Source organism: Rutidosis leptorrhynchoides, chromosome 2 (assembly GCF_046630445.1).
Source record: "Rutidosis leptorrhynchoides isolate AG116_Rl617_1_P2 chromosome 2, CSIRO_AGI_Rlap_v1, whole genome shotgun sequence".
Classification (NCBI taxonomy): Eukaryota; Viridiplantae; Streptophyta; class Magnoliopsida; order Asterales; family Asteraceae; genus Rutidosis; species Rutidosis leptorrhynchoides.
In genome coordinates, this window is record NC_092334.1 from 603295392 (window position 1) to 603367480 (window position 72089).

At 32.5% G+C, this 72089-nt stretch overlaps 3 protein-coding genes and 2 long non-coding RNA genes across 5 annotated transcripts; 3 read left to right on the top strand and 2 right to left on the bottom strand.

Annotated features, from left to right (window-relative positions):
- Positions 1-13069: 13069 nt before the first annotated feature.
- On the top strand, positions 13070-19948 carry LOC139893415 (K(+) efflux antiporter 5). Its single transcript, XM_071876580.1, has 19 exons — positions 13070-13486; positions 13971-14014; positions 14255-14322; positions 14526-14562; positions 14672-14733; positions 14875-14950; positions 15316-15462; positions 15560-15643; positions 15773-15841; positions 15926-16003; positions 16134-16222; positions 16684-16780; positions 16975-17028; positions 17278-17373; positions 17821-18009; positions 18130-18207; positions 18612-18656; positions 18735-18830; positions 19464-19948. The coding sequence occupies exons 1-19, from the start codon at positions 13249-13251 to the stop codon at positions 19524-19526; spliced, it is 1710 nt and encodes a 569-aa protein (XP_071732681.1). The 5' UTR covers positions 13070-13248; the 3' UTR covers positions 19527-19948.
- A 1953-nt stretch (positions 19949-21901) lies between these two features.
- On the bottom strand, positions 21902-25082 carry LOC139889956 (uncharacterized). The gene is made up of 9 exons (XM_071872864.1): positions 24902-25082; positions 23803-23955; positions 23164-23362; positions 22958-23039; positions 22553-22603; positions 22380-22447; positions 22213-22279; positions 22054-22116; positions 21902-21928 (listed from the first exon to the last, which is right to left on the bottom strand). The coding sequence occupies exons 1-9, from the start codon at positions 25080-25082 to the stop codon at positions 21902-21904; spliced, it is 891 nt and encodes a 296-aa protein (XP_071728965.1).
- Positions 25083-32627: 7545 nt separating this feature from the next.
- LOC139893416 (uncharacterized) lies at positions 32628-34530 on the top strand. Its single transcript, XR_011774525.1, has 3 exons — positions 32628-32787; positions 33696-33750; positions 34142-34530. It is a non-coding gene; the product is annotated as an uncharacterized lncRNA (long non-coding RNA).
- Positions 34531-41957: 7427 nt separating this feature from the next.
- Positions 41958-42951, bottom strand: LOC139889957 (uncharacterized). Its single transcript, XM_071872865.1, has 2 exons — positions 42283-42951; positions 41958-41966 (listed from the first exon to the last, which is right to left on the bottom strand). Exons 1-2 carry the CDS (start codon positions 42949-42951, stop codon positions 41958-41960), a joined length of 678 nt encoding a protein of 225 aa, XP_071728966.1.
- Positions 42952-53837: 10886 nt separating this feature from the next.
- Positions 53838-54693, top strand: LOC139893417 (uncharacterized). Its single transcript, XR_011774526.1, has 3 exons — positions 53838-53910; positions 54022-54133; positions 54397-54693. It is a non-coding gene; the product is annotated as an uncharacterized lncRNA (long non-coding RNA).
- The last annotated feature ends 17396 nt before the right edge of the window (positions 54694-72089 follow it).

Consider the following 72089-nt stretch of genomic DNA (forward strand, 5'->3'; position numbering starts at 1 on the left):
AATGCGAATTGCCTTCTTGGCACACACAACTTCAGCTCCTATTTTGGACATCCAGTCCATGCCGATTATTACATCAAAACTTCCTAATTCTACGGGTATCAAATCAATTTTAAACGTTTCTCCGGCTAAATTTATTTTACAATCACGGCAAATTTTATCGGCTTTAATTAGTTTACCATTAGCTAACTCAATCATGTACTTAGCATCTAGAGGTAATGATGAACAATTTAATTTAGCGTAAAAGTCTCTACACATGTAACTTCTATCAGCACCAGTATCAAATATAATAGATGCAGATAAGTCATTAATGGTAAACGTACCCGTAACAAGCTCCGGGTCTTCACACGCCTCTCTAGCATTAATAACAAATGCTCTTCCCCGTGCAGGTTCATTATTCTTCTCTGGATTCGGGCACTGGCTCTTAATATGATCCTGTTTCCCACACCTGTAACAAGTAACAGTAGCCAAGGCAGTTCTATTTGCATTGGTGGCAGGAGTCTTGGTGCCATTTGTATTTGTAACGGGAACCCAACAATCTTCAGCAAGATGACCCCTTCGATTACATTTGTTGCACACCACATTACAAAAACCAGTGTGATGTTTGTGGCATCTGTTACATAAGGGATTTCGTCCTTTGTAACCTGAACTTGAACCACTACCCGTACCTTGCATGGTTTCCTGTTTCTTGAGAGATTGTTGTTGGTGACCTCGATCACGGTTTCCATCCCACTTTCTTTTGTTATCCGATACCTTGGCATCGGTATTTGATGCGTTCTTATCCAGGATGATCTGATCCATTAGCTCGTTTTCCATGGTTATAGCTTCATGAATTGTCTTGGGTTTGGATGCTGTAACATTGGCCTTGATGTTCTTTGGCAGACCATCTTTGTACAATTCAATCTTTCGCTCTTCCGTTGGTACCAATTCAGGACATAACAAGTCTAATTCCATGAATTTCCTGTTATAGTTGGTAAGTTCGGTTCCGAAAACTTTCAGATTTCGTAACTCGGCTTCCATTTTTCTAACCTCGTTCCTTGGGCAGTATTCATTGATTAGCATATTTTTCAACTCCTCCCAAGGAGTATCATATGCTTCATCGCCCCCTACAGCTTTTACATAGTTTTTCCACCATGTAAGTGCACCATCCTGTAATGTGCATGAAGCATACTTTGTCCTATACCCTTCCGCACAACCACTGATTTTAAATATGGACTCGAGCTTTTCGAACCATCGGGTTAAACCGACTGGTCCTTCTGTTCCGCTGAATGATGAAGGTTTGCAACCTTGAAATGCTTTATATGTGCATCCAACACGAGGGTTGGTGTTATTTGCTGATGCTCTTGCCGCTTCGACCCAAAGCATACGGTCGTTTACGCGTTGATTGATAAGCTCCTCAATTTCTTATTCCGTCATTCGGTTTAATCGAGCCATGTTTCTTCAATAAACATATAAGATAATTAATCACATAGAATATTATAGATGTAGTGAGTAATTAATGGTACATCATGGCATATTAATAATATGAACCAATTATTATAAAAGCATTTTCTTCTTATTAGCATTTTATAATTATTTATAGGGTATTACCTACCCGTTAAAGTTCATACTTAATAGTTTAGTACAAAAATTAACTACTACAATCTAGATAATATTCTATTATGAAAAATTTAAAGTAAAATCACATAATTATTTCACGCCTATTCATGATATAGCAATACAATACCAGTATTTCACATAGGTATATTTTACATAATACATATGTAGGATAAAATAAAGCACACTACATAATATTATACATGGCGTGAAATGTTATCATAGCGGGAGGTGATTTAAAAATGACGGGGCCTTTTAGTTGTTGGTGAATCAATTTGTTTAGGTGGAATGAGGGATAGACGCACAGTGTATTTTGTTGTTGGTCGTGGGTTGGAGGTACTTGGTATCTTGGTGGGATTATCAGGGAGATTTATATGGTAAGGGTGGTTTGGTGGTAAAAGGTGTCGGTTCTCAAGCCCTACTACAATAGGAAGTTTAACATCCCTTGTTGCGTTATTCCAATCTTGTTTAGAAATTTCTTTGACTTCCTCCTCCGCCTCCGGATCGTTTTCAGGTTCTTTCACTTCTGGTTCTTCTGGAATTTGTGAATCTTCCAAAAATGCATCCCACTTTAGGTCATCATCGTCATCAGTTATATAGATGATTAATACATCTTTCTTCGAGTCATCGTGGTTATCAGATAAGTCAATGATTGGTACTTTTGCTGGAGATTCCTCTTCGGAGTCGCTAAATGTGATAATGAGATTGGTGCTAGAAGTAGACATCTATCACACATTAACTACCACATTAGAAATATATCACATAATATTTATATGTTATAATATTCAATTTTTGACCAAAAATGATAAGCGATGGTTTTCAAAAACAAGTTTGGTCAAAGTCAAGACTCACTAATGCATCCTAACAAATACCGGTCAGACACACTAATGCAATTTCTGGTTCGCTAAGACCTCTGCTCTGATACAAACTGAAACAACCCGCCATATTACTATAAACGTAGTACGTTATTCATTGGTCCCATAGTGAGGTATTTGACCTCTATATGATACGTTTTAGAAAATATTGCATTCGTTTCATAAAAAGCACACCATTATTATACATAATACGAGTTTCAAACATATGAGCGATTATTTACAAAATAATCCCCATGATACATCGATTTTCAAATATTACAAAGGTGACATAACAGTCGAATATAATACATGACCAAGGTTTTATTGAATGCAACCCTCTTTTAAACAAAAGCATGAGACTCCATGCAAAGCTTGCTCAGATAATGCGACAGCGGAAGACTTTCTTAAGGACCTGAGAATAAACATGCTTAAACATTCAACACAAAGGTTAGTGAAAAATATAGGTTTAAAGCTAGCATCGATATAAATATAGACCACAAGATTTCATAGTTACAAATATTTCAATAAAGATATTCTATAAGTTGTTGAGCGCTTCGGTAACCATACTTAACCATTAATGTGGCATATTCCCTTTATTATGAAATCTCCCTACACCGTACCAAGTGTAGTAAAAACGAAGTACTATGCAACCGTTTACGATACTAGAGCGACTAGCCTGGTTGATCTATCAATAGGATTCACGTTTACATGTTCTTACAACATGTAAATATTAGTTACCAAGCTATTAGGGAAGATATGCAAGGTGGTACAACTCAACGTAGAATATATTTTAAGTACTTGTGTCCATAGCGTAAAACATAAAATGCATGTATTCTCATCCCAAAATATTGTAGAGTTTAAAAATGGGACTATATACTCATGGTAGTAAAAGTATATTAATAATAAGTTTTCAACTTATTAAAAATATGGCCATCGTCCTTGGATTTACGAACCTATAATAATAATAATGATTCAGATAATAATACGACATATGAAAAAAAAACAAGTTCATAGAATACTTATAGAATAATTTTTAACATTTTATGTTGGTAGTCCAAAATAGTTCGAAAAGTCCATTAATCGGTATATATATATAATCTTAGAATTACCCCACGGCGTATTGTGTACGTATTGTCTTGCATTAATACAGAGACGTATTGTATGCTTATTGTCTTAGAATTAACTAAGACGTATTGTGTACGTATTGTCTTAGGATTTATCAAAACGTATTGTGCACGTATTGTCATGGAACGTACCAAGATTATTATATATATACAATCTCGGAATTAACCAAGATTATAATATTTTGTTATACTAATGATAAAATGTACAAATATATATAGGATATAGGAAAAGTTAACAAGGATATGGTTAATATAGTTTTTATAATATAAATTTCGTCCATACAACGTTAATTTTAGCAGATTTTGTTTTGCTCGTCAAATATTCATTACAACTCCTTTAAAGTGAATCAAATTGCTATGGATTCCTTAAGAAGTAAATTTTACAAAACAAATTTGAAAAGTTCATCCCAAGTAGTAATTTTTAGAGCTTTACACTCTTTTTGTGTTGGTGGACAGATTTGGAAAAAATCCCGGCATCCACCCAATATATGATTTTTGATAAAATACTTCCACTTTGTCTAAAATCATGAAAAAAATACTGGAAGTCTTATTTACATATATTAACATATTTCCATAGTCTTAGCCTCGAACTCAAAGTTTAAGATAGGTTTTTAATTCCCAACCCAAAACAGCCCGCTTTTTACCGAATGGAGATTAAAGGATATATGTTAAGTTTCAAGGTGTTCTTCATATGTACAAGTTATAAGTTCTTATATTAACTTAATATAACATCATAATACATATAAATAAGTGTTATTAGAGTTAATTTAGAAAGATTAAATTAGTTTTTCAAACAAGTTTAGAATCAACTAAACTATGTTCTAGTTTATAAACTCTTATATAGATAGCTATAAACATATGAATTGAACAAGAGTTGAAGTAGAGTTTTTACCTCAAGTTTAGAATGTAAAGTTGCTGGAAAGAAGTAGTAGAACAAAACTTGAGAGAGTTCTTGCAAGTGTGTGTAAAAATGAGTTAGAAATGGTGCTTATTTATAGGCTTGAAAATTTGGTTTTTAGTGAAAATATCTAAGATAAGTTAAAATGTATTAAGTCATGGATGACATATTAAATTGATTAGGTCATGGATGACATATTACACAAATAATTTCAGATTTCTATTGGTATATACCAATAGTAAATACTTCTAGAAGCTGTGTATAATACGGGTAAAAATACCGTAAGAATGCGAGTAGAATTCTTGAGGAAATTGAACGGAAATACAAGTATAGCTATCCTTTATATGTATTGGTATATTATAAAGTGTATTCAATACTTATAAGGATGTATTTACACTCGTAGTACATTGTATGTAAATACATTTTAATTTAAGTTAATTACGTCGTTTAAATAGTAACATATATATTGTTCAAAAACTCTTTGAATTAGTAGTATGAAAATATATATATAATACTTTGTTAATATACTTAATGAGATATTTAATTATCATATTTTCAAGTTAAATATATGTATATATACACATATATCTAATTAATACAAGTTATGACGTTCGTGAATCGTAGGAATGAAAGGATGGTCAACTGCTTATATAAAATTCTTTCCGGAGGTTCAAGACTTATTAAAATTCATCGCTTATCATGTCGAAATTAGTAAATCATATAAATAGTATAATCAAGTAGTCGGAAAAATTCGGGTCATCACATATATATATATATATGTGTATATATATATATATGTATATATATACATATATATACATATGTACATACACATATATATATATATATACATATATACATATATATACATATATATGTATATATACATATATATACCTATATATATATATATACACACACACACACACACACACACACACATATATATATATATATATATATATATATATATATATATATATATATAATGGTCAATATCTGTCTAACAATTAAGGTCGAGTCATAGTGTACTTTAACGACCCGTCCTAATCCATCTGGATGAATACATTACATTTGGTTACATCGCGAGGTACTTGACCTCTATATGATACATTTTACAAATATTGCATTCGTTTTTAAAAGACAAACTTTCATTTCATCGAAAGTTGACGGCATGCATACCATTTCATAATATATCCAACTATAATTGACTTAATAATAATCTTGATGAACTATACGACTCGAATGCAACGTCTTTTGAAATATGTCATGAATGACTTCAAGTAATATCTCTAATATGAGCAGATGCACAGCGGAAGGTTTCTTTCATACCTGAGAATAAACATGCTTTAAAGTGTCAACCAAAAGGTTGGTGAGTTCATTAGTTTATCATAAACAATCTTTTCCATCATTTTAATAGACCACAAGATTTCATTCAATAATCATACACTCGCAAGTGTTTAAAATTCATTCATATGGATTGAACACCTGGTAACCGACATTAACAAAATGCATCTAGAATATCCCCATATATAAATATCGAAGTACTAAAGCAGTTCAAATTCTCTTACTGGGGCGTGTCAAAGCCCATAGATCTATCTTTAGGATTCGCGTCAATTGGTGGCAATTATAATAAACACCAATTCTTAGGCTACCAAGTTCAACAAGGGCGATATCCGGTATAACAATTCAACCATAGAATGTAGTTTCGATTACTTGTGTCTATTTCATAAAATAGTTATAAAAGCAGCGCATGTATTCTCAGTCCCAAAAATATACATATTGCAAAAGCATTTAAAAAGGGAGAAAATGAAACTCACCTAATGTATTTTGTAGTAAAAATACATATGACTATATTGAATAATTCAGGGTTGGCCTTGGATTCACTAACCTATAACATTAGTATATATATTAACACATGTAATTGTAATCGAACAAAGTTGTATATATATTTATTATAATATATTATTAAATTGTAACTTATTGTTATGTATATATAATGTTTTAAAATTAATATTTATATATTTATATGTGTTTATATTATTATTTATAATATCTTAAAATATTTCATATATTATATGTAATCTAGTTGGTATTATAATTAATAATATTTCATATAAAAATATAGTATGTAATACACTTATATATATATAAATCTCTTTTGTTTAAAAAATTAACAATGATAATACTGTTAAAGTAAAGATAATAATACTAATACTTAGACATAAAAACGAAACATAATAGTTTTACTAATAGTGCTTCTTTAAATAATAATATAGTTGTAAAAATAATAGTTTTTAATAATAACAATATTAATAATGGTAATTATGTTAATAATAATAATAATGATAACATTAATAATATTACTTATGATAATAATAATGGTAACAATGATAATAATAGTTACAAATATGTTGATCATACTAATATTAACAATAATAATAATAGATTGTATTATCCCCATAGTAATGATAATAATACTCATAATCATAATACTAATAATAATACTTATTGATAATACTTATTAATAACAAAAATGATAATAATATTAATTATACTACTAATCTTATTACTAATATTGATAGTAATATTAATTACTTAATAACAGCAAAAATAAATAAATAATAATAATAACAATAATAATAATAATGAAATAATAATAATAAAATTATACCTCACAAAGATAGGCCTAAAAAATATAGTGCCCTTGCCAAGGCTCGAACCCGAGACCTCTCGCTTAACCCAAAACATTCCTAACCATCGACCCATAAGCCTTTTTATGTTTTAATACCCAAATTATATATATATAACTCGTATAAAATTTGTTCCCCTTTTTCTTCTTCTTTCTTAAATCCAACAGTCGACCAGTGCCAATAACCATTTATGCAACAATTAATTTAGGCTTATAAATATTATTTATAAACGTTCTGTGTTATATGAATTTGATTAACAAAACAGAAAATAAATAAAAAATTTGCAATAGCAGATACTGAATAAAAAAACGTGATGAACACAAACATCAATTTCAATTTTTAGGATGTTTTAGATCACTATACCTGAATGAAATAAGTTCCAAATCATTATTGGAAACTTTCTGCATCATTAATTTAACTTAAAACATTAACATGAATTTGAATTTCGCCAAAAATCAACTCGTTTGACTTTTTTGTAATAAGAGTTTGACTCTAAAATTAAAACTCGATACGAAGAGATTGATGTTTGAATCTTTGGAAATAGTTTTGATGAATTAATTCTAACAACTCTGCATTAGCACAATTTGAAAAATGTTACAAAATCAAGCTTTTGATGTTCTTGGTCAAAACAGAGGTGAATGTGCAGTTTAAATAAATTTCTGTTTAACTCAATTACAAGCAGCGATTTATAATCGATAAATGATGTTTGAAGAGTGAATCAGTTACCTATCAACAAGGATAGATTAATTTATGGAATGAATTGAGTGTCGACGTGTATCCTTTAATCAGTCAATAACAGAAAACAAAAATAGTATGCAGTTGGATTGTGAAGGCTAACAGATTTGGTTCTTTATGAAATAGATTGGTACGATTTAGCAATCACAACATATGGAAAACGACTTGAATGCAATTCTGATTTACCAAATCTATTGTTTTATAATTTATATAATTAATTCTTAATAAGTAATAAATATATATATATACTGATAATGATAAGTTACGTAATGAATTATATCAGATTATATATTTATAGTTAAATCTGTATTATCCTATTTTATATAACAGTATTTATTTATATAGATATATATTGGTATTTATAATATCTTCCTATTTTTGTATTTATATCATAATTAATCTTATAGTAATAATAATAATAATAAAAAATTATAATCATTTATTGGTAATGATAATAATTATGATAATGGTAATAATAATAATAATAATCATATAACTGATAATGATAATTAACATAATAATAATAATAATAATTACATTCATATTAGTAAATAAATATGATACTAAAAAGAATAAAAATAATAATAATAATGTTATTAATGATAATAATAATTATAAATTATATTATTTAATAATAATAATAATAATAATAATAATAATAATAACATTAACATAACAACTTACATGTATTTTACTTCCATATAAATAATCTTCTTAATAGATTATAATATTACTATTTATTTTGATGAAAGTAATAATACATTATTAATATAATATTTATGTTTTAACTTGTAGTTACATTTAATATTAAAATTTATTAGTTATGTAATATTTAATAGTTATATCTATAATAACATATATTTAGTATTTAATATCTATACCTAACAATATATATATATGTGTGTGTATATATATATATATATATATATATATATATATATATATATATATATATATATATATATATATATATATATATATAATATCAATATATTTAATAATATTATTGATAATGTTAATAGTAATAATACTAATAATGATAATAGTATTATATAATAATGATATTCAGCTTGTAATTAATTTTACTATTTATAATAATATCTTTTAACTATATAATTTTATTGAATCCTTATTATTTATTAATTACATATATATTTATTTCAATATTACATATGTATAGATTTCATATATATATTTACATATTTATTCATACATCGATGTTCGTGAATCGTCGGGAATCGTCAAAGGGTAACTTAATATATGAAAACAAATTCAAAATTTTTGAGATTCAACATTACAGACTTCGCTTATCTTGTCAAAATCATATAAAGATTAAGTTTAAATTTGGTCGGAAAGTTCCGGGTCGTCACATGTACCACAATCCTAATGCTCGAGACCGATATGCAAAAGTTAACAAAAAACAGTTTGACCCAAAATGACTTTCAAAATCTATACATGTTTATTATATACATTAAATATAGTCATTTTATATATTTAAATATATTTATCAGATTTTATTAGAGTAAATAATACAAGTCATATATTAATAAATAAAAATTTATATTAAAATTTATATATGATAAAAATGTACTTTTATATATCTCGAGTAATAAAATTTATATAATTCACTCAAAATCATAAACATATAGTGGTATGTATTATTAATGTAATTATATTACGTGTGGTAAAAATATCTTTTTATCACATATTTATTTGATAAAATAATATTGATAATAATAATAATGAGTAAAAGTTGTATTATTTTGTAATAATAATAATGATAATATTAATAAAGATAATGTTATTAAAAGTGTTTAATATAAATAACAAAGGTAATAATAATGATATTGATAATAACGATAATTTTAAATAAAACGGTAGTTTTAAATTCTATACTTTTAATAATACTATATTCTTAATAAAAAATATAATTCTTAATAATAATAATAATTTTTAACAGAATAATAGTTTTAATAAAAATGATAAATTTTAAATGATAATTGATAGTATCGATACTTTAATATTAGTAAAAAAATAATATAATTTATCTTAATAATAATATTTACTATATATAATAATTATCATAATAAGAATAGTAATAATAATATTTTATAAAAATAATTCTATCAAAATGATAATTTTTAATAATAATACTAATATGATAATAATGATAATATTTTATAATAAAAATGATATTTCTATTAGAAATGATAATTTTAATAAAAGTGATATTTTTTAATATTAATGATACTTTTAATAATAATAATAATGATAAAAATAATAAAATGATAGTTTTTATAAAAATGTTACTTTTTAATAATAACGATAATTTCATTAATAATATCAATACTAATAATTATAATAATAATAATAATAATAATAATAATAATAATAATAATAATAACCTTAGTGATAATAACAATAATGATAATAATAATAATTTATAGATAATAATAATAACGACGATAATAATAACGACGATAGTAATAATAATAATAATAATAATAATAATAATAATAATAATAATAATAATAATAATAATAATATTAGAGTTAACGATAATTCAGTTGACCATATCTTTAAATCCGTTCATCGAAATCATACGACTTCTAAATGAAAAGTTAATAATTTTTCGACAGCTTTCCAACGACATGCATATCATATACCTTATATCAATATTATATGTATTAAATTCGTGATTCATCATACAATATTTAATGACGAAATAAAACATACAAGCATGCATGATCATATATACTCGAGCACTAGTCAAGGATACACTATTAATATATAAAAGATAAGATATTAGTGCACACGTATCAATATTTAGATTCAATATTGCAGGAAGGTACGTAGACGCAATGGAGTTGATAAACACTAGATTGGCCTCATGAGCTATACCCCCGATCCATACCTATAACCTCCATAGTTATAACCCATAATTTCATTAGCTCTATCCCGCTCGAAAAACCCATTTTGAAATAACTCACTCATGACCTCGTCGTAATATTTTATGTATAATACTAATAATAATACTAATAATAATACTACTAATAATAATACTCCTAACCATAAGATTAATAATAATATTAATCTTAATAATAATAATAATAATAATAATAATAATAATAATAATAATAATATTAATATATATAAATAGAGAGAGTAGAGAGATTGAAGGAAGGATGAATGGTTCGGCAGGGAAATGATCGAGTTTTATAGACATCTCCTGAAATCAGTCCCCATGCGATTGCATGGGTTTCATGCCCATTTCTCATGCGATCGCATGAAGACTAAAATCCAGACTTTTACTTGCTTCGCGATCGCGGTATTTCTTAGTGTTTTTGCTCCGCAATCGCGGAGGTACCATTTACAGCTGTTTCCCATGATTCACAAGGCTGCCGACAGTTTTTTAAAATTAAATAAATATATATAATAAATAATTATAATTATATATATATTATATTATATTCCCGAGTATAGTTAACTTGTAATTTTTGTTCCATTGCGTTGCACGTTGACACTCGACTAAAGTCTCGGTTTCGGTTTTTCGAACGTCCTTTCGTACGCTGAGAAAACTTGTACTTTACGTTACGTGACTCCTACCCTTGTCAAAATATAGACTAAAATCATTGATAAACTATATTACCCGAGGTGTAACTTGTACATTTGAGTGTTTTGGTCATTTGCTTCTATAAATCAACTTCTCGTTGTTTATTAAAATATATTTAATAATATATATAAATATTACTTAAATCAAAACGTTTTATAACTATATTAATATTACATTGTAAAATATATATATATATATATATATATATCTTTATTTTAGAAATATAATTTATATATATATAATTGAAATATTTACTTAATATAATATTTAATTTTTCAAAACCACTTATATTTCAAAGTGCGTTTTATATAAGTTAACTCGTTTAAATAATAACAGTTATTATATCAAATAATTTTTTTTAATAATATGAAAACTTAAATAATTAATTTATCAAGGGACACGAGGCAATCAATGTAAAGTATGCTTTTGAAAATTAAACAGAAATCTCCACTAACTTTTGACTAACTCTCGTTAATGACACTTTTGTTCTTACTTGTAAATCACTTTACCATTTTTCTGAATATCGATAAAAAGGAAAGGTTTCCTAAATCAAAGTGGACCTCTCAACAGAGACCCGTAATCATAACACAATGTATTAGATAACTCAATCATTTGGTATCATCTTTTAATTACATCGGTAAATACGATCATGTAAAGTATTATACCTAATACTTTGTTTACGTTTTCAAGTTATAATACACACACACACACACACATACACACACACATACACACAATCATATCCATTTGTATAATGGTTCGTGAATCGTCAGAATTTGGTCGAGGTTAAATGAATGTATGAACACAGTTTAAAATTCTTGAAATTCAACTTAACAAACTTTGCTTATCGTGTCGGAATAATATAAAGATAAAGTTTAAATTTGGTCTGAAATTTCCCGGTTGTCACATTCAATATCATTTGTCAGATATTATAAACAATGACCTAATCCAAACCTACTTAAACAGCCTAAAGGCTTGGCCAGAAGAGAGAGCCCTCGTACGGTTCGAGGTACATAATGAGGTCAGGTCAGGGAAGTTCATTCGCTTACCGCCTAAGATGAATCTATTGCTTCCCTTCCCTCCACGAGTAGATATTTATATTGAGTAGTGTTAAACTCAATCCCAAACAATAGTTAAGGAAAAAAAATGAATATGTTGTTTCAACCAATGAGAAACTGCCACCTATCAATTTCACATTACTTTATTCCGTTAGAATAAAAACTAACGCTCTTCCCGTTAGAAAAAAAAAGTAAACAGTCCCTTAATATATAAATTAAATTAATTAAATATTAATATATAATAAGTTATAAGTTATTAGGATTTTTTATTTAACAATTAATTAATTGCAAGGTTAAAATCATCATAAAAAATCAAGCATGTTATATTTTGCAACATAGTCCTTAAAAAATAAAAATTACGGAGTAGTAAAAACTAAAAAGTATTGGGACGAACATATAGAAACTACTGTACATACCGTACAACAAACACATCCCGCCTGAAATAAATACTTCCAATCGCCTAATCTAATTTAATTGAATTAATTCTATCATCATCATTGTCATAAATCGCAACGAACCCCAATTGTTTTCGCCTTCATTTTACGTAAACGGTTCTTACACTTTCCGGATCCTTTTATTGACTTTTATAACTTCCACATTCTAATTCAAAATTAGGGTTTCATATCCCTACAATTTCATATGAATCTAAATAATTGATTCCATCCGAATTCACTGCTTCAATGGCGAGCGTTTGCGCAAAACTTGATATCCAATTTCTATATATTTCATGCGTTTCAATCATTATAATCGCGTTTTGTGCATCAGTATCAGTTTCCGCTAGATCTGATCAGGAAACTAGGGAGAGATTTTACGGAACTTTAGTTAATTCATCGGCGCCGGAGTCCGGTGATGGTAGTATCGCTAAAATGTTCGATCGTGTTTTAGAGAAAGAGTTCTCTGATAACGAGTCTACTGATGGTAAATTAGGGTTTACAGCTATCTTATACTACTTTATCACCTGTTGTTTTGCGGTTTAACATGTTAATTAAGTTTTTTCAAGTGTTGTGAGTTATTAAAATTTAACTAAAATATGTGAAAATTTTGGTTTTAACTTAATTTAGTCAGATTATGGTGGTAGGTTAAATTTGCTATTTATTAAAGTAGAATTGTATAGATTTTGTTACAGTATATTAGCTTACATATGAAAAGAAGAGTAAAGTAGCTCTTTAACCTGGAGTGTTGTTAGTTGATTATAATGTAATACTCGAGTGTTGAACTTATAAATTTTCAGCAATCAATTTGTTCGTGTTTCTTCACATGATCCGATGGTACTTGGAACCTGGCTTCGTCGTTATGTTACTGTGAACTATTTGTTTGTCACGTTTTTAAAAATTTCTTCAGCTCGTTTGTATTTTGTTGATTAGTTGGTATCTCACTCTAGTTGCACTTGCTATGATGCTAGGTTCTGCTCGGAGCAGTTTTAACAACAGTGTAGCTGATCAAGAAGTAAGGTTTTTTTTTTTTATCTTGATGAAGTTTTAAGATAAAAGTAAATTCATTTGCCTAGATCATGGATATATGTGTGAACAGTTTTGAACTTTTGCAGTCTTGTAAAGATTACAGTTCTGGTTTGAACTGTAATAGTTAAATAGTTAATTGATAGTTATTTGATTTAAACAGTATAGTAGCGTGTCCTACTCTATTTCTGTAATTTCATATATGACATTCCTTGAATGAGGTTTGCAGGCTGTGCTGGAGACTGTCGCTAAAATTACACATGAGAAGACTAACAAAAATGACACTCAAGAGTCAAGGTAAGTAGCTTATTGCATACCCAAGTAGTAGCTAGTTGAACTATTGTCGTTTTGTAATAAATAGGCATTTGAATATCTTTCATTTTCATTTCCCAAATGACATTATTATATCACTGGTATGATGGCTCCTGCAACATTAATCCCGTTATGTATATGGTTTGGGCATGAACACCAATTCATTTGAACTTGGTTTCTTTTGACAGTGAAGATGAAGGCACACAAACACTAATAGACAAACAGGTAAATTGACTGTAGGACCATTATATTCTTATAAGTTATAACATTTTATTGATTTCACGTTTTACCACCAAAATTTACTTATAATTGATGTTGTTTTGCCTAATTGCAGGATAACGTGTTTGTAATATCAAATAAGAAATCTAAATATCCAATTCTTCAAGTAGATGTAAGGTCAGATCTTTTGTATGTTTCAGATATACTCATATTTAAATGAATTTTTTAGTCTTTGGTACTTGTTGATAAAAAGCTGGTAGTTGTACGTTTCATGTTGATATTGTTTGTAATCGGAGGTTACTGTTTTCTACTATATAGGCTAATTTCAGATTTGGTGGTGATCATTGTTTCTGCTGCTATTGGTGGTATTATCTGTTCCTGTATGGGACAACCGGTTAGTATATCTGACCAAATGGCTGTTAAGTGTTAGTTGTTCGTAATATATTTCAATAAAAATTCTATATACAAAAATCAGAATTGGCAATTTCAACCCATTTACGAAAGAATATGTCAGCTTAGACTAAATGTTATACTATCTCACTTGTCAAACAAAAAAGTATAATATATATTTTCAAAGGATCTATGCGTCAAATTTATGAAATCGTTTATCATGTTAATGTTGAAATACTGAATAGCTTAGTGTTAACCATATTGAGCATACTTCCCATCTATAAATCTTTATAAGAACTTGGGGCCAAAAGCGTTTTGGACTGACCCAAACAAAAGCCTCATTTTATTAATCCATGGTGTCTTTGCTAGGTTATTGTCGGCTATCTTCTTGCTGGTTCCGTGGTTGGACCTGGTGGTTTGAAATTTGTAAGTGAGATGGTACAGGTGGAGACATTTGCTCAGTTTGGTGTGGTGTTCCTATTATTTGCTTTAGGGCTGGAATTTTCTATGTCAAAGGTTTTCTTCATGTTTTCCAGTTGTTTTCCTCAACAAGTTCTTCAAGTTTATGCCCTGTTCATGTGCTAAATTTGTCATAATTATTTAAAATGCACAGCTAAAAGCTGTGGGTCCTGTTGCTGTTCTTGGAGGTTTACTTCAAATACTTATTCTCATGTTTTTGTGTGGAACATTGGCCATGGTACATCTATTCTTCTTATTTGTATCGAGTGTTTACATAATTGTGGTGCACACATGTAGAGCATCACATCGCAACAGCGTTTTATTGATTAGTTTATTATTATTTTTTGTAATATATTGATGGATACAGGTATGTGGTGCAGAGCTGTCAGAGGGTGTTTTTGTTGGTTGCTTTTTGTCCATGTCATCAACTGCAGTGGTTTGTTACTTAATCAACTCTTTTAATTGTGATTTTTGTTTGTTTTGCTATAGAGAAATCTTTTTTTGATCTTCATCTATACAGGTGGTGAAATTCTTGGTTGAGAAAAATAGCAATAATGCTGTTCATGGTCAAGTCACTATTGGCACACTCATTTTTCAGGTAATTAGTAGCCCTACTTTTTGATTTTAGGATTTTATTATTATAATTATAAATAGATAAATAGATATATAATATAATATGGTACGAAGAAATGCATGTTCTAATTTATTCAATTTGGTCTGTTGTTAAGGATTGTGCTGTTGGCTTACTGTTTGCTTTGCTTCCGGTTCTGGGTGGCAACAGTGGGATTTTACAGGGGTTGGTTTCAATGGGAAGAGTGTAAGTTCTTTACTTTGACCTCTGTTTTTGTTTTATGATGTGCTTAAATAATATAACAACCGGTTCACTTTCCACCTTAGAGTGTTTGCTGAGATTGTGTGAGATATAAGTTACATGGTTCTGTTTTTGGTACTTATGTTATTCTTTAAACGCTTTAAATCATATAAAGAAGTTACAGTCTCTAGGTGGCAGTTTTGTGGTTTTGGGCTACACATTATCTTTTATTTAGTAAAATTATAAAAACTGTTTTAAAATGAAATAGGTTACAGGCAGAAAGTCTCCTAAATTGTATGTTTAATGTCACGTTATCTTCTATTATAAAAATATAAAAAAAATTGTTTTAAATTGAAATTGGTTACAGGTTGAAAGTCTCCTAAATTGCATGTTCAATGTCTAAAACCTCCTAAAACACTTTATTAATGTAACCTTAAGTTAATTTTTTTTTTGTTTTAATTTTTCAGACTGATGACTTTGTCGGCATATCTCTTGGGTGCATCATTATTAACATGGTCATTCATGCCTCGATTCCTGAAGCTGATGGCTCAACTATCATCTCAAGTAAGTTATGATCATATGTCAATATCATTTATCCACGCGTTGTCAAACGCCATAAGCTTGCCAGCACACCAATGTTCTTTTTTCCTCGTTTTTACGGTCCATTATTTGGCTAAACATTTTTTTTTGTCAAATTTTTTTAATTCATCTAGCTTGGTTTATATGCATATTTAATTTAGTTCGTTCTTGTGCTTCAGACGAATGAACTCTACCAGCTAGCTGCAGTGGCTTTCTGCTTATTATCTGCTTGGGTAGGTTAAATAACCTCTTCATTATCCAATTTATATTTAAACATTTGAAGTAAGAATCAAGTAATTTAAGTTAAAGTCACTTGTGGTAATTAGATAAATAGACTATCAACTCAATCACATAAGTATTTCTCTAAAGCTGTTTTCTTGTATAGTGTGCTGAAAAATTTTCAGATTATAATCGTTCTATCCACTGATTTGTCTGTCCAGTTCTATTAGTCTGATATCATATATCGTATTTTAACCTTTCAGTGCAGCGACAAGTTGGGGCTAAGTCTTGAGCTTGGTTCTTTTGTGGCTGGTGTTATGATTTCTACAACAGATTTTGCACAACATACTTTGGATCAGGTTATATACCATGCAATCTTTTTTTACAATTCAATACACATTAGTGGAACAATTTTAACCAACTTGTGAATGGGGAGATTTGGGTTATGTTTTAGCTTAAAAAGGAAATAGGTCAACGAGGTCAAAAGTAACATAAAGCGCACTTGAAATATTTCGAGTATCGTTAATCATGTTTTTTCGAAAGAGAAAATATGCTACATTACTGTATTAATGTAACATAGTGTTAATGATATGTACCACACTAACCTCCTATATTAAACCATACCCACCCCATGTGACATGGTCATTTTTGCCTCCTCTATTACACACACATATTTACTGCTATTATAGATTCACAGTTTTCATAAGTTAAGTGCAAGTGTCATTGTATTATTTTACAAAATCTTTTTTTTAATTCATGGCGACACTTTCTTTGATGAATGGTTGATAACTTTTGTATGTCTGTAGGTGGAACCAATACGCAACTTATTTGCAGCTCTTTTCCTATCAAGCATAGGAATGTTGATTCATGTGCAATTCTTGTGGACTCATGTGGATATACTATTAGCATCTGTTATTTTGGTCATAGTTGTAAAGACTACAGTTTCTGCCATAATTACCAAGGCCTTTGGATATGGCGTTAAGACATCATTTCTTGTAAGTTGTGCTTTTGGATCTGTATGATTTTTCATTTCATTTGATTTGTGCAACTGGATTATACAGATTTTTCAATTAATCACTTAATTGCATATCCAATTCTTTTTGGTATTTCTGTAGGTTGGAATTATGCTTGCTCAAATTGGGGAGTTTGCTTTTGTTCTTTTAAGTCGTGCCTCAAATCTTCATCTTGTTGAGGTTCTCTTTCACTCTTTCTCATCTGAATTACATTTGTAATACTACTACATAACCTTTGTTATCCTTTTAGTGAACTTGAGGGCTTCTTTCCAATAACGCTTTTTATAATCTGACTTTAAGTTATTTTTTTAGCCCAAAATTTGTCTATTCAGCATTTTGAGTAATCATTTATTACTTCTGGCTTGTAATGTGAGCATTTTGAGTGCTCAATAAATCTTTCTTTACTTAGAATTTAATGGGCATCACTACATTGCCAAGAAAAGGTGATAATTATAGTATTAAATAATAATAAGAATATAACAATACGTCGAAGATGAATGAACTGAAGTTGGGTTTTTGTGACACTAGCCTCTTTGTTAATGATGTGCTGATATGTGCTAGTGCATTTCTTTTTCCCCTTATAGGGAAAGATGTACCTTCTTCTTCTTGGAACGACGGCTCTCAGTCTGGTACGTTTCCGATAGTCTCTTTTTAATAAAGTGGGTACTTTGTGTTATCTATGTACGTCTAACATTGTAGTAATGCAGGTGACGACTCCTGTACTTTTTAAGCTGATACCTGCTATCATGCACTTAGGAGTTTTGATGCATTGGTTCCCTGCTGATACCACCACAGAGCCTGAGGTCTCTCTCTCTCTCTCTCTCTCTCTCTCTCTCTCTATATATATATATATATATATATATATATATATATATATATATATATATATATATATATATATATATATATATATATATATATGCCCATGTGTAAAACCTTACTACTTTAGTTGCATTAGGCTTGTAGTATGCTTGGGTCGCTTCAAGTTACGTTTTATCTTTAATTGGTTAATCAGGTAAAATGAAAAGATTATTATAATAGGAAGCTGCTTGAACGGGTCAAAATTTGTGGCAGTTCGCTCAGATTATATTAATAGGAAGCATCTTTGACACACTAGTTATGTTCTATGATTAAAAGATAGTATGGTAAAAAAATAAGTTTTAGTACCCGTTCGAATCAATATCATTAGGTACCTATTTGATCCATTACATAAGCTGTTTACCCCTGTCCATTATTCCACCTTTACACCTGTGCAATGTGATATTCAAGGGTACTTTAGGAATGCTTACTCAAATATTTTGGAAAGTCGATGCTAACTTAAAGATCTTTTATTCATCATCGTTGACTATTGTTCATCATCATTAAATGTCAGATGATTTTTCAGAGTACCTAGTTGCATATTTCTTTAACTTAAACTGTTGTACTGTTAAACACAGGAGAAAACTTCGGTGATTGAAGCACATAACAAAGTGATTGAACTACGCGACAGAGTGCTATGACCCATAGATTTCAAGTTATAATCAACAATTCTTGCATCTACAACAGTCCTGATGCCATTCATGATACACCCATTGAGTGACTAGCTATAAAATAGAATATCGCTGTTAACTTAGGAATATTCATGTACAGATAGGAGGGGTTACGTCTTTGTCGTATATGTGCACACGACATCTACGTGGTTGCTATTGGAGAATGTATGGAGATACGTATTAAAAGCCAATTTTGATAGTCTATTGGTTTAATGTCGCACGGCCTATATGTAGTGTGTGTGTTGTGTATGGTGTTCCATGGTGTAAGGAGGCATAACATCACACAACGGCATATGTGAATGATGTATAGATGATCGTTCTAGATATCCTCAAAACAACCATATTTTACTAGATGTAATCTGCACTTTGTTTGGTCAATTATTGATTTTTAACATCTTAATCTTATGTGTCTCGTCATGATTAGTGTTGCTTTAATGTACTTAAATCTGTTTGATTTGCCTATTTTTGTTAGATCCCATGACCCTCTTTCATAAACTTTCACACATATATACATTAATACATATACATGTAAGGTTGATTATGAGCTTGATCTGATCTTGGAGAATTATTTCACATCAGTTTATATATATATATATATATATATATATATATATATATATATATATATATATATATATATATATATATATATATATATATATATATATAGGTGTAGTCATGTAGCCTAAGGTTTTTGAGAGGTAGACGTTAGAAAATATCTTAGGTTCAATGTCATTGGTGTCAAAGATGAAATAAATTTTATTGAAGTGGCACAACGAAGACAAGTACGTTGGTTAGATTATAATGTGAGCAGAACGATGTGCGAATTTGATTTTCCTATGGGAGTAAGGCATTCCGACGTGGGCCTATTGTGATTTTTGTATTCAATCCTTTGAACAGATTTAACGAAGCTTGTAACTTGGTGTCGAATAACACCCCATTTGTTTTCTCTTCATAAGTTTTAAATGTGTATACTATCCACGTGGATTTATATAAGGTATGCTTGTTTTCTTCTCTCTTGTAAAGTTCTAAATATATATTTTGTTCTAAATATATATTTTGCCCATGTGTACATATAATGTATGGTGTACATATAATGTATGTTCCGACTATATGTTGTGTGTGATTAATTGATGTTTATTTTATGGGTTGAATTCTTAAATAGCCAAAAACTGAAAACAGTATAAAGCCTTTTTGTATTTCACTGTTATTAAGTTTAAACAAACACAGGTCACCATGTCTCAACCGATATACACGTTTTGTTAAGTTTTAACAAACATGGTCTAATCCAAGTAAAAGGTAGTTTTATCTGAATACTCTTGTTTTTTTTTTTTTTTTTTTTAATTTTTTTGGACATCAGATGCGGATTCAAGTACTTCATACGAAAAGGGTCAATTTAGAATTTGATAGTCATACTCCACATAACATGTACATTCACCCATATATACAAAAGTTATATACAAAATGTATATATATAATATAACACAATGGCCACAACCTCTGGTCGATGGCTGCTTGCATACCACTAAGCAAAAGGCCTTTTGGTCGTGTTACATACTTTATACACCTTTGTCCCTGTCAGGATTTGAACCTGTGACCTCTTATTTACCGGACCCCCCTTGATTCTGATAAGCATTACAAAGGCATGCATCAATAAGAAACAAGGCATAATGGTGTAAACATAACCCATATATATCAATTCAAATTCTTGGCAAGATGCTCCAAAGAAAAGCTTTCATGTATGCTGGATTAATGCAAAGTGCAAGTCTTGTTTTATTTAATAACATACTCATGCATAAAAGCATCTGATATTTAATCAATTGACTAATCATTAGTGACCAACATTTGTTTTGTATCTAAGATGATGGTAAATGCATGAAGTCTCAATTAATCTTGACAACCAAAAATGAGAAAAAGTACAAACAACCAGCAACACATTTACTCTGTTGCCAGAATGGTATGTTCTCAACAATGATGAAGTTCAACGTTCTAACACGCAACTAATAAATGTTTACTCCCGAAATCCTTGATCTTTTATATATGGATCCCAATGGAAATTTTGCTCCTCCTTCCATTTGTGTACTGAAATCAATCAAATGATGATGTAATGGATCCAAAATTTCTGACTTTTCAAACAGTATAACTTCACTTTGTATCAATGAAGACGAAATACATGTGTTCATAGGCGCCTGAAAATAAAGGACGTATTATTACATTATTTAAGGTGTGACGGCAAAATATGAGTAATATATATAGAAATACGTTATTATAAGTTATAACATAATCTAATCTAAGAAACTTAACAGCTTAAGCTTACAGTAGTTGATGGACGTCAAATTGGTGTATCAGTTGTTATACTTGAAGTGAAATTTCTGCAGACAGAGTTCAAATATAAAGATATAAAGATATTAAGATCAAAGATCAAAGATTACATGCATATTATACATATGCTGTATTAGTACCCATAAACAAATTGAGTAAAAATGAGATATTTAACCTGAAAAATGGGTGTATCTGTCATGCTTTTCTTAGGAATGGCCAATGGAGAATTCGAAAAAAACTGCCAATAAAATTTGACATGCATGATCCATGGTCAAGTTACTCTTTAGTGTGAAAACAGATTAAGAATATATATTAATTAACTGCGTGTACCCACATTTTTGTTCGACGGTTGCGCTTTGAATATATTAGTATTAGTTTCAGCTTTACTCTTGGATCTAAAGCTGGTATGTAATTAGAAGAATTAATTAGCCACTGTCGTTAGATACTTTGCAGCCTACGTACGATAAAAGTAAAATGAATATATTGACAAAAAATAATTACCTACGCATTCGCGCTCTCTCTTCTGTCAGTAATTTAGGCTCTTTAGGGATGGTAGTTTTAGATCCACTCTGCAATGAACAAGCACAATAATAATGTCCATGTTTCTATCAAGTTATAATTGTTATTTAAATCAAATACAAATTTTAATCTTGCGAGGTTGAACGTTTTAATACCTTTATAGTAGTTTTGTGCGAGTATGAAGCTTGATGATTCAATTGCGAAACCTATTTTCAAGACGAAGAGAAATCAGTGTATTAATGTGGTTGATGAAACTACAGTTATAACTAGTTTTCTTACTGTTTCTGTGATGATTCGACAATAATGATATGCAGAATTAAATAGAATTCGTTTGCCACAATGTACGGTATACGTATCTAATTACATTACTACAAGATAATCATTAGATTAAGAATATCTATAAAGCATAGGATGGAAGTGAATTCCCATTTCTCATTGATTATTAAAGCTCATTTATGTAACGCTGCGATTAATTACAGCCAAGGAGAAAATACATATATATAAAGATAGAAACAAAAGCGCTCTCTTGAATAAATTTACTTATATAAATCAGATAATACCTTACGCAAGAAACCGATCTCTAGCTTCTGTCTTTTGGGATCCTCAGTTACAGAGCGAGTAGGAGTTTGTAGCCTAGGTGACCTTATACGTAAAGCAATGGATTAGAAGGAGTGGAACATTAGAATAGCAGCGAAACACATATATACGAGCAAAATTAAATGTAACACTATAATAAATATGAATGTTAGACATGGCTGTAAATTACCTTCCACAAGAGCCAGCATGTGTATCTTCGGCGTTAATCTGTTTAGCCAAATGACTAACAGTGGGTTTCATGAATGCTGCACATGGTTTTGGTGATCTGTTTGTGGTCACAGACTCATTAGCCGCGGACTCCTTGAATGCAGCTCTCAAACGTTGAATATCGTCAAGGTATTCACGTACTGACAGACTTGAAGCAGTAACTACATGAATAAACAATTTATTATGTTAAGTCAAACTGAAAACAGCAATAGAAAAACTCTGTTCACGCAAGATTCTCAAACAGAAACAGAAATAATAAATTAACTAAAATGAAGGAGAAGAACACTTCATATCTAAATAACATTATACCGATCAAAACCGAATATATGTATCTTATTACAAATTTCAAATAGAAAAGGAATAGAAATTGGGTGTTGCTGCCTAACACCATTTATAGATTTTTGTTCTTCGCTAGCCTTAAATCTATTTTAACAATGAATATCTTATATATATAACAGATTTCATCCTTAAATAATCGTTGATTTAACTACGTCATGGTAAGATATGGAAAGGAAAAAGGTCCCTAATATTCGTATGTAGAAATTTAATAGAAGTAACTCAAAATGATTATTAGTAGCACCGAGTAATCCATTATTCATACCTTGAATATTATTCTCTTGTAAAGGTGGTATGTCAAAATTTGTAGGAGTAACAATGGAAGGACTAATAACTTTTAGTTCCATTGAGCTGCTTGCATCATCTTTTGCAGGAGTGCCAATGAATAAGTTTGTTAAATTAATCTTCATCTTGTAAGCTAAACACATCCACAAAAAATTCATGAATCATAAGTATTACATCAGAAAATTTGGTTAATTACATACTTATATGTAATCATCACTCAACCATCCCAAAATAGCATGTTCTTTCACACTAGGTCTTAGGGTGAGCTCACTAGCAGCATAATTTGAGGTGACCAGAGAAAATAGTCGGAAAGGGTCACAGATACATCTGAGTAAAAATACTCCCCTCTTCCAGATAGACCTAAACCTTCCCTAGGTAATCTAAACAGAAAAAGCCTTATCCGTTAACTCGCGTTTATGTAACCATCGCCGAATATAAACAATTTCATATGAACCATTAGAAACCTACTTACCTAGAGATATTTCATTGATGCAAGAATAAACACAAACACATTGGCAACATATATCTACATCTCTTACGGTATATGAAAATATAGTTCTCAATCTCACTGCAGTTTTTATATAACATCACTTTAAAATTATATGTGTAGCAATTTTTTTATATAACATCAGGAATAAACCAGCTTGAGTACCTAAAATGGGTTGTAATTATACAATCTTTAACACCAAAAGATTCATTTTATCAAAATGTTCTGTTACATTACAAAACTTAAAAGCTAGATGTGTATTTTTAAAGTAACAAATTAACCAAAAGTTTGGGGCACAAAATATATATATATATTTTTTTATCTGTTTGAAAGGCCTATTGCTCTCAACTTTAAGGAACAAAGCATCGACTAGGGTTTTGGTAATAGTTCATGTCCTATGTAAAATAAATTGGATATGTAACAAAAACCAATAAAAAATTTACCACCTTTTGATACAACATGTATATTTATTGTTATGTTTGCGGTCTAACTAATCGGTGATCTCAAAATTCATCACACATCAGTTCATTTGAAAAAGTTTTAACATGTAAACAAAATAGTTAACATGTAATCATAAATCTTAGATGCTTACGAGCAGAATTGTATCCATGATCATATAAGAACCAGCGTTCCGATTTTAGTACATCATAATCTGTTTCATCAACACAAAAATCAAAAAAGTGACATGCATCAAACTCGTATTCAAAATCAACATAAACCAATGATGATTCATCTATTGCTAATCCTTCCATCATCTCCTGAACATCATCCATTTTATCGCTAATGTGTGTAGTGAAACTACAAACAAACCCTAATTGTGTTTTTGAAATTTGAGATTTTTCAATTTTGCGTGTGAAATATATGCTTAATTAGATAGATTAGATAAAGATTACAGGGTGGCTATGTATATTTTAGCGCCGAGAACACACTTTTGAACACGTGGGTCCATTTGTTTATTTTGACTTTGACAAAAATGTCATTAATAACCAATAAATATAAAAAAAACATTTATTGTATCAAATATTTATAATTAATGTTTGTAATTTTTGTAAATTTAATGCAATTAAACTACGGAATACTTTATGATATTTATACCTTCAAAATTAAATCTCGGTCGGAATTGTTTGAAAATAGCTTATTGTATATTTAAATATTTATTTTATAATTTAATTATATGTGTATAGCTATTTTACTACAATCTATTATTTTATTTTTTTTGAAAAGCAAGAAAATATCATTATTATTAATGGATTGAATAATTACATTGCTCTACATGATCTATACAATATAAATCGGAGAACATAGGAGTATACTATTCTGTTAAAAGGAAGGGATAGCTCTATTCATTTGAAATGAGGGGGAAACGAACTTGATAATCCAAGCCAGGGGAAATTAAGAGGATAATAGTGACGATCATGCGACAACAAAGTTACCCAACATACGCTCCATTTACTCGACCCCTCATAAGAAATAAATAGGAAAAACTATCTATTACTTGGAATGACAAAGGATCAGGCTAGGGGTGTTCATTCGGGCGGTTTATGGTTTATTTGGTTTAAACGGCTTGGATAAATCGGTTTTTATAATATTTTTGAAAACCAATAACCAAACCAAATATATCAAAACCAAACCAATCCAACCGAATATAAGATCGGTTTATTCGGGTCGGTTCCCCATTTAAACCAATTAAAAAACTTAGGGACTAGTAACTGATAAAAAAATAACCAATATAAAACACGCTATAGTGTACAAATAATTTGGAGTACTGATTAACAATCAACAACCATAGTAATCATACTCAAATACATTCAGTGTAGGCATTATAGATGAAAATCAATGATAACATTATGGCAATGATATTGATTATAATTCAAATAAAATTAGTTGAGAAAGAATTATTGATTTACGATGTAATGAGTATCAGAATTAATCCTTGATTTACGAGAATTGACACTAATTTAGTTGGTAGCTTTCTTCTTTTATGTATGTATTTGACGAAATAGTTTTCATATATCTTATAGGGATATCTTATAAAAGTTATAAAAGTATAAAAATGAAAAATTAAAACGTTAACCAATAGTTCGGGTATTCGGTTTAGAACCATGGATTAAAATTTTATATCCATGACCAATCCACTAACCATTTTATAAATCGGGTATCACCCAAAATCCGAACCAAATCCGAATTAGCCAAACCTATTTCATCCAAAAGCATTTGGATTGGGCGGTTTTTCGGGTGTAACCGTTTAATGAACACTCCTAGGATCAGCTATGAATCAGGTTACGATATATCCATATTCATTTAGTTTTTATTCATCCATATTCATATCCAGTTAGGTTCATCCACCTTTATTTGTATTTAGTGAATTAAACGAGTTAATCGATATTCATTGAATATTCAAAATATGTTATAATATTTTCTAATATGTGATAAAAACAAAACTTAATATAATTAAGATATATATAATTTGATATAATTAAAATGTATCTACAAGAACTGTATTCTTTATCGAATATATAACATGAATTGTTAAATTTACTATTACGCATAGACTACGATAAATTAAATGTGGAATATGTATGTTCATTTACGTGTTTAGTGGTAATATATCATAGTTAAATTATTGTAAGAAAATGTATGTATAATGGTAAATGCATTTGTAATAGTGAATGTGTTTACATATATCAATATTTATGTATTTATATATCTATTTCGAGTGATAATTGATATATGTATGAAATAAAATTTTCACCAGTATTCATATTCATATCTATTTAAGTTCATGCATATTCATATTTATATTCATTTAAAATTTTCATACCCATCACGAAACGAGTGAATCGAATGGCTATCCGCTGAATCGAGTCACCATTGCCATTACTATCTATTACTAGTAATACTTAAAAGCAAAACAATTAATTAAGAGATAAATTAGTATAAACATCTACGGAGTAAATGTTCTGCTTAATATATTGAATACTTAATAAGTAATTTAATTACATATCTATTTATTTATCGAATATATTTTGACAATAAGTGTAATATGTAAGGGTGTTAGTCAGTTCACTACGTTTTCAGTTAGTTCGGTTTGGTCGTTTTGATTTTTGTAATTATTGAACTTTCAAAAACGAAATTGATTTGAAAATTGAATTCAATTGTTAAAACCGAACCAGAACCTTGAATTCAAAAGCAGTTTCGGTTTGTTTTTGTTTAAAACTAAAAACAAAAAAAATCAATTCCATCTAAAGAATTTGAAGGCGTTAGTGTAATACCACACAAAATTAACACTACAACTTTGATAATATTTAAGACATGTTTTGAAGAATAATCATTTATAAGTAAATAGTTACACTATATCATAAGTTTAATATAATTAATTATACCTAAGTTTGTTTAAACATTAAAGTTAAGATAAGTTAAATATTTATTATGTTGTCACATGTTAAATGAATTCTTAAGCTATGTACCTTTTAGTTAATTCACTTTATAATTTAGACTTTTACCATTTTATTCTTTTTATCATGAGCCTAAAATTTTAATAAACTAGATACAATGTGTGTGATTGAACTTTGCATCATTTACATGTCTAGATACATAAAGAAATATTTGGATACCATGTCATTATAACTTATTAGTAACTTAACTTTAATCACCATTTACTTTCAAATTTATAATCCATTCATCTCTAAACTAATGATATTTTAATATGAGACCTTTCACATATTTTTGCAAATGAAATGCTTAAGTTTTCTCCATTTTCTCCCATCTTTTCTACTAAAAAATCTGCACTCTTTTGCTTTACAATATCCTATGCATTTGATTCATTTTGGTGGCAATGCAAGATTGTTTGGTGTCCTAGTGTTAAGGTAATACATTTTATCTTTTGTTCTACATTCTTAATAGTATATTATTATTATATAAGCTCTACAATTATATAATATAACCACACAAAATTCATGTAATTCTTTGTGTTAACATTTCATATTTTAGAATATTTCAAGATAATGGAGTTTTAATCAAACTTATAATTTTATAATAATAAGAATAAACACATAAGAATCATATGATGATATTATGAAATAAAGAATATTACATACTCTCTATTTAAATGTATTTTGTGCTCATATATTTATATTTATTAGATTCATTCGGTTATCGCATCCTTTTGGAGATTCTTTCGTCTTTGAAATTTCGTTTTTTGAGATAAGGTACGGATATTCTAGGTAGTACTAGGATCATTTCGTTAAATTCTTTCCCTTAAAATCTTCTTTGAATTATGTATAAAAATTATTGGTATGACATGCTTATTTGAAAATTCGCTATGTTTGTTAGTCTATAAATTGTGTTATGATTTTCTTCACTTTTGATGTACTAACGAATTTGCTATTTATGTTTGTTAATTGAGGAATCATAATACTTTTGTATTTGTAAATTGTGTCAAACCGTGGCTCGAAGACCAACCAATTTAGACCCAAAATAAGTCCGAATCAGTCCCAAAAATAGCCCCAAAACTGCTGCGATTCAGTCCCGAAACAGCCCAAAAAAGTCTCGAAAGTGTCGCGAAACAGCTCGGTAAAGAACGTGTGTGAGTGTGCGAGTGGTACGGTGATTCGTATCGAGCGTTCCTCATTCTATGTGGCTTTACATGTCCCGTTAAGTTACTTATATGTTATATTTAATTAAAGGGCTAAAAAGTATGTAAATGACTAGTGGCAAAAGTTAGACCTTATGGTTGGGTAGACACGTGATTTTAAGAATAAAACGGCATATTATTTTATATAAGATTTTAAGTATTGCTCAAGCGTAAAATATTTAAGTTCATTTTATTAATTTTTTAAAGTCCTTTAATCATTTGTAAAAATATTTTTATATTGTAATCCTATGTCGGTTAAATCGGTTTCTTAAAATGTGCCTAAGGGTAACCTATTCATGGAGGTCCCATGAGCGCATTATTGTGACACCAATAATGTGACATCGACCGTAGCGTTGCATTTTGTTATATCTACGGCGTCTCCTTATGATTACCCGGTGATAGTACGAGCTCTTTGTTATTTGATTTTGATACGAGGCGTATGGATCGATCCTAGAATTTTGTTTGTTTTGACGGTGGATGTTTATCGTAGTGTCATACGAAACGTCACCGATATGAATGATTAGTGGAGTAGGTACCCTATGATTTCATTTTAATACTTTGTTATATATTTGTTTTGACTCTTAGTGCATTATTTTATGAAATTGGTGTTTCGTACTATACGTTGATATTGTAACGACCCAGTTTTGTATTCAGGCACACTGCGCGCCGCGCACAACATATCTGATCAGTTTGGTATATTTTCGTAATTCTAGAAAGTGGAGGGACTTATGTGAAAATTCGATATATCTACCTACATCCTAAGATCGAGTCCTATGGAGTAATTATGACTTTTAACCACACTATTAAGTAACGGTAAAAAACTTGAATTAACCCCTCTAACATCTAATACACGTAGTAAAAAGTATTAATAGAACTTAATAATTAACGATTTAATATATCTAATCAGTAATTAATAATTTAATAAGTCTAAGTTTAAACATAAGAATAAAGTAAGTTTATCATAAGAATTAGAGTAGTTAATTAACAAGAGCTTTAAATCCACTTTAAATCCCCTAAGCTAAATGCCAGACGTTAGAGTCATGATAGGAGTTATTCTTTCTTTTTGATATTATCTAATAAAATTAAAGGATTATTTCCAAACATATTACAATTTATAAGTAGGTCATGCGACCTTATAAGAGTAGTAAAAACAACTTTTTATTCCGTAACGACTAACATAATGAGTTTTTAGTTTTTACCTTTATAAGAGGTAGTGATTATAAATTTAAATTTATATTTATATTTACATTTACATTTACATTTACAATACTACTAAAATTGTGTTTTGAGTTCTACGGTATAAATATAAGTCTTAAACTCCGAAATTAACTATTAGTAAAATAAGCAAATGATAGTAAAAAAATAAACATAGACTAAATTAAAAAATTGTAAAAAATAAAAACTATAAAGCCTTGAAATGAAGATAATGAGTTTTTAACTCACACAATAAACAATGGCACTTTTAAACTCATGAAATGAAGATCATCAGCTTTTAACTCCCAAAATTAAATAACAGCAAATGAATTGATCCAATGATACATGCTAGATTATTACGTTTTGTAGTAACTAAGTAGTTGATTAGTTTAAATATTTTATTTAATAACATTAAATAATAATGGTGTTTATAAGGTTTCACACGACGGTGAGAGACTACATAATAAGAAATGTGTTAGGTTTGGTTGACCATCTGCACCGTTTCTTTTATGCACGACACGTGCCTATATAATGAACAAAACCTTCCAATTGTCACCCTATCTCACCAGTTTGTCTTTCACACACACGAAACAAAAAAAAAAAAAAAAAATGCACTTCAATTTCTTAAGCATAATGGCAAAAGGTTCATATCTCTATCTTGATATCGGGGAAAAAAAAATGTCCAAGGTAAACACTCTTATATGATATCTTCCCATTATTAATTGTTTACTGTTTTAAATTTCACGTACTAATCTTAATTTCAGTTGGACATAACTATATATGTATATAGGTTGATAGTTGATTTTAATCTTCATTTTCAAAAAGCTTGATTGCCAATTGTAATCTTTAGAATTTTGCTATAAGGTGATAATTAAGTTCATCATTCTTTCTTCACATTCAATCAAAACCATATATTTCCACTCCATTGATATCTCAAAAGATGTCTATATTCGATTAAACCATTCATCCTTTCTAAATTGAAATCTCAAAAAAACCTATTAATGAGTTTTGTTTTCTATATGTACATGACGTATGTATATGTATATCTATCTTTATTTATTTTTAATTATGTATAGTAATATATATATATATATATATATATATATATATGGATGAATTTAAAGAATAATAAATGATAATCACGACAGAAGGAAGACAATGATAAAGAGTTGAAGAACTCAACAAGAAATGTTATTTACACGGAAACTTTCAACAATATACATGAAAAAAAGATGTGTTTACAAAAGTGTTGTAATCCCTAGAATTCAATAATTTCCTTGAAATTCAACGGACCAATTAGAGCGCGACATGTGGCGCAACAATCACATGTGACTGGAAAAAAAAAAAATTAAATTTTTTTTTTAAATAATATTTTTTTTTGAAAAAATTTTTTTTTAATTTTTTTTTGAAAAATATAAATATAAATATATATATATATATATATATATATATATATATTTTTTTTTTAAATTTAGCATTTCAAATCCAATCACATGTGATTGTAAAACACAATCACATGTGATTCTTCATGTCAAATCCAATCACATGTGATTGAAAAAAAAAATTCAAATTTTTTTTTTCAAAAAAAAATTTCAACGGGAAAGCGACTTTAATTTGGTGATTTGAGTAAGTTTGTTAGCGTTTCGTGATCATATCTTCAAAATTTCAGATTTTAATTCAGTGATTTGATCAAAAACTTGGTGTTTAAAGGTTTTAGCACAAATTAACTGAAAATCGTTATTTTACTAAAAAAAAAAATTCAATTACATGTGATTGAATTTGACATGCAGAATCACATGTGATTGAGTTTTACAATCACATGTGATTCGCATGCAGAATCACATGTGATTTACTGCATGTCAAATCCAATCACATGTGATTGAAAAAAAAATTTTAAAAAAAATTTCGGGAAAAAAATTTTCGAAAATTTTTTTCTTTAATTTTTTTTTCCAATCACATGTGATTATCGCGCCACATGTCAATCTCAACTTAAAATTTGGTTCATTTGAATATTCCTCACAAAACTCTTCATCTACACAATTTATTTTTATTTTGTTTATTTCTTTTAAATATTTACTTTATCGGTTCCTTCACCTATTGCTAAAATGTTATTCCAAGTTTATATAGAGACATTACTATTTACTATACAATTAATAAAAAAAATTGGGTTAACACTAATGCAAGCGACATTTCGCGGTTGAACAAAAAGACACAAAAACCTTTGTGTATTATTGTACATGATAATGATTATATGATAAACACGACATTTATATGTTTTGAGTTTTTCCAATAAACAATCATATGTGAATATATCATTTGAACACTCTTAGTAATACCAAAAAAACCTTTAGTAATACCCAAACAACCTAATGAATACGTAAATATTAAAGTGAAAAGAAGAACCCGTGCATCGCACGGGCTTTACCCCTAGTTAATTAAAAAACTTGAAGTTTTCAGAAACTATTCTTATTCATTTAAGAAATTAAGAAAAGAATATAGAGAGAAAGAGAGATGGCGATGGAAGCAAGAAGAAGAATGGAAAATTGGTGTAATCAATCTTAATGCAATCAATCTTAATGCAAGCAAGAATGCATTCATCTTCATCACCATCTAGCTCAAATTCAAGTTAGGGTTTTAAAGAAGAAAATGAGGTATGGTTTGATTACTTGAAATTGGTTAAGGTTTATGCTTAATATGTATCTACTATGTAATATTATGTACAAATTATGTTTATAACTAGTCAAATTCGGATTTAAATGCTAGTGTGTAAATCAAAGGTAAATTTTTTAGAAGAAATGAAAGTGGGTCCTTGATTTTAGATGGGATTATGCTTTGTTGATGCTTAGAAACGAAATTTTAATGATGTTAAAAGTATGTTTATGTATGAAATTGGTTAAAATAATAAGATGGTTAGTAAGTTCATGATTTTGGGGATGTAATAGAACAAAGTAATATTATGCACACCAAGTGCTTGATAAAATGCTTAAATGAAGAGAAATGTTAATTTACCTAGCTAAATGTCAAAAGACTTATGATCTTGATAAGAACTAATTTAATGAAAGAAAGTGTTAATGAAAGAAGATTGAATTTAAATGAAAGAATGTAAGAGTTGTCATGTGAACATGTTAAATTATGAATTTAAGTAAGGCTTAAGATTTTGAATGAATTAAAAATGATTAAGGAAATGGTAATTAATTAAAAGAAAGCAAAGTTATCTTTTTGACTAAAATATGTTATGTAAAGAGTTTGTAGTAGCATCATGAGATGAAAATCACTAATGTATATCGAAGAATTGATTTGTAAGTTCAAAGGAAATAGAAAGTGTAGAAATTTGTAAAAAGCTATGTTCTTGAAAGCAAGATATTTATTTAGCTAAAACAATTTTAAGTATGAAGATGTTAGCTAAGAAATGGTTAAGAACCTAAATGAATAATAAAGGCAAGAAATGTAGTAAGTATAAGATTACGAAAGTAGGAAGCTAACTAGTAAGTTAACATAGTAATGATTGAAATGGTAAGATATTATGATTGTGAATTAATAGAATTAGCATTGTGTTTAGGTGCTAATCGAGTCAAGGAAAGCTAGAAGGAACGCATGTTGTCAAGAAAGCTAAGGTGAGTACATGGGTGGGTAAATGGGTCACACGTTGTTGAATTGCTTTCGAGCAAGTGATAACGTGTGATTTTGGAAGGGGATTTAAATCCCACATTATGGAAGTTGACTAGCAAAAGCTAGAAATTGTAGGTGGCAATAAGCCTTATGCGGTTGTCACAAATGATTAGGCTACGGATCCGTTAGCGCGCAATTTTGAAGGTTATGTTGTGTGTGTGTGTGTGTGTGTATATATATATATATATATATATATATATATATATATATATATATATATATATATATATATATATATATACACACAATGTTGTAGTTGCAGTTTATTATCTTTTACACATGTATGTACTCACTAAGCTTTATGCTTACCCATTGTAGTTTTATCATTTTGGATAGGTTCGGAAGACTAGTGGAAGTAATTGTAATACATGCTCATAGCTCGGATTAGTTTGAAGACGCTTAGGGTAAGTGGATATTCCATTTTCCCATCCTCGCGAAGATAATTACCACTTGAATGTAAACGCCATCGAATGAAGTTAAAGTGTATGTTTTATCTTATGTCCCTGGACGGTTTAGCCAGTCAGCAGGTTCAAGAATTTTAGTCAGTGTGTGTTGTACAACGCGCCGCATCACATTTTGCGCGCCGCACAATGCTGTTTTTTTTTTATAATTTTTTTTTTTTTTTGAGTCTAGGGCGTTTCAGATATATTGGCATCCTTGGTATCATGGATTTAAACCTATTTGCACTTTGCTTTGAAATAAGTTATTTTGAGAATAAGCTACTTTAAAATAAGCCTTTGAATGTCATATTATACTCCTGTGTTTGTTATATTCGTTCACTGGGCTTTGGCTCAGTCGTATTCCATTTTTATTTCTTATACGATAGGTGATCAAGGGCCTTGGAAACAAGGGAAGAGTGTAGACTTGAACTGGACTTGGAACCTTTGCCTTAGAGATTTTCAAACTTTATTACTTGTAGTTTAATATCAGTTACCTTTGACTTATATTATAGTTTGACTTTGAATAAGGTTAATGCCCTTTTTTCTATTAGTTCCTTATTATATTATTTATTAGGTTTTGTAAGTAGGGGAGTTATAGTTAGTTTGGGGGATAAATCAGTTGAGTCTAAATCAAGTAGTCCTACTGAAAATTTGGTTAGTTAGGGAGGAAATAACACTGTTTCTGATACGATTAATAATGATGTGTCAGTGAATACTCCATCAACGAAGGCTATTGATTCGGGTACAAAAGTAGCGGGGCAGGAAAGTTTCAGTATTCCGTTTCCATCAGGTTTTGCTGAAAAGAAAGGTGACATTACATCCAAAGCGAATTCAGGCCGCTCGGTTAAATGTAAAACTCCTTTCATGTTTAAATCATTTGGCCACCGGAACGTAGAAGAATATTGCGACCGGATGGAGACAGATCATTTAGTTGAGGTAGGTGATATGCTCAGGTATAATCTTAAAGGGTGTCATGATTTGGTGAATCGCAAACGGTATTTTTACGGGTTTCAATGAAGATTATGTCCATAAATAGTTGCGTGTCTAAAATGTTCTTGAAACGTAAGTGGATACATAAGTTATGTATATCTTCGAAGGTACAATTCTTAGGCCTCTAAGAGTCAAAGATGACATGCCTTCAATTGTTTCGATTGAAATCTATTAGGGGTAATATGCGTTATGATTATGCTGTTAGTTTGTCTCGAGGTGCCTCGGGTGAAATTATTCATCATGGGATCCATCTGTGTTTGTAAAAGAAAATATTTGATGTGATGTTCACTATGTAATCGTCAAAGATTATTGGGTAGAAGATATTGAGGTATTTATGGTTAACGTGTACGCACCTCAATCGATAGTTGATAATTCTATGGAATAAACTTTCAGATTTTATGATGGCGAATGGTGGCAACTATATTCTTTTTGGTGATTTTAATGCAGTGCGAACTGAAAGCGAAAGTTGTGGTACAGTGTAACACCCCCAAACCGGGCCTAGATGTAAGATTACTATTTTTCCCTTAGGTTTTAATTATAAGATAATTATTATTTGATTGCTTGATTGAGGCCAGTTTGTGACAAGGGACACAGAACATGTTTGTTTATTTAATTTAGACTCCGTTAGGGCCGCCTAACGAAATACATAATAGTTTAGATAACTATTAAATATCCGTGTGTTATGAGGGATGAGCTTTATACCCATTTATGCTATGTATAAGTCTTTCTTTCCATTTCTAGAACACCCCCCCCCCCCCCCCCCCCCCCCCCCCCACACACACACACAACGTACCTAACTTCACCACTTGAAAACCCTAAATCATCAAATCTTGTTCTTAGATTTGTTAAGCTAGTGAAAGTGTTTCCTTGTGATTTCAGTGTCTTAAACAAGGTAATTTCCGATCAAAATCATAGCTTGAATCTCTTATTTTTAAGAGTTTTTGTAAAATTTTGTCAAAAAGTGATTTTGGTGTCAAATAGTGTGATTACAGTTGTTTGTGTGTAATATTTGTGGGTTTATCTACCAAAATGTTTTGTAAACAAGTTGTGTTCAGCTTTGAGGTTAAAATCGAGTCCGGTATCGAGATTTGAGGATTTGACTCAAAACCCGCGAGTTTGCTGCTGCTGCATCTGATGAACACAGTCGACTGATTGACTTTGACAGTGTGGTTTGATGATTTTTATGTTAAGTGTTGTTTCCTTGCCGTTATGCTGCCCTTCTGTCTAATTTTGATTAGACAACTATACTGACTTTGTTCATATTGTTCTCATGCCATAAGAACAAGGAAGAAGCTCGGAAGTTAGATAACTGAGATATTGCTGGATTCGGTGAGTGGGACTAACTGTTGATGCATAGTATAGAGTAGTTATCCTTGTGCCATGCTAGTTAGGATTGCCATGGTACTCTTGTTGTTTGAGACTGAATGCTAGCATATGTGTTGATACGTGCTTGCTTTCCGTGCTAAAACCCTAGTACGTCCCTATCAAGAGCAGCGGTAGGTAGAGATCAACGAGGTTCAGGGGTTGGGTTCCTTATGGCAGAAGGATTAGTATAAGTTTGAATTACGCATTTGTTCCGCGTGGAGGACATATACTATTCATTATGTGGAAGGAACTTCCTGTAAACTCAGTCCGATCAATTGCGGTTGTAGGCTTGGCTAGGCCACCATTGTCTCTTGTGACATCACTAGTGGTTCTGCGTGCTTTAGTTGTATGACATGTAGAAAAATGTTGTTATATACTATTGTTTATAGATAGTGTCATTCACTTAGCTTTATGCTAACCCCTCCATCTCATTCCCGCAGGTTTTTTGCTTATCTTGTAGGATGATTGGGAGAATACGGGCGTGTTGATGTTATATTTGTCATGAAGTCAACTCTGATGTGAAATTTGTATTATCATGTAGTTTGTAAACTTTGTTTAGTTGACACTCGAATTTCTGTAATGATCTGATAATTTTAATGACTGCGATTATTAATTAATCATGTTTATCACTTCCGCAGTGTATTTAAAAAAAATGGTCGGTGCCACATACATTTTTTTGTAATCAGGAAGCCTTGAAGTTTAACGAGTTCATTGAGTTAATGTCATTTTATGAAGTTCTTCTCGCTGGATTACAATACACTTGGAGGACTAAATCTGGTTTGAAGCTTAGTAAACTAGGCTGTTTTTTCATCACTAATAATGTGTTAAACGAGGTTAATGGTTTAAAAGGCTTAGTTTTACCTAGAGGCCATTCAGATCACTAGTCTATCATGTTGTTTCAAGATAATGTTGACTTTGAACCTCGCTATTTTAAGGTAATTGATTCATGGTTTGAAAGAACGGACTTTGCATGTGTACTACGTAATGCTTGGGACGTTGTTGGTTCAAACCAGAACTTGGATTTTGGCTCTAAGATGCGGTCGTTAAAGGCACACGCAAAAACTTGGATTCAAAATTTCAGAAGTTCATAAGCTACCATAATAAAAGAGTTACATACTTTAATTAATGAACTATATATTTTAATAGATGAAGGCACAACTCGGCTTATCAGTTTGCGAATCGTAATATTTAATTCAATGAAAAAGCAGAAATTGAAAAACTTGCTGCTCAAGATGCATTACAAAATTCTCATATTAAGTGGGATGTGGAGGGGGCGAAAACTCAAATTTTTTCATAACTCGCTTAAACATAAACATGGGCAACAATATATTCAACGGTTGATGATTGATGGTACATGGGTTGTTGACCCTACGAGTATTAAGTCTAAGTTTTTCAATTTCTACAACCAAAAGTTTCAAACTGTTCATTATGGTGCTACTTTTACACAAGTTAATCCTCATTACGTGTTGTCTAAGGAAGAAGCTATGCATCTGGAACGAGATTTTGATGACACGGAAATAAAAAGTGCGATTTGGAAATGCGGTAGTACCAAGGCACCAGGTCCGGACATTTATTCATTTAGGTTCATTAAACATTTTTGGAAATTATTGCAGACTAATATTTGTAGAGATGTTCGTACTTTTTTTGCCACGAGGTGTGAATTAGGCATTTATTGCTCTTATTCCAAAGGCGAAGAACCCGATCCATGTAACAGATTTTCGACCTATTTCACTTGTTGGAGTCTTTTACAAGATTATTACAAAACTGTTAACGAGGCGTCTAGCTAATATCATTGAAAAACTCATTAGCCCGGTTCAATCGGCGTTCATCTCTGGACGTCAGATTTTAGATGGGCCTTTAATGTTGAGCGAGAACATATCTTGGTACAAGAAGAAAAATGAGAAGATGTTTATTTTTAAAGTAGACTTTGAGAAAGCTTATGATTATGTACATTGGGATTACCTCATGTTTATGCTTCAAGAAATCATAAATTTGGACCAAAATCGACTACCCTTAATCGGGTTAGTTCGTCTGTTTTAAGGACAAACTTATGCGTTAATTTTGATATTGTGAACAAGCTTCATTTGTGTGCCTTGCTTATTGATCATCGGCCTTTTTCTTATCAAAAACTGATTTCTTGTTTAACCCATAAAGGTGTGCTCGTATACAAGTTTTTAAATGGGGTTGTTTCGGTTATGTGTAATGTGTATCGACGATGAGCATCTTGGTAGGATCTGTTCTGAACACCTCCACAAGGACGGTTTGGTCTCAATCTCACCATTTTCCTTACGTGCTAACTGTTTTTTCGGTTTAATTGGATCAAAATTTCAGGAATCCCTGCAAAATTTTACTCTTAAATCAATTTTTAGGAATTGGCCGTTGGTTGTCAATATGGATCATGTTTCATCGAATCTCAAACAACATATCAACACAACTAAGGTTTCTGTCAACGGTGAACAGCTTGATCTCGGGTCGAATTCAGTGGATTCTGCTACTACTACTACTTGTGACCCTGACCCTTCGGTTCCATTTGTTGATTCTCATATTGAAAATTATTTTGCTACGGCCTCTGTTGTGTCGGAACCATTGGCTCAAACAATCGAGCACACTATTGAACCTGTTTCGGTTAAAGAAACTGTTGAAATTTTGGTGTTTGCTTGTAAGGACAAAGCATGCGAAAAGAGATGTTTAAGAGCTTTTAGATTTGCTTTGGAACATAATGTTGAGTTCGCGTGTTTGTCGAATAAAGGTATAGCGGCTTCGGATGATAACTTTGGTTGCCCTTGTGGTAAAATTTGCTTTAATGTTGTAAAAATCGTGTTGTCGGAACCGGTCAAGTTGTCCCTTCCACTTTGTTGAGTGATCCCAATGTGTTAGTGATATCGGGTTCTCCTTTTAAAGAGTTGTTGATCGGTTCGATGACAATTTGTACCCCGGTTGTGGATTTGGATAATGAACTTGAGGTCGAGTGTTGTGTAGATGATCCTCCCATTCCAATCGTGTACTCTTCTTCTACCGGATTGGTTTCACTCGATTCGGGTCTGATGGAGGGAATTACTAAGGACAAACCGGTTGATTTTGCTACGGTGGCTTCCACATTTGATAAGCCTTGTGATACCTCGGTTATGTTACCCCCGGATTTGGAGAAAGAAGATGGTAATTCGACTTCGGTTCAAAATATGGACGCTTTTGTTTCTACGATGGATACTATGGTGGTCGAGCCCGAAAATGGTGAATCCATTCCTTCCTCTTCTAGTGTGGTTAATTCAAAAACGACTAAAGGGAGGAACTCGAGAAGAAGACGCCGAATTCAAGGGGTCGAGATGAAGAAATTTGGTGAGTCATCAAGGACGCTTAGTAAGGTTCGGGGAAGATGGTTGCTAATCGCTCGTCTTTCATTTGATTGGTCTCCATCTTTTTCGCTCTTTGTAGGATGTTGTGTCTTACTGTTTTCTTTTCTTTTTGTTGTTTCTATGTTTAGGCTTGGTGCGAGCTTGGTTTCCTTGTTTGTTCTTGTTTTAAGCTCGGTTCGCTTTTGGTTGTACGTTCTTCGAAGTTTCAATTTTTGTTGAAGTATCTTGTGACATATAAGAATCTCGACTTGAGCGCTTCCTCGAGATAAAACGGCGAAGGAATGCCTTCTCTCTCGTGCTATGGCTTTGCTTCCTTATCTGGAGAGGCGTGACTAAGCCTAAAAGGCGCTAGACTTCACTGTTGACGCCTTATTTTCTTTCCATATTACAAGGTTTCGTTTATTCGCTGAAAAAATAAATGTTAAAGTGTAAATAAATTACCCACAATATAAAATAGTTATATCCAACTAAAATTCATTAACACACATGTGACATCTTCATTGACTTCAATCTTCCTAACTTCATTTTCTCTAAAACCACGATACATTTCACAATATTGTAGTAAATATCCGTTACAGAACCGTAATCCAACAATTATAACTACATTACAAATACGACATAGGCCTTACGAGTTACGATATATATACTACTAAATTATCACACGTCCAAAGGGAAATTAAGAAATTGAAAAGCACTCGATTTAAATTAAAATACAACACAACATATTGACTCGATTTAAAATAACATAGAACATAACATATTGAGAAGTGATTTTTTTGTTTTTTTGTTTAGTTGTAATTATACGAGTTTTAATTAATTGCAGCTGGCTCTTCAAACTAGTAGCAGCATCCATATCCATTACTCATCATTAATTCCTGCCAATAATAACCAACATCAATTAATTTCTCATTAGGTTGGGATGAATGAAGGTTGAATAATAATACTGAATTTTATACATTAATAGTTGTATACTACTACTCAAATCATCAATCATCATTGTTAATATGTAACTGTAAATTACAACATGTTTATACCCTAAATAAGAGCTTGACAACCATTTGTATGTCATGTATTTTCTTGTCAATATATATATTTGAGAACTAATAATCCCCTGAAAACATTAAATTCATGTACACAAAAGAATCATCGATGATATTTTATGATTTTTTTTTTTTTTTTTTTAAAGGCAAGCGAAACATTTATATTACTAAAAAACACGAGTACAATATATACAATGGTCTCGAATTAAGTATTGGAACCCAATACAATAGCAGACAACACGAACAGAATGCAGACTACATATTACAACCTATACTAGGGCGGGGGATGTGCGAAGTGTTCGGATGTGCTTGAGCAGCTATGGAAACGTGAGGTAAGAGGATGGGTTCGACAACCACGTTAGCCACTCAAGTTTTCTACTCCTCGCTCTAGATGATATTTTAAGATCACGACGACAAATATATATCCAATTAACTGACGGATATATAAAGGGAGATGGAGTCATATATTTGGGTGGGCCAGATCAACAGCAAAGCCCAATACTTTTCAATAGCAAAATCATTTGCGGTAGGACGTGGCCCAATATAACCTTATTCTTAATTTGCAATGATATTACCATAAGTAAGTCCATAATAAAAATAAAATTCTACTCCGTATAAGATTTCTCTAATGTTAAAAAAAACTTGGGACATGCATATCTTTGTTTGTACAAATTGAAATAATCACTCATGAGTCACCTTTTAGAAATAACTATCATTAACTAACAATGTGCCATTTTTTTCATAATTTTTTCTTAAAGACAACTCTCAAAGTTGTCATTAAAAATTTTCAACATATTAACACAAACCGCATTTTTCACTAGCAAGTTATGACTTATGAGAAATATTTGATGTCACCAACAATCAAACTTTATCTTCTGGCTTTTATTTATAAACCAATTGGTAAAAATTAAAATAAGTTGATTACTTTTTCAAAATATGGAAATAGTTAAAATACAAGCAAATCCTATAACCCCTAAAATAAAAATAAAGAATCAAGTACTATTGCAACACCATGCATGGGGCAAAAAAGATATAAATGTGTTGTTCATGATTTATAACTAGACTAGATAAAACGAGGTTAACCATATAAAGTTCAATTGTTCATTCTACATGAGAAAGGAAAATTATTTTACTCATAAATACATTATCTAAAAAGGTTATCATGTGACCGTTTTTGGTCATTTTCTATGACCCACCCATGATATGTTGCTAGTGAAGAAACGAGATTATATGAACTAATTAATTATCTAATCTCGATATATATACCTAGAACGAGTTAATAAGCATACCGTTGAGTAATTGTATTGATCGCGTGATTGAACAGCTCTCTTGAGATAACTTCTTCTTCGACTCATCATAATCATTTCACCAAGTGTTAACACCTTCCTCTCCTCAGCACCATCATACGTCACAATTTCTCTACAAGTGTTTGTTTTTAAAAAACTCGGTTTATTTTGCGATGTCATGAGCGGAAACATGCATTCCAAAAACGACGATCCAGCTAACGTGCTCGTCTCACTCAATTCAGTAGGAGCATAACTACTCTCAGTTTCCCATGCCGGTGATGAAGGCGCATTAATACCATACTCACTAATTTCACCATTGATATTATCTTCAAATTCATCATCATCAGAAGAATCACAAAATGGATTGTTTTTGTTGTATTGTTGATGTTGATAATGTTCTTGATTAAGATCTTGACAACAATCGGTTTCTGACTCATAAAACGGATTATTTATTTTGTTTGTTTGATGAATAGGTAATGGTGTGCCTGGTTTTTGTTCCCACATGAATGGGACCGAAGCGATTAATTTGATTGGAAGTTGCATAATTGGATTAATGCGTTTCCAGTAATCAGGTTTTGGTATTCCTGGTTTTTCTTCCCATATAAATGGGACCGAAATTGTTTGTTTGATTCGTTTAGCGGTTGGGCTTTCGCATGTTTCTTGATCTGCCATGGTGTTTGATGATTTAAAATTATGAATTGTAACTCGATCTTGTAAAGTGTTTTGAATTTTTGAGTGAACTGAATGACTTAACATGATATATATGCATGTTTTATTATGTTAAGTTATGAGAGTTGGTAAAGTGAATTAGTAGTTATGGGTCTGTTCAACCGAAACATATAGTCTATGTTCACTAGATTATTTGTAGTTTATTTATTAATTGTTGTTAAAATAAGTGTTATTTAAGTTGGTAATTACGGTTTACCTCATTCCTCGGTTTGATTTAAGTTTTAGGTGGGTGAAGCTATAAATTATATTAGTTGAGAGGCTTAATTAAATAATCATGAAATATAGACATAGATATTAAATTTAAATAAGATAAAAAAAAGCATCTCCTATTTGATGCTAAAAAGTCGATCTTCAAATCTAACGATACAATTTAATCTATTAGACCATTATTAGGTGTTGTTTGTTTTCTCCTTGGTAGGCCTTATTTTGTCTTATGTCTGCGAGCGGACAAATGTTTTGATTTTAGACGGTTTGTTTTTTCTAAGACATAAAACAAAAAAATATCTTTAAAGATCTTAAAATTGAAAGCTCTAAAATATAGCTTCTCACTTTTGAAGACATTTTGTTCACCACCTACCTTCCCTTTCAGTCCTTCACGCCTACTTCACAAATCTAACAACCCATCTCCGTCCGACACCATCTATAATCGAATTGGCCCATCAATAATCTATTATGTGATCAAAATCAAATACAAAAAAGATAGATTTAAACCAAAATACACAAACCCCTACACAACCACTCCCTTCCACCGTTGGCATATCATCATGATCATCACAACAATCACCTTCATCCTTGTCGTTGTTGGTGTTGTTGACGAACTCAAGTTCCCCGGTAAGTTTTCCGGCAACCGATATGGTGAAAATGAAGTTGACGGTGAGAACGATGATGATGATAACAGATTGAAACCATTGCTTTGGACTACGTGTTAAACTTAAATGGTAAAGACCAATTTTTGTTTACATTAGGCTTCTTGTAAATTAGTCATGTTTAGCTATGTTCTGGTTTCTGAATAGTTGCAGGAAGTGAAGTGCTTTAATATATTGGAAATATCTGGTTTCTAAATCGATGGAGAAAAGGAAAGAAAAAAACAAAGTTAAGTGAAAGAAAGACCAAAAGGAAAAGAAAAGGATAATACCTAAAATACACTTACATGATTTTACATAATTGAATTTAACATGTCAAAACCTAATTATTACCACTACATGTTATTACCACTACATACTAATAAGTTTCCTTCCCAAACACCCCAACAACGACAATACCCTTCCCTTATAAAAAAAACCCCACCGCCTCTTTCTCTCAATCTCTTGCTTTGGTTACTCTCCAACTGTGTTCTACCCTATTATTATCTAACTTTGCCTTCTCTAATTTGGTGGATTCCAATGAAATTACTTCACCATACATGCTTGATGGATGATGGTTTCATCCTATTGTTTCAGGTTAGCACTACATTGGAAGCGAAACCCTAAATCGTCGTCGCGATTGAAGTGAAAAAATTTGGGTTTCACCGCCATTTGAATTATTTGTTGGTTGGAAGAACTTTTTAATCCGTCGTTCTAGGGTTGTACCAAATTTGGTGCGACCCGTAATTTGTGGCTATGATTGACCGGGAAAAAAATTAGGCCGTCGGTCCTGTTGGAAAAATGATCTGATGAGTCAAAGTGTTTTGCAGGAGTTAGAGTCTGGAGTCCTAGAGTCTGAAGTTGCAGATTCTGATAAAGTCAACGTTTTGATTACTTGATGATTAAGCTATGGAAAATTCTGGAGATTTGTTTAAATATTAATAAGATTGTGTTTTGATTCTGTGTTATCTATAGAAGATAAACTTTGCATTGTTTAGAATATTTGTTAGTTTTAAGTTTATCTTTTCCTAAGTTTTAGTCAAGTAGTTTAGGAAACCAAATCTTCAAGATTTGGTTTAACTCTGTATAAATAGGGCTACGGTTTATCATTGTAAAGCACCCTTTTGCACGATTAACATTGTCTTTCTTATATCTTCATATCGTGTTCTCTCAATTATTGTTCTTATAATTCATATTTACTATTCAATTGAGAGTCTGGTGTTCATAGTTCAAATACTGTGAACTTATAACTGGTATCAGAGCGGGAAAGGTGTAAATCCTATCTCGGTGATCTTTAAAACGATCCATATTTTTCTTATCAGTACTATTACTACTACAGATATGGCTGTAATTGAAAGGGATGGTGGTTCTAGCAAGTTTGAGGAAGATCTGAAAGCTGTTGAGAAGATGGATAAGGACTCTACTTGCAATAAAGCTTCTGCCTATAAGGTACAAAACTTTGTGAATTATCTTGATAATGAAAAAGTGAGAATGTTTCAGTACTTGTTGCTTAGCTTTAAGTGGTGTTTAGAAGATATTGATAGGTTAAGAACACAAATTTTTGATCTTAAAAATGTCATCAAAGACAAAGATGCTGAAATTAAAGAATTGCAAAAATGTGAGGCAGAACTTGACACTTATAAAATGGCATACACAGAAGAAACTAAAAGGCTAAATACTGAATTAGGAAGATCGATGAAAAGGTCAAAACACTATGAATCAATTTGTAAATCTTGGTGTGTATCTTCCAAAAAGAATTCTGATGCTATTGCCAAACAAATTCCAAATGATGTCAAAGCTATAGTAGGTGAAAACTACATATTAAATAATAATGTGAAAGTTGATCCTAGTGTATTCAAACCTGACATTTTACCAAACACTTTTGTAAAATTTGATGGTGACAAAAAGATTTTAACTAATGCTTTTGTAAGATCTTTAGATCCTGTTGAACCTTCTGAGACTATAATACTTGAAAGCAGAAATCCACTAGAGTCTGAACTTTTGAAACCTTCAGACTCTAATAGTTTAGTCTCTCAAAATAATAGTGTATGTTCTGACCTAGAGTCTGACACCCAAGAGTCAAGTTGCAAGAGCAATTCTGAATCATCATCTGTCACTGACACTTGTCCAGATCTAAAAAGGTCAACTAAAAGAAGGTCAAAGTCAAAACAAGCTAAGACTATTCAAAAACTCAAAAAGAAAATTTCAAAACTCAATGAAAAAATCAAGAGTCAAGAAAAACCTTCAGTTAAGAGAACATTTTGTTTTCCTAAGAAAATTGAGAAAGAATGGAAACCCAAAGTTTGTGAAAATAAAAGTGTCTTAAAATCTGTTAAGGAAAAGTTGATCTGGATTGGGAACAAAGCTTTTGTTTGGAGAGTGAAGAGCACTCCAACTGAACCCACTGAAAAGTGGGTTCCCCTTAAAAACTAATCATTTTTCTTTGTTTGTGTCTTGTGTAGCAGGGTAGTATGTGGTATCTGGATAGTGGCTGCTCAAGACACATGACTGGATGCAAAGAGCATCTTGTAGGGTTTGTTGAAGAAAAAGGTCATTCTGTAAGATATGGTGATAATTCTGTTGCAAAGACTATTGGTTATGGTACTGTTAAATCTGGAAGTGTTACATTTAAGAAAGTTGCTTTAGTTGAAGAGCTGAAGCATAATCTGCTAAGTGATGAGGCCAAAATCTGATGAAGGTGTGTTCATGGGATATTCTTCTGTATCTAAAGCTTATATATTATATAATCAGAGGAGAATGAAGATTGAAGAATCCATTAATATTTCTTTTGATGAAAGTTCTTTAGAAATGGATCAGTCATCCAGCACTGAGCAATCTGCACTTGGTGAATTGTCAAATTTAATTTCTGGAAACAGTGTTCAAACTCTGGATTCAGAGTCTGAGTCAGATGAACCTAATTTTTCCGGGTTGAAAAATGATTCTGCAGATAATTCTCATACAGAAGAAGTTCAATAAGAAGATGAGCCTGTTGTTATTCAAGAAGGTGATCAATCACCTAATAACACCTTGGTTCCTGTTGTTCCTATCAGAAAATCTTCTAGAAACATAGTTCCTCCAAAGCATCTTGAAGATTATGTTGTAGATCCTACTGGGTTGCCTAAACCTGGTTCTTCTCAGACACCTGTGTCTGACTTTGCCATTGCAAACTATTGTTTCTTTTCTAATTTTCTTTCACTCATTGAACCCAAAGAAGTAGATGAAGCATTGGCTGACAATGATTGGGTTGAAGCTATGACTGAAGAGTTGACAGAGTTTGAAAGGAATGATGTATGGGAGTTGGTTCCAAAACCTGATGGTAAAACTGCAATTGGTACTAAATGGGTTTACAGAAACAAGGTTGACAAAGATGGTATTCTGGTTAGGAATAAAGCAAGGTTAGTGGCTCAAGGGTATAGACAAGAAGAAGGTATAGACTATGATGAGACATTTGCTCCTGTTGCTAGAATTGAAGCTATTAGATTGTTTCTGGCATATGCTTCAGATAAAGATTTTGTGGTGTTCCAAATGGATGTAAAGAGTGCTTTTCTAAATGGTAAATTGCAAGAAGAGGTTTATGTGAAGCAACCTCCTGGTTTCAAGAGTAAGAAGTTTCCCAAGCATGTCTTCAAGTTGAAGAAAGCTTTGTATGGTCTGAAGCAAGCTCCCAGAGCCTGGTATGATACTTTGTCAACATTTCTTCTAGAAAAGAAATTTTCTAGAGGGGCTATTGACAAAACTTTATTCATCAAAAAGGAGAAAGGTGATGTGTTACTTGTTCAAATTTATGTTGATGACATTATTTTTGGGTCTACTAATCCACTTTTGAGAAAATTGTTTTCAGACATAATGTCTAAAGAATATAGAATGAGTAATTTATGTATTCTAAACTATTTTCTTGGACTACAAATAAAGCAGAGTCATGAGGGTATTTTTATTAACCAAAGTAATTACATTTCTGATATGTTAACTAAATATGGTTTTAAAAATTGCTCCTCTTTAAGAACTCCAATGAGTGTTTCTGAAAAACTTGATAAAGATGAGTCTGGAAAATCCACGTGTCAATCAACCTATAGAGGTATGATTGGATCTTTGTTATATTTAACTGCTAGTAGACCTGATATAATGTTTGCTACATGTATGTGTGCACGTTATCAGTCAGATCCTAAGGAGTCTCATTATAAAGCTGTGAAAAGAATTTTTAGGTACTTAAAAGGTACCCCTAACCTGGGTCTTTGGTATGCTAAAGACTCGGGGTTTGATCTAATTGGTTACACAGATGTAGACTATGCAGGTTGCAAATTAGACAGAAAGAGCACTTCTGGTGGATGTCAATTATTAGGTGGAAAATTGGTGAGCTGGTCCAGTAAAAAAGCAAAATTCAGTGGCCACTTCCACAGCAGAAGCTGAATATGTAGCAGCAGGGAGTTGTTGTGCTCAATTACTTTGGATGTAACATCAACTTTTGGATTTTGGGTTAACATTGACCAAAACTCCAATAATGTGTGATAATGAGAGTGCTATTGCTATTACAGAGAATCCAGTGTTTCACTCCAGGACCAAGCACATAGAGATCAGACATCATTTTATAAGGGATTGTGTTGAGAAAGGCAAAGTGGTTTTAAAGCATATTGGTACTAAAGATCAACTGGCAGATATTTTTACCAAGGCACTTCCTGAGGAGAGGCATTTTTATCTTCTTGAACAACTTGGAATGTTAAATCCATCAACTTAAATGTTGACAAGTGAAGATACTCTCTAAACTGTTGTTGTAAAAAAAAAAAAGTATATATATATATATATATATATATATATATATATATATATATATATATATATATATATATATATATATATATATATATATAGAGAGAGAGAGAGAGTCTGGATCACGTTGTTTTCAGAGTCTGGGTAACATCAAATTATTCAGAGTCTGAAAAGATTTACTCTCATTGTGTATTTTTGTGTATAAATTTGTTTCCTTCTTTCTTCAAATAAAGTTTTTTTTTTAAATTTCGTTTTTAGGTTAATTTTTTTTTCTTTATTCTATTTCCTAAAATAAAAGGGTCAAATTTGGTATTAATGAAGGGAGTTAATGGTAACTTTTTGAAATTTTTTGTCATGAGTATTAATTTGATAATGATTGTGTCAATCTTTTTGATAACTTTTTGCTATAATGCATTGAATCAATCTTGGCCGTGCAGACCAACCTGCAGATTCTGAGCAATCGAAGTCTGAGTTGTTACCCCAGAATTGAATTGAATTGATTGTACAAATTGCCATTCTCGAGTATCTTTTCCGCCCTACACCGACACCGGGTTTAGTTGGCTTGGTAATTTTACTCGACGTGTGGTTGTTTCGAAACAGGGAACAACTTTGAATACACAAGCTTGTAACCCGCGGATGAACCGCACACTAGAGCCTTATTGGGGCTAAAACCAATAACGAGAGCCTTTTTGGTATCATTGGAATTAACGGTATACTCCACCCCATGATGTTACACATTTAGAGCAGGCTAAAGGTATGAATGAGGACAACCCACTTCATTTTAACCCACCTTCTCCCACTGCTAATGAACAAAATCTCCATTCAACCAACCTTATGGACTCACTGGTTCATATTGAGAATATCTCCATACTTGAAAACCTAGATGATTCAGCACTCATGGATTCACATCAACAATCCATTAGGCAAGGTGCTACTAGTACTACTTCATCACCTCTGCTAGAGGTTGGTAAAGACAGTGCTTTGACCCAACCTAAACCAGATAGGATAGTAAACTTGGATACCCTCATTACAGTCACTGAAGAAACCCACTCAGTTGACTTATTTGAAGAAGTCTCAATCCTGGACTCAAATAACCAAATCCAAAAACCAGCTGAAATGACCAAGCCAACTGTTACCCCAGACACAAGTCTGCCACTCCTCTCTCCAAATATCCAATCCTTACACTTGCTAGCACAGGCTGCCAATGTTTCATCCATGTCACAAGATGAAATACAGGTCTCAAACCCTTCTGTGTCCAGGGATCGCCCTACTTATCACCAGGAAGGTTGTGAGGACATGCAAATCTTACCCCTAAACATTGGCTCTACTTCACAGGCTGAGGCACCAGTCAATATGGTTGGCCTGAATCAGGCTTTGACTACTATGACTAAGAAGTTTGATGACAAACTTTTGGGTGTGTAGTCTCAAATTGATAAAATTAATCTTAACTTGAACAATAATTTGGTTTCTAGACATTAATTGATGGAGGTTAGGAGGGTGATAGGGGATGTGCAAGGTTTGGATGATTCTAATGATGCAGTAAGTGTGACAGCTATTGGTGACAGGTTGAATGTTTTGGAAAAGAAGATGGAAGGTGTTGCGGAGATTAAGGAGAGTTTTACAGGTTTTGCTTCAGATATTAAGTCACTCCAAGAACAACAAGCTGAAATTTGGAGGTTTTTATCTACTCTCTCTGTTGATGATGTCAAAAAGGGGGAGAAAAGGAAAAGGGTAGAAGGCGAAGGTGTTGAGGGGGAGTCTTCAAAAAGAGCTCAGATTGAGGGGGAGATACAGGTTCAGGGGGAGGATGGTAATGATGCTCGAATGGATGATGCTCAAGGTGTTGACACTCAAGAGGATACTCAGGTGAATGCACAGGTGGTTATTGCTAGTGATATTCAAACAGGTGCAGGTGCAGATGGTGTTCAAAGAAGTGGTGTTGGTAATAATCAAGAGAATGCTATTGTTGTTGCAGCAGCTGTGCAAGATAAGTTAAGGGCTCTGATGAACAAAAGGTTCAGGTTCAGAAGGTATGAGGGTGATGTGGTCAAGGTTGAGATTGTTAAATCAGAACTTGAAGGTGTAACTTTGTTGTTGACTATGACACATCTACCTGATAGTAGGTTAAGAGTGAAATTGAATCACATTGTTCGCTTAGGGTTCTGTGAATGGAAAGGTTTAGCTGTATGTATTCAAAAGTGTGAAGAAGATCAACCTATTGTGAAAGAAGTTTTGAAGAAAGTTTGCAATTTGGTGCATCTAGTTTTTGAAGAAGGTTTTATAAGTTTGAAAGATTATGAAGTATTTTGTGGTATGTTTGAGTTAGAGATGAAGGAGATGAGAGTTAAAGGTCATATAGAAAGGTATTCTGTTCCAGAGCATCTAGAGTTTGTTGATGATAGTTATGTTGAGTATTTGGATGCTTTAATGTTCAAGACAACTGGTAACCAAAGAATGATGATGAGAACTGATCAATTTGAAGGAGCAGGTATTGAATTGTTGCTTGGCTTGTTGACTAGATGTGTGACAGAGCAGACTCACCCCTTCAGAGTTAAATTGGTGAAGCACTTGTATAGTAAGATTTCTATGTTGAAGAATATCAGGTCTATGAAGAGCAAGTGCAAATTGATTGAAAGGGAGTATGCAAAACTGAAGGAATAGGTGAACAGGTGGTTTTGACATCATCAGATAGGGGGAGATTGTTGGAAAAATGATCTGATGAGTCAAAGTGTTTTGCAGGAGTTAGAGTCTGGAGTCCTAGAGTATGAAGTTGCAGATTCTGATAAAGTCAACGTTTTGATTACTTGATGATTAAGCTATGGAAAATTCTGGAGATTTGTTTAAATATTAAGAAGATTGTGTTTTGATTCTGTGTTATCTCTAGAAGATAAACTTTGCATTGTTTAGAATATTTGTTAGTTTTAAGTTTATCTTTTCCTAAGTTTTAGTCAAGTAGTTTAGGAAACCAAATCTTCAAGATTTGGTTTAACTCTGTATAAATAGGGCTACGGTTTATCATCGTAAAGTACCCTTTTGCACGATTAACATTGTCTTTCTTATATCTTCATATCGTGTTCTCTCAATTATTGTTCTTATAATTCATATTTACTATTCAATTGAGAGTCTGGTGTTCATAGTTCAAATACTGTGAACTTATAGGTCCCAAGTTCGCCGGTTATTTTTTCTTGGTTGGTGGCCGTCGGTAGCGACGATGTTCATCATCTTCCTTTAACAGTGAGTTTGGTAACGATTCATTCCCTTCAATTTGTTTGTTTGCTTATTTGCTTCATTTATTTGGTGAATGAAGTATTACTGTTGTCTTTGGTATGGTTAGTGATGATGGTTAATATCCAAACTTTCATGATGCTTCATATCGATCTTATTTTTTTCATTTGTTACCTGAAGTTATCATGTGCTTATGTTCCCTGCTTGATTTTATGATAGTGAAGGTGTCTATGGCGGTTATGGTTGTGTCGACGGTGGCTGTGATGTTTGTTGTTGTTTAAGTGATATTTATGACCGGAAGGCATTTAATTGATGCAACCGTTTATGTTTGCAGCCATGGTGGGTTTTCGAACTTAGTTTGCCCTTAATTTCATATCTGAGCCTAACCAATATTTGGTAAACGATTTGTTCTCTCCAATTAGTATGTTACTTTATTTGTTTCATTTATTTGATGAATAAAGTATAAATTGTTGTTTTTGGTATTGTCGGTGATGGTGATTAATATACTCTATATATTAGTTGGGAAGGCAGGCATCTGCTGCTCACAGTGGATCATGTTTTCATTTTACAACTTCAAATACTATACCTTACACACTAAAAGCCATGGGAAATTTGGTCGTTTTGTTCACTCCGGAAGTCGCTTTAATTTGTAGCCTCTTGGGTTTACCTCAGTTAAATCTGTTCCATTCTATTCTACATATATTGCGTACACTGACTCCTTACGTTGTAAAATTAACCGAAGTTATAGAGAAAAGCATGATTACTGTTTTCTATATTACCCGGGTAAACGTTGAATTTTATTCGGCTCTGTGTTATTTGATTTTGGATTGGTTTAGGAACTCTGATTGGTTGAGAATGGCGGTATTCTCTGTTAAAACCGTGTTGTTAAACCTGACCCATTAAACCTGATTACTACCTGTTTATATCTATTAAGTTTTTTTTTTTTTTTTTTTTTTTTGAATCAGGCCTTTGGTGGTGCGATTGTGGCTGTGTCAACAGTAAACTAAGGCTGTGATGATCGGTATTTTTTAAGGTTTGTCGCGCTTTTTGGCAAGGCAACAACCGGATGTCATATAACGATTGCAACAATGTTTGTTTGCAGCCATGGGTGAATTTGAAACTTCTTCCAGGTCTGAGCCTACTTAATTTTTTGTCAAACTTTTCGTGTTCGACTGTTCGCTAATATCTGATGGGTTTATGATATGATGGTTGATTGAAGCCTAAAATGTGGATTATTAGTTTCAAATGCTTACTTTCACGCTTAACTGGAATTAGACGTCTATCCAATGTAGTATATAGATGATGGTATTTCTCGAACATTGAAATTTTTTTCCCTCATACAAGCAGACATATAAAATTGTAAATTTAATTTCTTTTAAGAAGCTTTCTTATGATAAAGGCGATGACGATCACTTTTCCATTAGATCAGACCCGTTTCTTGGCGAGGCAACACACTGATGGCATATTATCGATGCAACCATGTGTTTGCAGCCATGGTGCATTTTGAATCAGCTTTTCTTTTGAATCCCTGATGGCTGATCCCATATCTGAGCCTACTTAAAACTTTGTCTAAAAATTAAGTTTCTAATATATATATATATATATATATATATATATATACACACATACACGTACACGTACACCGTACACCGTACACCTTACACCTACACTACGTGTACGTGTACGTGTACGTGTACGTGTACGTACACATGCTGATTTTATAGATTAACTATTGGCGTTCGGAGTACATCCAAATGCCAAAGGTATGTTCTTTTGAGTCTGATTTCACATTTCATCATCCTGTTTTAACTACTCATGTTGTTGTATACTTCGTAAATTCGGAACACACTGCGATCTCACATCCAATGGTTACGAAAACTGCTTTAAAGGTAGGTGTTTCATGCTACCTCATTATATCTTTCATTATCTACTTCGTCTAACTTTATCTTATAATATGTTAATAGGTCGTTCAAAAGCACAGGTGGGTCCAAGAGGTCCGGCTCTTATATGTGGCTATAAAAATTATCATAGATTTTTGGAATCCTGTTTAACCGAGTCAAAGAATAAGGAGGTCAGATTCTACTCTTTATATTACGTATTACTAAACTGCTTAAAGGTCAAATGTCCCAAGTGAATTAGCTATAAAATATATAAATGTTGTTGTTTTCTGTTTTTCTTGCAGCTGAACTTGTTGATAGACCTGCTCTTTCTAATTCTCTGAAATTCATTATATTTTGCCATTAACCAATATGAAAGACAATACATGTTCTTATTATTGTCCAAATATGGTTCAGGTAATTGGAAATACCAAAAAGATTTCATGTCTTGAAATTTTTGTGGTTTAGCTTAGGCAAAGTATTTATAAAATTACATAAAGCAGTCTGAATATAACAATGTTTTTGTGATGTAAATACACATGGCCGTCTTAAAATGTGTTTGGTGGTAAAAAGGCTGTTTAAATTTCTGTCTATATGAATTTTGTAGAATAAGTTAACAGTACTTGATTGATTTATGTGGCAGTTCTAATTAAGTTCTAATTACTGAGTTTTCTTTGCAGGAAATATAGATTTGAACATGGATTTGATTAAGAGCCTCATGAAAGAAGTAGAATGTAAAGAGAAAGCAGCAGAAAAAATAAAAGAGGGTGCTGATAAGTATAATTGTAGGTTCTCGCTAAAGTGGATGAACTTTAAAAGGCACTGCAGATTACAAAGGACGCAAACGACTAAGGTACTAAATTATTTTTACTGTGTTTTTAGGAAGTTCATGTGGTTGTCAAAAGATTTGACTTGCTACCTTGGTCTACTGTATAATAATAAAATTTAGGAATAATGATTAGAAAGTCAATGAGTTTATGTAGTGAAATTATTGCTCAGTTGAATGTTGTATGTAAAAATGTGTTACTAATGTCTTGGGATCTTTTGTAACCACGAGTAATCAACTTTAAAATTAGTCATTCAAAATGTACTCGCACCAACGCGCGAGCCATTTCAATTCTAGCATATGTTAATAATAACACATTATTATTATTATCTTATTATTTTTTTATTTCACAAATTTCATTTTTTTTAGATAAAAACTGAAAATTATAATAATTTAGGATTTTAAATCGTATTTGGCAGACATAAAAACAAACAGTTTTCAATTGATAGTTAATGATGTATCCTAGGGGATACACACATAAAAACACCATTTTTATACAGAAAAATGGATCAAAGAGCACAAAAGATAACAAAATTTAGCGGTTTTCAGTATTTGCCGCTCAGCGTACAGCAGGCCGCCCAGCGTCATGCGTAAGCCATGCAGGCAGCTTCAATGCTTAAGCCCTTTACTCAGCGCGTGAACGGCACGCAGCCACGTCAGCACACGCCACCGACCTTCCGGATACTTCGCATAACAGAATTAATCAGCGATTGACACGTGTATCCCGAGAATTTCGGACATTCTACGCCTATAGATAGACCCTCTGGGTCACCACATTCCACAATCTGAACTTCAGTCCGAGAGAAGTACACTTTCTCTCTCACACAGTTCTTTCTCACTCTAAACGCACATTAGCCGCTTAGCAGCAATACTCTAAACGGATCAATTACTGATTGATCCCCAGATTGATTGAGGCCACCCCACGGATCTCTCATCCGTGTTCCGGGTTTACAGAGATTATTTCTCGAGAGCAAACATCAATCAACATTACACGCTACACGCTAGGCAGCTATTGTCTTGTACTGGTACCTTACAGCCGCTACACGAAAAATCGTACCAACAAATAGCGCCATCCGTCTCAAAGACCAGCAAAAACACCAAGAGCATGAAGGCAACTGAAACAACCTCAGCAAAAGCAACACTAGAACCAATTAATGAAAAAATCATTGAGAATATACCAGTGGATCAGCTAACTCTTGAAGAAACTTCAATCGAAGAAGATCAACCCAATACTGGTGCAACAGAAGAGATTGTGCATGAAGCCATACCGCGATTGAAGAAACCATTGATGGAAAGTTCCAGTGGCAGAATGTGGAAGGCCAGGCGAGGAACACACAATGTTTCTTTTAAGAGAACAACTGATGTGAATGCTAAGCACAACAACAAAGGAAAGTCAATTTCAAAATCACAATTGTTCAAGCTATTCAATCAGTTGAATACTTTAGTTGATGATGCTGAGCGAGAACGCAATGATGAAGGTTTTGTGGAAGATGATTGGGACTCTGGGGAAGAAGAAGAGCATTTCTTTATGACTGAAGAGATGGCAGGAAAGTTATTGGATGGGATTTTGACCAAGACGGCACCATCAAGATACAAGCAGAAGTTAGCACAGCCCGCCATCCGTGCAACGGCTGTAGACAATTTGTTTGCTTTGATTACAGGAGATGAAGCTATCAAGCTACCTGCAATGGCAGAGTCAACCCAGTGTTTTATCCCTCGAATCGCAGAATATCCATTACCAAGAAACTTGGGAATTTCATCTATCGGTGTTTATGATGGAACAACTGACCCAGAAGACTTTCTTACTATGTTTGAAGGCGTTATGAGATTGCATCATTGGGAAGATGAAACTACGTGCCATATGTTTTCAATGGTGATGCAGAAAATGGCGAGAGAATGGTTTGCTAGTTTGTTACCAAGGAGTATTTCCAGTTTCCTTGATTTAAGGGCAAAGTTTGTGATGCAATATCAAAGATTGAGAAGCTGTACGTTGTCACATCTTGATGCACATGAAATAACAATGCACTAGAATGAGTCACTGAATGATTTCATGAAACGTTATACCATTGAGTGTCAAAAGATACCAGACATACTAGAATCTCAGCTTGTTTCCGGGTTTATATTTTGTCTTGATCAGCGATGTTTTGCAAGATTAATTCATGCGTTGCGAAATGATGTCCCAAAGGCGTTACATCAAGCATTTTTGGTTGCACAGAAGTATTTACGGGCAGGTGAGATGGGATATCCAAGAGTTGATAATTATCAAAGAAATTTAAGACAGCAAGGCGGAGAACGGAACAGGAATGACAATTATCAGCGACAGCGTGGATATGAGAACAATTACCAGAAGCAGCAACATGGTTGGAGGGGGAATAATCATCCGAATGACAATTACCATCAGCGAAAATCACTAGACAGACATCCACTCATCATGGCTTTAACAAAAACTCCAAAGGAGATTTTGTTCACTGAACCTGTTAAGGAAACCTTTCACCCTCCACCACCAATGGAAGAGCGTCAGGGACCACAGAGTGATAAATGGTGTGATTTTCACGAGGCATATGGGCATGATACTGACAACTGTAAGTCATTGATGAGGGAAATCATTGCAAAGATTAAAGCCGGAGAGTTAAACCATCTGTTACCTGGAAAACAGTACAGGAGGAATGATCCAAACAAGCATTTTGCTTGGCAAGGAAAGGTACGTCACGGTGGACGGCGTGATTGGAACAAAAGAGAAGAAAGAAAAGATGAAAGAGATCCAACCCCTGAAATGCACATCGAGGTTATATGGAATGAAGTAGAGGAGTACGAAACAGACGGAGAGCGCAAAACGGAAGAGCCTGTGGTCATTTCAGCTGTAATTGCGAATAAGAGCATTACCAGGATCTACACTGATACAGGTAGTGAAGAAAATATTTTATATTTACATTGTTTCAGAGATTATCTGTTCAGCGTGAAGGATAGGCTTCGCTACACGAACTTGAAAATTGCTGGCATTACGGGAGAATCGATGAGGGCAGTTGGTAAGGTGAAACTGGATGTAACATTGGGAGCACACCCTCTAGTCCACACAGAAATCGTGGACTTCACAGTTCTTGATGGCAAATCAAGATTCAATGCTTTGTTTGGAAGACGAGCTCTTCGCAAATTTGGAGCAATTACTTCTACACCGCATGCAGAATTGCGATTTCCAACACCAAATGGTGTGGCAGTGATACGCTCTGAATACGTTGGACCGGCAAGGGAGAGATCAGTTGTTTATGAAGCTCAAGGGAATTTTGTTAGAGGAGGACCGTCGAGACAGTTGTTTATCAGAAATGACGTGAATGGGTATTTCAAACAGCCTAAAAAGTGGGATCCTTAAAGACAAGACGCAAGACGCTGCACGGAGAACATTATGTTAACATGAATCGTGCAGAACAGTTTATTCACCATGTTTTTTAATTTTCCTCAGTTCAGACAAAGCACAATACAATTTTTGTAATTTTCTGATTGGGATTGATCACCCATGCGAAGATGTTGCACAAAATGGTGTATGTGCGACAAAGAAATATCAATAAAGTTTTATTTTTCCTCACGCAAAACGTTACGCGTTACGAATGTAGAACATAGCATTCATATCTACCCACATAAGGCAAGACATTTTTATGCCCCCGATGGTAGAGGCTCTTGTGTCAACATTATAGACACACGGGATCGGCTACCGTAAGTGTTTACTTCGCTAGAGGGCACCGAGGCAAAAATAAAGATCTCTTAATGTCATGATTTATGATATGCAGAATGATTTATCACAAATGCATAAATCCATTTTTATACTGAAAGCAGAAAAGATTAGCATAAAATACAAGTGTATTTTGTAAGCCGCAAAAAACATAAGCGCAACACGGTAAACGGAACACCACTCATTCTTCAAACAGAATACCTTTAAACAGATATATCATTTTTTATGATAAGTTATTCACATAAAAGCACTATGATTGATTCATAATTTGCTTCAGAAATTGATTACAAGTTTTCAATACTTCTTTACAAAACAAACGCCCTCATGCAAAACGGAGACGGATAGTGAATTGATATAACAAAAGCACACGTTTTGCTGCTAACTTGATAAGAAGCAAACATATAATTTTAAGAAATTATATAAGTCATACCATACAAATAACAGTAAATCTCAGTTTTAATATATCATACAATGCCTTTGGCGGACAGCGGATAACGGATGACAGGTCAGTACATATGCCATTTCAAAAATCAGTTTAAGGCAAAAATCATTTTGTATAATATGGCATATGATATTTAAGCTTTCTATAGCTAGCAATGGTTAGATGCTTATACAACAACAAAAACATGAAAAGCAAAAAGCATGGCAATGTCAAACGTAATAGCAGAGTGTATAAGTATGATAAACACGCAAGTTACATAATGTTATTACAGACAAAATGCAATGTATTTTCAAATGGGAACCTCTAAGATATCCTTCACAGATGAATCCTCTTTTCTACACACTTCTTCAACAGAGACAATTTTTAAAGAAGAAAATTCACCCATTGCAACCTGCAATGTAGCCTCAGCATCAGCCTTGATATGTTTTGATATTACGGTAGGTAATGGATCAGGTTTGTTTAAGAGAACATTGACAATTTCTTCAATAGTATCAGAAATATCTTTTTCAGCAGAAGCTACCAAATACTTGTGAAAAGTTTGCCACCAAGTCCAGAACTTAAAACCCTCTGCACGAGGGCAGGAATAACAACTTTCAAATCAATAAAATTCTTTTTAAAGGTAGCAGCAGCAATAGTGTTTTCTTCAGCAACACGCTTCTTAACCTCAAGCATTTTATTCAGCTCTTCATTCTCCTTCAACAGAGTTTCTTTCTCATCTATTAGTTTTTCTTTTTCAACCCTCTCTGAAACACATTTTGCCTCAACAATCTGCATCATCTCATCTTTTTTCTGTGCCACATCCACTGCAGTTTTCAATTTCAAATTGGCATCTTGCAGGTTGATTTCAAGCCTCTTTACCCTAGTAGCATTATGCAGAGCGTTAGCAACAATAGTTTCTTGGGCCTTTTGCATCTTAAGATCATGGATCACATGTTGATTCAGAAGTACCAAAGCTACAGCAGTGGATTGGCAACTTTGTTTATAAGTCATGGTAGACAGAGAGGAAGACATATCAGTAATTGTGTTTGCCTGAATTGGATACATATAGTTATAATAAGAAAACAATTAGCAGTGAAGTAGTGGAGCTGGACTATAAATTTTATAAAGATTACCTTAAGAAACTCAACAAAGATGTCAGATTTATTGACAGGATCGTCAAGAAAAGTTTGCATACCGGCTAGCGGCACGGATGGTAGTTGGGTGGATGTTGAAGATTGTGTTGTGTCAGTTCCTTTAGGGGTACGTAGATTATTGAAAGGCGGGGTTTCAAAAGTATCATCATCAGTTTCTTCATCATTGTCATCATCATTATCATCTTCTTCTACCTCAGCAAATTCAGTAGTATTACCACCATCAGTGGTTTCATCATCCTGCTCCTTTTGAAGAATCATCCCTATGATGTACAAAGATAAATGATTATACAAAATAACATCAAAAGTGCATTGTAAACATTATAAAAACACATATTTATGCAGTATACTTCTCTTCTTTGGCTTCTCAGTAACCTCACTCATTGGGCGCTTCCCTTCACGTTTTTAGCGCCTAGCAGACTTCTTTGCGCTGGGCGGACGGGGAGTAGTCTCAATAATCTCGACATCAGAAGATGGCTGAGCAACACCACCATCTTCACCCTCAGCAGGCCGCTATGGGCTCTTTAACTGTTGTTTAAATTCGGCATCCTTTGTTATATCAGTTTCAATTTCAGCAGAAGTTTTTGGTCGTTCAGAAATAACAAGGGTATCCAAGTTGGTTTTCTTAGAGGTTCTGTAAACCTGCATCTCTCCTTCTGCAACAAATAACATACAAACAGGCAGCGAAAATATATGAGAATACATATAACTCATAATAACACAATCTAGACAGAATATATTAATAAAGGTTCCTACCACGGCCTTCCCAGCGCAGCACATGTGCATATCCAATACGCCAGTTGCCACTCATTCCGCAGAGAACCAAGATGGCTTCATACTCACTATATGACCTTTGTGGAAGCTCCAGTGCTTTCCAATCTTCAACCGTCACCTCCTCATCCTCAGATAAAGTGATCGACTTACTCACTCCTATTTTTTTCTTCCTCCACTTCCGAACATTGGCCCAAGCATCATTAATGACCCTTTCATTAACAAAAAAGTAGGGTTCTTTACAATTTTTCAAAGAAGATTCCTTCACCCCAGTAAAAGCCTTATTTGGCTTGCAGTCAAAAGTATACCAACACTTGCTAACTAATCGATTTCTAAACAATTCATGAAAAATATTTACATTTGGTTATTCTTCTATGGCATTACAGTACATTTCAAAAAGTATAATTTTTTGTAACCCTAGAGGATGAATTTGACTAAGACTTATTCCATAATGGGCAAGAATTTTTTGAAGAAAGGAAGAAAGAGGAATACGGAGATTTCCTACAGTTAATTGAAGTTTATAGAGGGTAATCATCTTCTCAGGAGGGTTATTGGCCCTATTGCTAGAAGAAGAAATCATAAGGTTTAGTAATCTAAGGTTTCTGTGCTCTCTGCATAACTGGTCTATTTCAGCCTCGGTGATACTGGAGGGAATAGTACTCACATCACGATTGTCTCTTTAGGAAGAAGTGATGTTGGATTCGGCCATGGTAGTGCACAAAATAAAAGAAATACAAACAGAGAAGAAAGATGAACAATAACTGACCTTGCACGAATCAAATCACTAAAATGAGTAATTGTAGATATCTTCAAAGCAAATAGTCAGTTTTCGGAAAAGGAAAAAGGAAAGGGGAATGGGTTATTTATAGTCAAATAAATGGATGATGAAAGGATGAGATTGAGCCAAGTGTATGAACCAGATTAATTGGGCAACAATTTAAAATTCAAAAATAAATCAAAAAGATTTTTGGGGGCAAATTCATAATTGGAAACATGACATCAGCACAGAAAAACAGACGGCTATAATAGTTTTGTGTCTTCGAGAAAAAATGCATCTTTTATTTTTAGTTTAATGACTTTATTTTTTACAATAATAAAGACATTAAATAAAGTCATTAAACTGGGGGGGACTTAATGGTCTATCCTAGGGGATACACGCATAAAAACACCATTTTTATATAGAAAAATGGATCAAAGAGCACAAAAGATAACAAAATTTAGCGGTTTTCAGTATTTGCCGCCCAGTGTCATGCGTAAGCCCTGCATGCAGCTTCAATGATTAAGCCCTTTTACTCAGTGCGTGAACGGCACGCAGCCACGTCAGCACACGCCACCGATCTTTCGGATACTTCGCATAACAGAATTAATCAGCGATTGACATGTGTATCTCGAGAATTTCGGACATTCTACGCCTATAAATTGACCCCCTGGGTCACCATATTTCACAATCTGAACTTCAGTCAGAGAGAAGTACACTTTCTCTCTCACACAGTTCTTTCTCACTCTAAACGCACATTAGCCGCTTAGCAGCAATACGCTAAACGGATCAATTACTGATTGATCCCCAGATTGATTGAAGCCACCCCACGGATCTCTCATCCGTGTTTCGGGTCTGCAGAGATTATTTCTCGAGAGCAAACATCAATCAACATTACACGCTACACGCTAGGCAGCTATTGTCTTGTACTGGTACCTTACAGCCGCTACACGGAAAATCGTATCAACAATAGTCTACAGACCTTCAGACCACATCTTTTCTACAGACATGGTTCGCAGATATTCAGATAAAAACATCTTAAAAAACAAACAGCACATAAGTTTAATTTGATGTGTATACATTGTACTTTTTAAATAAAAAATGTGTAGATGTAATTTGTGCATTTTTCATGTAATTAGTTTATTAGCACCTAGAGTATAAATAGTTCACCTAGCTTAGTCATTAAACTAGTGCTAGTCATTCACCTCTCACTTGTTCATTTTCAACTTCACTTTGGAAAACACTTAGTTACATTTTCTCTCTACTTGTGTATCCTTAATATTACATAATTGTGATATGAACATGAATTGCTTAATTGTGTTTACTATTGTTTTAATCATCATCATCATTCTGTTTTACATGTTCATATAGATACATATTACACTGCATATACATATATCGATAGATACACACATACTGCTACTGCTATATACATTCAACCACACAATTAGCACGAATTAGATCTTGTTTCAGTGAAATACATTTGGTATTAGAGCATAAGAAGCTCATCTTCGTCGATCTAGAACTGAATTCATACTAAAACTGATTGAAATTGCATTTTTGCTCAGTTTTGTGCATATTCTAATGGAAATTTGATTTTATGATTAAGTGCTTGTGATGTGAATCAAATCTGTAACTGTAGGAAGTTTTAGCATCAATATATGTTTGCGCGTTCGTAATTACATGCCTTAATTCGATTTATTCATTACTTGATCTGAGATTTTTTGTTCGAAAAGTTTTTGGCCAGCAATTCATCAAAAATGAAATTTCATGATGTTTATGTGCTTGTTTGTGATTGATATGTACTAATCGAGTATCTAGCAATAAATAGGGATTAAAATTGACTGTTTACCTATAATTTGAGTAATTTCTGATCTCTGACATTGTTGAGCCACCATAAACCGCCATAGGACCACCACCAGAATCTTTATACACACAAGAACACCATCGTCCGATAGTCTTTATTCCATCGTCCGATAGTCCTTATTCCATCGACCTTTTGAGTGACCATCGATTCAAAACTTAAACACCATCGACCCAAATCTTGAGACCGTCAACCGAGGGTATACTTTACCATATCGATTAGAAGTACTGTTATGCTGCCCAAATTTCAACTAATTTCTTTTGATTCAAAGGTTTAGGGTTTCTCTGTTACAAAAGACAAAGTGCAGGACTTCAATTAGGGTTCATCATTGTATTGGGGAAGAAGAAATCAAATAAAAAAAATTATTAAATATAACAGAAATAAAGGGCGTGAGATTCACGAAGATTTTACAATTCATGGATTTAAAAGGGTTAACTTGTTTTTATATTTAAGAAGAATTGAAGGTGTTACGTATTTGTGTTGTACTAGATTTATGAGCTCATGCGTTGCACGGTACTCATCCAAAAACATTATCTGGTATTTTTTGCAAATGTATATGAAATAACGATATTATACGGTCATTTTCGTAAGTACTGTTGTGGGTTGCATGGTGGCTTAAAAACTTGATATATTAATACGTTATTATGCGTACATATTGTATGTGTTATACATTAAGTACTCAATTTAACGTCTTTTGTTATATTTGTAACATATAGTATAGAAGCTACCGGCAAAATCTGAGCAGTATCAAAGATATTACATATACTATAGTTTATTAGTATCAAAGATATTACATACGTAGTGGGCTAAAAGAGCAATACACAAAGGATAAAGATAGCCAAAATGCACTAAAGTAAATTACCTATACAAACAGCTACTCGGAATAGCAAATCTTTTTGTGAAAGAGCTAAATTGATAGTAGATAAATTTAATAGTTGTAGCAATTACATCAATAGAACCATTGATTTGTATATACACTGAAATGACCCGTTCATATCACTATAAACGCAGTACGTTATTCATTGGTCCCATAGCGAGGTATTTGACCTCTATATGATACGTTTTAGAAATTATTGCATTCGTTTCATAAAATGCACACCATTATTATACATAATGCATGTTTTAAACAAGTGGGCGATTATTTAAGAAATAATCCCCATAATACATCGGTTTCCAAATACTACACACGTGACATAAAAGTTGAATATAATACATGACGAAGGTTTTATTGAATGCAACACTTCATTTAAACAAAAACATGAGACTCCATGCACAGCTTGCTCAGATAATGCAACAGCGGAAGACTTTTTTAAGGACCTGAGAATAAACATGCTTAAACAGTCAACATAAAGGTTGGTGAGATATATAGGTTTAGCATCGATATAAATATAGACCACAAGATTTCATAGTTATAAATATATGTACACTCGCAAGTGTATAAAAGTATTCTATAAGTTATTGAGCGCTTCGGTAACCATACTTAACCATTAATGTAGCATATTCCCTTTATTATGAAATCTCCCTACACTGTACCAAGTCTAGTAAAAACGAAGTACTATGCAACCGTTTACGATACTAGAACGACTAGCCCGGTTGGGGTTGTCAAACCCGATAGATCTATCAATAGGATTCGCGCTTACATGTTCTTACAACATGTAAATATTAGTTACCAAGCTATTAGGGAAGATATGTGGTACAACTCAACGTAGAATATATTTTAAGTACTTGTGTCCATGGCATAAAACATAAAATGCATGTATTCTCATCCCAAAATATTTTTAGAGTTTAAAAATGGGACTATATTGTAGTGACCCGAACTTTTCCATGTTTATATATATTAATTGAGATTGATATTTACATGATTAAATATTTCCAACATGTTAAGCAATCAAACTTGTTAAGACTTGATTAATTGAAATATGTTTCATATAGACAATTGACCACCCAAGTTGATCGGTGATTCACGAACGTTAAAACTTGTAAAAACTATATGATGACATATATATGGATATATATATATAGTTAACATGATACTATGATAAGAAAACATATCATAAAGTATATTAACAATGAACTACATATGTAAAAACAAGACTACTAACTTAATGATTTTTAAACGAGACATATATGTAACGATTATCGTTGTAAAGACATTTAATGTATATATATCATATTAAGAGATATTCATACATGATAATATCATGATAATATAATAATTTAAAATCTCATTTGATATTATAAACATTGGGTTAACAGCATTTAACAAGATCGTTAACCTAAAGGTTTCAAAACAACACTTACATGTAACGACTAACGATGACTTAACGACTCAGTTAAAATGTATATACATGTAGTGTTTTAATATGTATTTATACACTTTTGAAAGACTTCAATACACTTATCAAAATACTTCTACTTAACAAAAATGCTTACAATTACATCCTCGTTCAGTTTCATCAACAATTCTACTCTTATGCACCCGTATTCGTACTCGTACAATACACAGCTTTTAGATGTATGTACTATTGGTATATACACTCCAATGATCAGCTCTTAGCAGCCCATGTGAGTCACCTAACACATGTGGGAACCATCATTTGGCAACTAGCATGAAATATCTCATAAAATTACAAAAATATGAGTAATCATTCATGACTTATTTACATGAAAACAAAATTACATATCCTTTATATCTAATCCATACACCAACGACCAAAAACACCTACAAACACTTTCATTCTTCAATTTTCTTTATCTAATTGATCTCTCTCAAGTTCTATCTTCAAGTTCTAAGTGTTCTTCATAAATTCCAAAAGTTCTAGTTTCATAAAATCAAGAATACTTTCAAGTTTGCTAGCTCACTTCCAATCTTGTAAGGTGATCATCCAACCTCAAGAAATCTTTGTTTCTTACAGTAGGTTATCATTCTAATACAAGGTAATAATCATATTCAAACTTTGGTTCAATTTCTATAACTATAACAATCTTATTTCAAGTGATGATCTTACTTGAACTTGTTTTCGTGTCATGATTCTGCTTCAAGAACTTCGAGCCATCCAAGGATCCATTGAAGCTAGATCCATTTTTCTCTTTTCCAGTAGGTTTATCCAAGGAAATTAAGGTAGTAATGATGTTCATAACATCATTCGATTCATACATATAAAGCTATCTTATTCGAAGGTTTAAACTTGTAATCACTAGAACATAGTTTAGTTAATTCTAAACTTGTTCGCAAACAAAAGTTAATCCTTCTAACTTGACTTTTAAAATCAACTAAACACATGTTCTATATCTATATGATATGCTAACTTAATGATTTAAAACCTGGGAACACAAAAAACACCGTAAAACCGGATTTACGCCGTCGTAGTAACACCGCGGGCTGTTTTGGGTTAGTTAATTAAAAACTATGATAAACTTTGATTTAAAAGTTGTTATTCTGAGAAAATGATTTTTATTATGAACATGAAACTATATCCAAAAATTATGGTTAAACTCAAAGTGGAAGTATGTTTTCTAAAATGGTCATCTAGACGTCGTTCTTTCGACTGAAATGACTACCTTTACAAAAACGACTTGTAACTTATTTTTCTGACTATAAACCTATACTTTTTCTGTTTAGATTCATAAAATAGAGTTCAATATGAAACCATAGCAATTTGATTCACTCAAAACGGATTTAAAATGAAGAAGTTATGGGTAAAACAAGATTGGATAATTTTTCTCATTTTAGCTACGTGAAAATTGGTAACAAATCTATTCCAACCATAACTTAATCAACTTGTATTGTATATTATGTAATCTTGAGATACCATAGACACGTATACAATGTTTCGACCTATCATGTCGACACATCTATATATATTTCGGAACAACCATAGACACTCTATATGTGAATGTTGGAGTTAGCTATACAGGGTTGAGGTTGATTCCAAAATATATATAGTTTGAGTTGTGATCAATACTGAGATACGTATACACTGGGTCGTGGATTGATTCAAGATAATATTTATCGATTTATTTCTGTACATCTAACTGTGGACAACTAGTTATAGGTTACTAACGAGGACAGCTGACTTAATAAACTTAAAACATCAAAATATATTAAAAGTGTTGTAAATATATTTTGAACATACTTTAATATATATGTATATATTGTTATAGGTTCGTGAATCAACAGTGGCCAAGTCTTACTTCCCGACGAAGTAAAAATCTGTGAAAGTGAGTTATAGTCCCACTTTTAAAATCTAATATTTTTGGGATGAGAATACATGCAGGTTTTATAAATGATTTACAAAATAGACACAAGTACGTGAAACTACATTCTATGGTTGAATTATCGAAATCGAATATGCCCCTTTTTATTAAGTCTGGTAATCTAAGAATTAGGGAACAGACACCCTAATTGACGCGAATCCTAAAGATAGATCTATTGGGCCTAACAAACCCCATCCAAAGTACCGGATGCTTTAGTACTTCGAAATTTATATCATATCCGAAGGGTGTCCCGGAATGATGGGGATATTCTTATATATGCATCTTGTTATTGTCGGTTACCAGGTGTTCACCATATGAATGATTTTTATCTCTATGTATGGGATGTGTATTGAAATATGAAATCTTGTGGTCTATTGTTACGATTTGATATATATAGGTTAAACCTATAACTCACCAACATTTTTGTTGACGTTTAAAGCATGTTTATTCTCAGGTGAATATTAAGAGCTTCCGCTGTTGCATACTAAAATAAGGACAAGATTTGGAGTCCATGTTTGTATGATATTGTGTAAAAACTGCATTCAAGAAACTGATTTCGATGTAACATATTTGTATTGTAAACCATTATGTAATGGTCGTGTGTAAACAGGATATTTTAGATTATCATTATTTGATAATCTACGTAAAGCTTTTTAAACCTTTATTTATGAAATAAAGGTTATGGTTTGTTTTAAAAATGAATGCAGTCTTTGAAAAACGTCTCATATAGAGGTCAAAACCTCGCAACGAAATCAATTAATATGGAACGTTTTTAATCAATAAGAACGGGACATTTCAGTTGGTATCCGAGCGTTGGTCTTAGAGAACCAGAAAATTTGCATTAGTGTGTCTTATCGAGTTTGTTAGGATGCATTAGTGAGTCTGGACTTCGACCGTGTTTTCTTTAAAAATGATTGCTTAACATTTTTGTTGGAAACTATATATTTTTAACATATGAATATTATGTGATATATTAATCTCTTAACGTGTTTGATATTATGTGATCGATGTCTACCTCTAGAACAAGTCCCATTGACTCACCTAATAATAATGAAGAGTCAAATGTAAATTGGAATGATTTGTGTACTGATTCACAAGTTCCCGAAGAGGAACCGGAAGAAGAGTCAGAACCGGAAGAAGAATCGGAACCGGAAGAAGAATCGGAACCGGATGAAGAAATAGAACCGGTGGGGGAAATAATAAAACGGTTAAGTAAAAGAAAATCCTCAACCAACCGACCAAAGTTAATTATGGTCAATGGTGTTTCCGCCAAGGAAGCAAAATATTGGGAGGATTACCAATTCTCCGATGAATCGGATTCCGACGAGAATTCCGATGATGTTATAGAAATTACCCCAACTGAATTTAAAAAGGCAAAAGAAAATAATAAGGGAAAGGGCATAAAAATAGAGAAATCTAATTCCAACCCCGATGAACTTTATATGTATCGTCAACCCCCGAAGTCCTTAAGTTGTAACAATGACCCGGGAACCTCTAAACCACCAGGTTTTTCTAAACCAATGTGGACAACGACGGCTCGTATTAGGGGAACATCATATATCCCTAGAAACTTGGCAAAACGAACCAAAACCGAAGAAGAAGAAACGAGCGAGTCGGAATAAGATAGTTGTATTCGTGTGGTGTAATATATGTAATATAGTGTTCTTATGCTTTATGATATATGTAAAAATTGCTTGTATTAATAAGTATTTTTTTATGAATCTAACTCTTGTCCATTTTACAGTTTAAAAACACAAAATGGATAGACAACCCAATATTTTAAGAGACCTACCCGGAGACATGATTGATGAAATCTTGTCTAAAGTCGGCCAGAATTCTTCGGCACAACTATTTAAGGCGAGATCAGTTTGTAAGACATTCGAAGAACGTTCCAAGAATGTCTTGGTTTATAAGAGACTTTCGTTTGAAAGATGGGGGATATCACATTGGGAAACCCATAAGTTACGATGTGTTTACTTTGATGCATATATTGCGGGGAACCCAAATGCTATTTTACGCAACGGGTTAAGAAATTATTTTGACTCAATATATCCGAATATTAGACTTCGTGATTTAGAAAAAGCGGCTAACATGCAACATAAAGAAGCATGTTATGCTTACGGATTAGTAATGTTCGCTTCTCACCAAAGTGAGAACAAGAACATCGGGCTACAACTATTAAACAAAACGTTTCCACAAGTGACGGAGTCGGTAATTGGGGTAAGAAATGAGGTTTTTAGATTATTACGGGACTGTTGGACATTACGTAACCCTCGTCCCTTTGATGACGTTACAACACGCTGTCTTATCAACGGCCATAATGGTTATGTTGCACAAGACCAAGGATGGGAAGTAGTCCTAGTAAAACCAGAATGCATGACTTGTTTCTGGACGTATGAATTACGTGTCTTTATTGCCTTTGCTGAACGACTTGTGTACTAGCTAGAATTGTCTTCACAACTATCTTGTATCAAAGTTATTGTGTGCTATATTTCATGCTTTATGTAAAATAAGCGGTATTGTAAGTTTGTAAAATATTGTATAAAAGTTTGAACGCGAAATATTATTATAATCAGTTTTTCATATAGAATTGTAGTAGTTGAATTGTATATTAGCTACTAAGTATGAACTTAACGGGTAGGTACTACCCGAATTTAAACTTATAAAACGCTAATATGAAGAAAAAGCTTTTATAAATGAGTTCATATTATGCTACGAAATACTATTAACTACTCTTAATATTCTGTATGATTAACTTGTTCCATTTAACTATTTTGAAGTAAATGGCACCGACTACTCGACACACCGTGAATATGAATGAAAAGGAATTCCGTACTTTTCTAGCTTCAAACATAGCCGCAGTACAGGCTGCGCTACATACCAACAATAACCTTGGATCTAGCAGTACATGAAATCGTGTAGGATGCACCTACAAAGAATTCACTGCCTGCAAACCTTTGGAATTTGATGGAACCGAAGGACCGATCGGATTGAAACGGTGGACCGAGAAGGTTGAATCGGTGTTTGCCATAAGTAAGTGTACTGAAGAGGACAAAGTGAAGTACGCTACGCATACCTTCACAGGTTCTGCGTTAACATGGTGGAATACCTATCTAGAGCAAGTGGGACAAGATGATGCGTACGCACTACCGTGGTCAGCATTTAAGCACTTGATGAACGAGAAGTACCGTCCTAGAACCGAGGTCAATAAGCTCAAGATAGAACTTAGAGGGTTACGAACCCAAGGATTTGATATTACCACGTACGAAATACGATTCACAGAATTGTGCCTATTGTGTCCGGGAGCATTCGAAGATGAGGAAGAGAAGATCGACGCGTTTGTGAAAGGATTACCGGAAAGAATCCAAGAAGATATAAGTTCACACGAGCCCGCCTCCATACAACAGGCATGTAGAATGGCTCACAAACTAGTGAACCAGATTGAAGAAAGAATTAAAGAACAGACTGCTGAAGAGGCCAATGTGAAGCAAGTCAAAAGAAAGTGGGAGGAAAACGGTGATAAGAATCACCAATACAACAACAACAGCAATTACAACAATAATCGCAACAATTATCCCAACAATCGCAACATCAATCGCAACTACAACAAATGGCCCAACAACAACAACAACAACAACAACAGCAACTACAACAATCATCCCAACAACAATAATAACCGCAACAACAACAACAATCAGAAGCAGCTATGCCAAAGGTGTGAAAAGAATCACTCGGGGTTCTGCACCAAATTTTGCAACAAGTGTAAAAGAAATGGTCATAGCGCGGCGAAGTGTGAGGTCTACGGACCAGGGGTTAATAGAACGAAAGGAACAAATGGTGTCGGAACGAGTAATGGCGGAGCAAGTAGTGTCGGAGCAAGTTATGCCAATGTAGTTTGTTATAAATGTGGAAAACCAGGCCACATTATTAGAAATTGCCCGAACCAGGAGAACACGAATGGACAAGGCCGTGGAAGAGTTTTCAATATTAATGCGGTAGAGGCACAGGAAGACCCGGAGCTTGTTACGGGTACGTTTCTTATTGACAATAAATCTGCTTACGTTTTATTTGATTCGGGTGCGGATAGAAGCTATATGAGTAGAGATTTTTGTGCTAAATTAAGTTGTCCATTGATGCCTTTGGATAGTAAATTTTTACTCGAATTAGCAAATGGTAAATTAATTTCAGCAGATAATATATGTCGGAATCGAGAAATTAAACTGGTTAGCGAAACATTTAAGATTGATTTGATACCAGTAGAGTTAGGGAGTTTTGATGTGATAATCGGTATGGACTGGTTGAAAGAAGTGAAAGCGGAGATCGTTTGTTATAAAAATGCAATTCGCATTATACGAGAAAAAGGAAAACCCTTAATGGTGTACGGAGAAAAGGGCAACACGAAGCTACATCTTATTAGTAATTTGAAGGCACAAAAACTAATAAGAAAAGGTTGCTATGCTGTTCTAGCACACGTCGAGAAAGTACAAACTGAAGAAAAGAGCATCAATGATGTTCCCATTGCAAAAGAATTTCCCGATGTATTTCCGAAAGAATTACCCGGATTACCCCCACATCGATCCGTTGAATTTCAAATAGATCTTG

Excerpts from the sequence above, each read along its gene's own strand:
- LOC139893415 (XM_071876580.1), top strand. The coding sequence starts at position 13,249 with ATGGCGAGCGTTTGCGCAAAACTTGATATCCAATTTCTATATATTTCA. Across the intron at positions 14,563-14,671 it reads AAACACTAATAGACAAACAG|GATAACGTGTTTGTAATATC; the intron begins GTAAATTGACTG and ends GCCTAATTGCAG. Across the intron at positions 15,842-15,925 it reads CCATGTCATCAACTGCAGTG|GTGGTGAAATTCTTGGTTGA; the intron begins GTTTGTTACTTA and ends TCATCTATACAG.
- LOC139889956 (XM_071872864.1), bottom strand. The coding sequence starts at position 25,082 with ATGGATGATGTTCAGGAGATGATGGAAGGATTAGCAATAGATGAATCA. Across the intron at positions 23,363-23,802 it reads ACAAGAGAATAATATTCAAG|TTACTGCTTCAAGTCTGTCA; the intron begins GTATGAATAATG and ends TTATTCATGTAG. Across the intron at positions 22,280-22,379 it reads GAGAGAGCGCGAATGCGTAG|CTTTAGATCCAAGAGTAAAG; the intron begins GTAATTATTTTT and ends ATTACATACCAG.
- LOC139889957 (XM_071872865.1), bottom strand. The coding sequence starts at position 42,951 with ATGGCAGATCAAGAAACATGCGAAAGCCCAACCGCTAAACGAATCAAA.